The sequence below is a fragment of the Salvelinus namaycush genome, chromosome 3 (assembly GCF_016432855.1).
Source record: "Salvelinus namaycush isolate Seneca chromosome 3, SaNama_1.0, whole genome shotgun sequence".
In the NCBI taxonomy this organism is placed as follows: Eukaryota; Metazoa; Chordata; class Actinopteri; order Salmoniformes; family Salmonidae; genus Salvelinus; species Salvelinus namaycush.
Window position 1 is genome coordinate 71,322,615 of NC_052309.1, and position 60,948 is coordinate 71,383,562.

Below are 60,948 nucleotides of genomic sequence, written 5' to 3' on the forward strand. Positions count from 1 at the left end.
AACAGAGGTGGCCTCATGCTCACTAGGGGTTTAACCTTGTGGTACACAAGGAACCTATGAAATAGATATGCTGTCAGTTCAAAGGGACACATATTTAGTGTTGGCATCATGTGTATTTTGAAGAATATGCAGGGGACAAGTATTGATTTCTACACTATTGTGAAACCAATCCACTGCCAGTAGGCCTTGTGTGTTACACAGAATCAACCCCCTGCTGAGATAGCGAGTCATATTTGAGTCATACAGGCAGCCCACTGTCTGGACATGTTTACACCCTCATCTGCCTCTTGGTCGTAATTTACTGAGGCAAACTCATCTGCCTCAGGCATCTATGGGAAGAGAAATATTGTCATGTGCCCGTACGTAATGTCATAACTAGGCTTCAAATTACTCAGTGGGACGGACACGCACCCTGGGTATGCTGATTACAGGACCATAAATTAACTAAAGCTCATAGTTCAGGATTATTGCACTTTCATGAAACCAAATTATCTTGATTAAAAGGGCAATTTAGTTTAAGAATAAACGTAATCTGTGTGACTTAGTTGGTGCTTGTAGAGCATGGCGCTTGTATTGCCAGAGTTGTGGGTTTGATTCCTGGAGCCACCCATACGTAAAAAGTATGCACACAGGACTGTGTAGGCCGTCATTATAAACAAGAATTTGTTCTTAACTGACTTGCCTAGTTAAATAAAACATTTATAAAGACTCCTTTCATAAACCCCACTTCTCCTTATATGGTTCCTTTAGAAACCCCCACCTCTCCTTATATGGTTCCTTTAAAAAAAAAAAACTTCTCCTTATATGGTACCTTTTAAAACCCCCACTTCTCCTTATATGGTACCTTTTGAACCCTCCACTTCTTCTTATCCTTTCTAAATGCCCACTCTTTTCGAAACCCCCACTTTTCCTGACATGCACTGCATTGAGAGATGACATATCAGTAGTGGCGTGTATTCATGGATGCCAAGGGAAGCTTTGGCTTCCCTCAAAAAATGACCAATACTTATTTTTTCAGAAATTATATTTTTTATCTTTTGTCTCTCTGTGTTTCATAATTTTCCTTCAATTCGCGAGAGGCTGAATGTATCTCACAGGAGAAAGCATCTGAGCGAGCAAACAGCGCCCCTCTGTCTCTCTACGTGTAGGCCATCTATCTGATGCTGTCTGGTCCAAACGAGTATGACATTGTTGCCGCCATAGCATTGAAGGCATGGGAAGCCAGCGAGCATTTGGCCTCCTTTGATAAAAAAAAAGTATAAAAAATGTGCCAATCAGCGTTGAGCTAAACTGAGCAAGCTTAACTGTGAATGGTCCTGGCACACCAAAAAAAAAGTGTCAAGGGAAGCCAGCTTGGATTTTGGCGTCACTCCTATCAAATCCCATTGAGAGCATACGTCATTGACAGAAAAACTTGAATTGTTGTATCTCGTTGTGTTGTTGTCCTCTGGTGGCTAGCTAGCTAGCTAAAATTGTCCCCTTCCTAAATTAGCCATGGATTGAGATAGAGATTTGGACTTGTGGTTTTACTTAATTCTCCTTAATGGCATATGATTATAATGGCAATTCTGATCCAACCATTAATTCATACATTGTTGTGCCCCTGGGCTGAGAGGATGGAAGTTCAATATGTACTGTAGCTAGATGTAGAAGGCTAATATTAACTAGCTAACGTTGCCCATGAATGGAAGTTAGGGTAGCAAGCAAGCATTTTAACCAGGTAGCCTAGGACAACAAAAAATAAAGGTGTGTAGTGTATGACAGAGTGATAGTTTGGTCAACATGAAAGAGAGTAGGATGGCATTGGTGTTTCTCTTAGTAGGGTGAGTCAACATGTTTTTCTACTTGCACGAACGCGCATACACACACACGCACACAGAAATCAGAACCATGGACAGCCACATCATATTTAGCTTATATTGATTGGACTAAATAAGTTTTGGTATCTTTTAGTTGTCACTGTATTAGATTAAGTAGAGGTGATTTAATGATCAAATCAAACTTTATTTGTCACATGCGCCGAATACAACAAGTGTAGACATTACCATGAAATGCTTACTTACAAGCCCTTAACCAACAGTACAGATAATATTTACCAAGTAGACTAAAATAAAAAGTTATAATAAAAGTAACACAATAAGAATAACAATAACGAGGCTATATACAGGGGGCACCGGTACCGAGTCAGTGTGCAGGGGTACAGGCTAGTTGAGGTAATCTGTACATGTAGGTGGGGGCGAAGTGACTATGCATAGATAACAAACAAACAGCGAGTAACAGCAGTGTACAAAAGGGAGTGGGGGGTCAATGTAAATTATCCGGTGACGGTTTATGAATTGTTCAGCAGTCTTATGGCTTGGAGGTAGAAGCTGTTGAGGAGCCTTTTGGTCCTAGACTTGGCGCTCCGGTACCGCTTGCCATGCGGTAGCAGAGAAAACAGTCTATAACTTGGGTGACTGGAGTCTCTGACAATTTTATGGGCTTTCCTCTGACACCGCCTATTATATAGGTCCTGGACGGCAGGTTGGCCCCAGTGATGTACTGGGCCGTTCGCGCTACCTTCTGTAGCGCCTTACGGTCAGATGCCGAGCAGTTGCCATACCAGGCGGTGATGCAACCGGTCAGGATGCTCTCGATGATGTTGAAATGTTGAAGTTGAAATGGTGCTGGAATAGTGGAGGCAGCTCCTGTTTTCTTTGTGACTTGCGGTAACTCTCCGTGGTTCTAAATCTATAGTTGTTTAGTGGTCCAAAAATGTCGGAAACATTAACTTGCTTGACCATGCTGTAGGTCATGTAACTGTCTGTTACATGCAATATGCTTTGTGGACTCCACCAGACAGATGCTCTCCGGTTTTGTGATGAAACAAAGGTGTGGTTGAATTTATTCGTCCACTGTGTTATTGTCTCTGCCTTTAGGCCTATATATCACGGTCCCAATGCGCAAATATGGCTTCCCCAGTGATTTTACCCACACACTGCTGCTGCATATCAGTAGGGGGCAGCATAGAGACCATGAGGGATGTCTGCTCTGGGAGATGAAGTCGCAATTGGACCCAATTGCTTCAGTGTGCCTGTTTTCCATATCTTAAGGCTGCCACTCCAGTGAAGAGCCACTGATCTATAAATACCTGTCCTGTTATTGTTTAGCCCCAACCAACACTGCACTCTGCTCACCAATTAGCGTCACCACGGCAACCCACTCCAATGAGATGCAAACTTTCAAGCTGAAAATCAAGTCTCAATCTGGTTTACATGTTAATCTATAATTTCCTTTTTAGAGAATATTTTTTCTCATTGGTGAAGTGATGGTAGTCTCATTTCAAAGTGACTGGGAAAGGGGACTCAATGCTAAAAATATATTTTCTTTGTGTTCCAGTTTGGAAGGCAGCGCCATGACCTATTGAGTTGTACAGCAACACTGCCAGACAGTGTCCTCTCCTTGCTCCCTCTCGTACTGTCACAGGTAAACCCAGATAACACCTCAAGGTTGTCTCACCCAGTATAAATATTTTCCTCCTCTACCACTGTGCTGTAAATCATCAATGGGGGATTGAACATTTACTTTCAATTTACTTTAAAGTACTTATTATAATCCAATATGCGTTTATTTTAATTGATAATATACTTTCCTTAATGGCTTTTCAAGATCAAGTTAAACCCGAACATCAACATAGAGGTTGGGTTAGAAAATAATATACTAAATTACCGAAATAGCAATGGTGACACATGGCTGACGTTTCCTTTCCTTTAGGGATCAGTCATTTTGAATAAAAAGAAAATAAAGGCACTGCCAGGGTTAGGAACAGAACATTCTTGAAAATGACATGTAATTGGCTTCCAACAACATCAGTGAGGAATTCGAAGTGACTCACTCCAGCTAATGCACTGCAGCGCCATCTACTGGTGCTCTGTGGGTTGTTCTATGAAGAAAATAATAGAAGAGAAATATCGAATAAAGAACTGTGGCTCACTTCAATTCTTACACTCAAATATTTGGCAGACTAAATACACAGTGGTGTGTATTTAATGATCAGGAGTGTTTGTTGCCATCTTTCTCACCATGTATTGACTGATTTTATGTCCAGGCATTGGGTTCAGTATCTCATTATCATCATTTGCAATAAATATAAATGTGACAGCGGCAATCCAGCTGAGGTACTTTACAGTGATCAGTGTGTCACTTTTGCCCATCCCTGTGTGCGTGCGTGGTCATGTGTGTGTGTGTGTGATCTGATTGTGCGTGCATGTGTGTGTATGTGTATGTAAGTGTGTGTATGTAAGTGTGTGTGCATGCATCCATGTGTGTGTTGAAGATGATGTGACCCACACAGCCAGAGGAATGCCTTTCCGTAGACTCTTCTTGGCAGCTGCCTGCGTGCCGCATAGCCTTCATGGCCTTCAAAGAGAAGTCAGAGGCCTACAGGGATTTCCCTCTGGCTTTCCCACCATGTGCACTGCGCTGCAGAGAGCCTAGCAGGGGATGAGGAGCAGAGCAGCAAGAATGGGAAGGTAGTGGGTGTAGAGGAGATTCCTCTGTGAAAACCAAGGAAAACCAAGAGCCAAAGTTACTGAATTGTATCAGCATGCTCCCCGTGGTTGCACAATCTTTATTGATCATTATAATAAATAAAAGTGTCTGGATTTAGAGTCCACTGTAATGTCGAGGCACTGTAATCACAAATGGCTAGGCTAGAAAGTCTATTTCCTCTGAGATAGTATTCCTACCGTGTCAGACCCTTGGCTTGGCCACTCAGATAACATCTAAAACCAGGTGGAAGGCGATACACCTCGTTCCTGAACTGACAGACAGGGTCAAACTGTGCCAACTACGCAGACCTCTCTCAATAATGAATAACACTAGGCTAAGGGCTTGTAATCTCAATGTTTTATAACCTGTAATCAATCAGCCCAAACCCTGAACCCTGACACTATGCTCATGTGTTCTAGCTAAGCTGTCAGGCCTTGATCCAACTAGGCATTTATCTTGGTTGTATCAACATGCCAGGTGGTTTATGTAGCCAAAACCAAGTCCATTTATTTTATTTGCCCAGAATTGGGCTTAGAGCTGTGGCAAGACCTACTAACTCTCTTCACATGTGGGTACCTGTATCCAGATCACATTGAACGTGTGGGTGTCTTAGCCATGCTCTGCACACACGCTCGCTCTCTCTCTCTCTCTCTCTCTCTCTCTCTCTCTCTCTCTCTCTCTCTCTCTCTCTCTCTCTCTCTCTCTCTCTCTCTCTCTCTCTCTCTCTCTCTCTCACTCACTTAAAGCAAGTCTTTGTTTCATAGCAAACACCAGTGTGATGCAGAAGCATGAGTAGCAGATTCTATCTGCCACAGTGCATCTGAACTTGGTTAGAGCACACGTCATGTACCTTCGGGGGAATACAGAGGATTGCTTCAGTGTTTGGTCTCTCTAATGAGAAACCATAGCCTGCTAGTGATGCCTTAAATCAGCTTGAGTGTCTTTTAAGGGTTTGTCAACCATATTATTGCTGGCTACTTATACTGTGGTTCTTCTTATGCGTTGTAAGCTAAAGTGACCAAGTTAATTGCTGAATCTGGTTTGATCTTGATTTGGTTCTTTGCACTGTAACCTGAGAACGCTTCACTAGATGTAACTCTGTAGTTACACACTTTTTTTGGACTCAACACTCGGGATTTGACACTAAAAAGGCTTTGATGTCTAAAGGCATTCTCTTTGGGGGAAAATAAGTGGAAATGTTCATTGTGAAAGATAATTTAGGACATAGGGTCAACAGTCCAATGAGATCGAAATAGTCATAGTGGAAATGTATGTTTTCTCATCATGACAACATATGTCATCAACCAGGAGAAAGACCTAGTATGCAGTACAGGAAAAACGTAATGGGGCTTATGGCCTCGGCACATACTGTAAGTTTAATGAGCCATTATTGGTATGCAGGAAAGCTATCTCAGTGATGGAGTGTTGTGTTGTGTTGAAGTAGCTTCCTAACTGAAAGGTTAGACCCATCAGTATGGCATCCACTGGAAATGTCATGTTTGTTCTGGCGATTGTCTGGAAAGGATGTGGCAGGTCAGTTGTAGAGCTACATTCTTTCCTTTTCTCATGTTCATTTTATTTCATGATGAGTGATGAGTACATTTTGGTAGAAATGACTAATGACAGATTTTTCATCGAAAGGAATCCAGTAAACAACTCTCGTAAGGTTTGCAAGTTTATCCAAACAAAAAAACCCGGCTATTCCAATTGATATGATCTACATCTGGTTGTTCAAGGAGCCAGAACGCCCCATAGTTATGGCATGGCATGGTTCCTGGTCTGTCTTTGGCCAATAACAGGCTATCTAAGGAACAGGACTGGCTCGAGCGCTAAACCATATTTAACAGACCTGCAGAGTACCACAGACCATGTACCAAGAGGATTCATCTAGACTGTACACTTCCATCCTAGCCAAAGGTGCACCTGACTTTTTTGGACTGGTGCATACTTGGCTAACTGAATACAGCCAGGCAGGCCGATGCATTGCAGAGCGATAAACTCTTTGCATGGAGGATATAATAAACTGTATAGTGTTAATAATGGAACTCAGCCTGGGTTTGGAGACGCTTTATCTTTATTTACATGCATCGCCGATAAGACTGGTTTATTTGGCCAGCCGGAGCATCTCAAGTGAAGAGAGAGGCAGTCCTTCATCTCCTGCACAGCCCTGGCTGTAAACAACACTAATGCGTGTACTTCAGCTGACTTAGAGTGTAAACTAAGAAGCATTGGGATCTGAGTATGGATCGAAGATCAACAGCACACTGAAAGCTGACATTAGTCTTGGCAAAGAGTCCAGGGATCAAATTACAAACCCCCTCCTAGCTGCTAACAAACCCTCTCCTAGCTGCAAACAAACCCTCTCCTAGCTGCAAACAAACCCTCTCCTAGCTGCAAACAAACCCTCCCCTAGCTGCAAACAAACCCTCTCCTAGCTGCTAACAAACCCTCTCCTAGCTGCAAACAAACCCTCTCCTAGCTGCTAACAAACCCTCTCCTAGCTGCAAACAAACCCTCTCCTAGCTGCTAACAAACCCTCTCCTAGCTGCAAACAAACCCTCTCCTAGCTGCTAACAAACCCTCTCCTAGCTGCAAATAAACCCTCTCCTAGCTGCAAATAAACCCTCTCCTAGCTGCAAACAAACCCTCTCCTAGCTGCAAATAACCCCTCTCCTAGCTGCAAACAAACCCTCTCCTAGCTGCAAACAAACCCTCTCCTAGCTGCAAATAAACCCTCTCCTAGCTGCAAATAAACCCTCTCCTAGCTGCAAACAAACCCACTCCTAGCTGCAAACAAACCCTCTCCTAGCTGCAAATAAACCCTCTCCTAGCTGCAAACAAACCCTCTCCTAGCTGCAAATAAACCCTCTCCTAGCTGCAAACAAACCCTCTCCTAGCTGCAAATAACCCCTCTCCTAGCTGCAAATAAACCCTCTCCTAGCTGCAAACAAACCCTCTCCTAGCTGCAAATAACCCCTCTCCTAGCTGCAAATAACCCCTCTCCTAGCTGCAAATAAACCCTCTCCTAGCTGCAAACAAACCTTCTCCTAGCTGCAAATAAACCCACTCCTAGCTGCAAATAAACCTTCTCCTAGCTGCAAATAAACCTTCTCCTAGCTGCAAACAAATCCTCTCCTAGCTGCAAATAAACCTTCTCCTAGCTGCAAATAAACCCACTCCTAGCTGCAAATAACCCCTCTCCTAGCTGCAAATAACCCCTCTCCTAGCTGCAAATAAACCCTCTCCTAGCTGCAAATAAACCTTCTCCTAGCTGCAAATAAACCCACTCCTAGCTGCAAATAAACCTTCTCCTAGCTGCAAATAAACCTTCTCCTAGCTGCAAATAAACCCGTTCCTAGCTGCAAATAAACCCGTTCCTAGCTGCAAACAAACCCTCTCCTAGCTGCAAACAAACCCTCTCCTAGCTGCAAATAAACCCTCTCCTAGCTGCAAATAAACCCGTTCCTAGCTGCAAATAAACCCTCTCCTAGCTGCAAACAAACCCTCTCCTAGCTGCAAATAAACCCTCTCCTAGCTGCAAACAAACCTTCTCCTAGCTGCAAATAAACCCGCTCCTAGCTGCAAATAAACCTTCTCCTAGCTGCAAATAAACCCGTTCCTAGCTGCAAATAAACCCGTTCCTAGCTGCAAACAAACCCTCTCCTAGCTGCAAACAAACCCTCTCCTAGCTGCAAATAAACCCTCTCCTAGCTGCAAATAAACCCGTTCCTAGCTGCAAATAAACCCTCTCCTAGCTGCAAACAAACCCTCTCCTAGCTGCAAATAAACCCTCTCCTAGCTGCAAATAAACCCGTTCCTAGCTGCAAATAAACCCTCTCCTAGCTGCAAACAAACCCTCTCCTAGCTGCAAACAAACCCTCTCCTAGCTGCAAACAAACCCTCTCCTAGCTGCAAATAAACCCTCTCCTAGCTGCAAATAAACCCTCTCCTAGCTGCAAACAAACCCTCTCCTAGCTGCAAATAACCCCTCTCCTAGCTGTAAATAAACCCTCTCCTAGCTGCAAATAAACCCTCTCCTAGCTGCAAACAAACCCTCTCCTAGCTGTAAATAACCCCTCTCCTAGCTGTAAATAAACCCTCTCCTAGCTGTAAATAACCCCTCTCCTAGCTGTAAATAACCCCTCTCCTAGCTGTAAATAAACCCTCTCCTAGCTGCAAATAACCCCTCTCCTAGCTGTAAATAAACCCTCTCCTAGCTGCAAATAACCCCTCTCCTAGCTGTAAATAAACCCTCTCCTAGCTGTAAATAAACCCTCTCCTAGCTGCAAATAACCCCTCTCCTAGCTGTAAATAAACCCTCTCCTAGCTGCAAATAAACCCTCTCCTAGCTGCAAATAACCCCTCTCCTAGCTGCAAACAAACCCTCTCCTAGCTGCAAACAAACCTTCTCCTAGCTGCAAATAAACCCTCTCCTAGCTGCAAATAAACCCTCTCCTAGCTGCAAATAACCCCTCTCCTAGCTGCAAACAAACCCTCTCCTAGCTGCAAATAAACCCTCTCCTAGCTGTAAATAACCCCTCTCCTAGCTGTAAATAAACCCTCTCCTAGCTGTAAATAACCCCTCTCCTAGCTGTAAATAACCCCTCTCCTAGCTGTAAATAAACCCTCTCCTAGCTGCAAATAACCCCTCTCCTAGCTGCAAATAAACCCTCTCCTAGCTGCAAATAAACCCTCTCCTAGCTGTAAATAAACCCTCTCCTAGCTGCAAACAAACCCTCTCCTAGCTGCAAACAAACCCTCTCCTAGCTGCAAACAAACCCTCTCCTAGCTGCAAATAAACCCTCTCCTAGCTGCAAATAAACCCTCTCCTAGCTGCAAACAAACCCTCTCCTAGCTGCAAACAAACCCTCTCCTAGCTGCAAACAAACCCTCTCCTAGCTGCAAATAAACCCTCTCCTAGCTGCAAATAAACCCTCTCCTAGCTGCAAACAAACCCTCTCCTAGCTGCAAACAAACCCTCTCCTAGCTGCAAACAAACCCTCTCCTAGCTGCAAACAAACCCTCTCCTAGCTGCAAACAAACCCTCTCCTAGCTGCAAATAAACCCTCTCCTAGCTGCAAACAAACCCTCTCCTAGCTGCAAACAAACCCTCTCCTAGCTGCAAATAAACCCTCTCCTAGCTGCAAACAAACCCTCTCCTAGCTGCAAATAAACCCTCTCCTAGCTGCAAACAAACCCTCTCCTAGCTGCAAATAAACCCTCTCCTAGCTGCAAATAAACCTTCTCCTAGCTGCAAATAAACCCTCTCCTAGCTGCAAATAAACCCTCTCCTAGCTGCAAATAAACCCTCTCCTAGCTGCAAATAAACCTTCTCCTAGCTGCAAACAAACCCTCTCCTAGCTGCAAACAAACCCTCTCCTAGCTGCAAATAAACCCTCTCCTAGCTGCAAACAAACCCTCTCCTAGCTGCAAATAAACCCTCTCCTAGCTGCAAATAAACCCTCTCCTAGCTGCAAATAAACCCTCTCCTAGCTGCAAATAAACCCTCTCCTAGCTGCAAATAAACCCTCTCCTAGCTGCAAATAAACCCTCTCCTAGCTGCAAATAAACCCTCTCCTAGCTGCAAACAAACCCTCTCCTAGCTGCAAACAAACCCTCTCCTAGTTGTACCGTATATCAACTTAGTTAAGTAGCAGCTTTCTCATTTGTTTTCCCCATCTTGATAATGTGCCTCGTGTGGTAGAGAGCACAGACCTCATTGTGTAAAACTATCTTTGTCCGTCTTCTATTTTGACGTTTTCTGGCACTGCTACTCATACCAAAGGACTATGGAGATTTATATGTGTGTTATATATAAACAACAATATTTCCATTTTGGACTGTGTCTTTATCCAGAGTCATCCTGCAACACAGCTGGTTCTCTTTTTACCCAGCATAACACCCTGGAGACAGACAGGAGAAATGGGACTGGTGCCACTCCATCCTCTGGGAGGCTGGAGCACATTGTAGAGAGAGAGAGTAGATTCTGGGTTGGGACGGAGGGGATGGAAGGGTGATATGTTTTGCTCCATGGCACATCATTGAAAGCATTTTGTTATCTCTGTGATTTAACCCATTGTGTTGCATAAATCAATCAGCAAACTGTAGGCTTTGCGTACGCTGCGATAGAATTGACTATTATATAAGGAAAGTGTATCTGATATGTTTTATGGCATCACGATCTGACATAGGACATTCAAGTGGGTGACAGGGGAAGTGGCACATCTGTCTGGTACAAGGTGCTAGAAATAACTGGTTTTGACATCCCATACAGTATATCACTTAAATGATTAGAATGATTTGGAATTTTTTATATACTTCCCCCTTCATCAAAATAAAAAGAACACACTTACAAGCCTCGATATGTATCTCCAAACATCAGTTCACACGTCAAGCTGACATAAATATTCACATTCTCTCTAAGCTTGCACTCTCTACCCTTAAAACCACATGTTCTGACATTCAAAAAATATATTCTGTACTAGTGGTGTGAATTCAAGCGAAGAACCATAATGACCTAGGCTAGTGCTGAGATGTGCTAAACAGTTGCTTTGCCTACTCATGAGGAGCTGTGCTGAGTGCACGCTGACATGGGAGGACTGTGCCCAGAATGTTGTCATTGTCCATAGCCACCTCTCATACCTTTCCCAGTCTGCCAGCTCCCAGTGGGAGTCTACCAAGACTATCTTCAGCACTGAAACCGGAATGCATGAAGAAGAGCAAAGAAAGATCCGCCTTAGTTTTAACACAGCTGGAGTTTGTTTTAGAGATGGAAGGTGCCTTGCAGCTCAGATGTCTTGGGTTTCTACTTTTGGATGACAGGTTTCAGAAGCCAGGCACTGTAGCAGCTATAGGGTAAGGTCATTTTATATTACTCTCTGGCACTTGAAGGGTAACGTTGTGTACACCTGAATCCCCTCTGTAGGCTGTTCTCCTGAAACAGACCGACGATGGCTCCATTTCTAAGCAGCCTGGATCTGCACCACAGTCTGCCTCACGTTGCACATTCAGCATCTGTCACTGGCAGACAGAACAGTTCCACATTCAGTTGCAAAACGTTCTCCAACGTTACAGATAGAAATTCCGTGCATAGAGCTGACGTTATTCCTTATTCAACACATACGAGAGGGATGTTTGTTCTACATAGCATATTTCTATCTGAACGTCCTGCTGAACACGCCCCAGCTGTGGAGCCTTGTGCCCAGTCTACACTATCTACAATGCTGTCTACACACTCCTTATCCCACTCTTACTCTGGGATAAGAGCCACATAAAGACATGTATAGAACATATACAGTTGAAGTCGGAAGTTTACATACACTTAGGTCGGAGTCATTAAAACTCATTTTTCAACCACTCCACAAATGTCTTGTTAACAAACTATAGTTTTGGCAAGTCGGTTAGGACATCTACTTTGTGCATGACACAAGTCATTTTTCCAACAATTGTTTACAGACAGATTATTTCACTTATAATTCACTGTATCACAATTCCAGTGGGTCAGAAGTTTACATACACTAAGTTGACTGTGCCTTTAAACAGCTTGGAAAATTCCAGACATAATGTGAGTCTATTGGAGGTGTACCTGTGGATGTATTTCAAGGCCTACCTTCAAACTCAGTGCCTCTTTGCTTGACATCATGGGAAAATCAAAAGAAATCAGCCATGACCTCAGAAAAAAAAATTGTAGACCTCTATAAATTTGGTTCATCCTTGGGAGCAATTTCCAAACGCCTGAAGATACCACGTTCATCTGTACAAACAATAGTATGCAAGTATAAACACCATGGGACCACGCAGCCGTCATACCACTCAGGAAGGAGACGCGTTCTGTCTCCTAGAGATGAATGTACTTTGGTGCGAAAAGTGCGAATCAATCCCAGAACAACAGCAAAGGACTTTGTGAAGATGCTGGAGGAAACAAGTACAAAAGTATCTATATCCACAGTAAAACGAGTCCTAAATCGAGATAACCTGAAAGGCCGCTCAGGAAGGAAGAAGCCACTGCTCCAAAACTGCCATAAAAAAGCCAGACTAGGGTTTGCAACTGCACATGGGGACAAAGATTATACTTTTTGGAGAAATGTCCTCTAGTCTGATGGAACAAAAATAGAACTGTTTTGCCATAATGACCATCGTTATGTTTGGAGGAAAAAGGGGGATGCTTGCAAGCGGAAGAACACCATCCCAACCGTGAAGCATGGGCGTGGCAGCATCATGTTGTGGGGGTGCTTTGCTGCAGGAGGGATTGGTGCACTTCACAAAATACACTGCTCAAAAAAATAAAGGGAACACTTAAACAAACCAATGTAACTCCAAGTCAATCACACTTCTGTGAAATCAAACTGTCCACTTAGGAAGCAACACTGATTGACAATAAATTTCACATGCTGTTGTGCAAATGGAATAGACAAAAGGTGGAAATTATAGGCAATTAGCAAGACACCCCCAATAAAGGAGTGGTTCTGCAGGTGGTGACCACAGACCACTTCTCAGTTCCTATGCTTCCTGGCTGATGTTTTGGTCACTTTTGAATGCTGGCGGTGCTTTCACTCTAGTGGTAGCATGAGACGGAGTCTACAACCCACACAAGTGGCTCAGGTAGTGCAGCTCATCCAGGATGGCACATCAATGCGAGCTGTGGCAAGAAGGTTTGCTGTGTCTGTCAGCGTAGTGTCCAGAGCATGGAGGCGCTACCAGGAGACAGGCCAGTACATCAGGAGACGTGGAGGAGGCCGTAGGAGGGCAACAACCCAGCAGCAGGACCGCTACCTCCGCCTTTGTGCAAGAAGGAGCAGGAGGAGCACTGCCAGAGCCCTGCAAAATGACCTCCAGCAGGCCACAAATGTGCATGTGTCTGCTCAAACGGTCAGAAACAGACTCCATGAGGGTGGTATGAGGGCCCGACGTCCACAGGTGGGGGTTGTGCTTACAGCCCAACACCGTGCAGGACGTTTGGCATTTGCCAGAGAACACCAAGATTGGCAAATTCGCCACTGGCGCCCTGTGCTCTTCACAGATGAAAGCAGGTTCACACTGAGCACATGTGACAGACGTGACAGTCTGGAGACGCCGTGGAGAACGTTCTGCTGCCTGCAACATCCTCCAGCATGACCGGTTTGGCGGTGGGTCAGTCATGGTGTGGGTGGCATTTCTTTGGGGGGCCGCACAGCCCTCCATGGGCTCGCCAGAGGTAGCCTGACTGCCATTAGGTACCGAGTTGAGATCCTCAGACCCCTTGTGAGACCATATGCTGGTGCGGTTGGCCCTGGGTTCCTCCTAATGCAAGACAATGCTAGACCTCATGTGGCTGGAGTGTGTCAGCAGTTCCTGCAAGAGGAAGGCATTGATGCTATGGACTGGCCCGCCCGTTCCCCAGACCTGAATCCAATTGAGCACATCTGGGACATCATGTCTCGCTCCATCCACCAACGCCACGTTGCACCACAGACTGTCCAGAAGTTGGCGGATGCTTTAGTCCAGGTCTGGGAGGAGATCCCTCAGGAGACCATCCGCCACCTCATCAGGAGCATGCCCAGGCGTTGTAGGGAGGTCATACAGGCACGCGGAGGCCACACACACTACTGAGCCTCATTTTGACTTGTTTTAAGGACATTACATCAAAGTTGGATCAGCCTGTAGTGTGGTTTTCCACTTTAATTTTGAGTGTGACTCCAAATCCAGACCTCCATGGGTTGATAAATTTGATTTCCATTGATAATTTTTGTGTGATTTTGTTGTCAGCACATTCAACTATGTAAAGAAAAAAGTATTTAATAAGAATAGTTCATTCATTCAGATCTAGGATGTGTTATTTTAGTGTTCCCTTAATTTTTTTGAGCAGTGTATTTGGCTAAGGTGTTTGTAAATTTTCCAAGCTGTTTAAAGGCACAGTCAACTTAGTGTATGTAAACTTCTGACCCACTGGAATTGTGATACAAATAATCTGTCTGTAAACAATTGTTGGAAAAATGACTTGTGTCATGCACAAAGTAGATATCCTAACCGACTTGCCAAAACTATAGTTTGTTAACAAGAAATTTGTGGTGTGGTTGTAAAACGAGTTTTAATGACTCCGACCTAAGTGTATGTAAACTTCCGACTTCAACTGTACTTCCAGAATATGGGTTGATGAAGTGATGGTAATAAGACCAACAGGAAACTTTGGAATTCAATTCTATACAAACTTGGGAAATGTATTACTAATTAGAAACGTACAATATTCTAAGACCTTTTACATCTGGTACATTCATCTGTTAAAATAAGTAATTAGGCTTTTAGCGTGATTCTTGTTGATCAGCATCAGATTAATGTTAACGTGGCACATGAATCTTTAACTTCATTGTCAAGCTCCCTTCTGCTTCAGTTCCATAGTGATCTCCATGCAATCAACTGTTATAAGTAAAACTGTTATAAGTCAATGAAATTATTCAATTGGCAGCCAAGTTTGTCATGTGATTAATAACTCCTTCTGTAAAATGGCACAATGTTCCCATCTCCCCAGCAACAACTGACAACAGCAGCTCTATCTGCCCTGCTGGTTTCCAGGAGACCCGGCCTAGCTCCTCCTCCTGAGTCCTGAGGCTGCAGCATGGAGCCCCAGGGGAGTCTGGGAGTGGAGGGGGACTTCAACCTGCAGCTGGCGCTGCTGGTACCCAGTCTCCGGAGCGAGGCAGTGACCCACGAGCTGGAAGATCTGACTATGCAGCCCAGTCCCAGCCTGCCGCCTCTCAAAGAGCGTAAGAACGGTGAGTAGTAGACCATTCAGTCACCTAGGTCAATCACCTAGGGCAGGGCAGCCAAACCCTCTTCCTGGAGATCTACTGTCCTGTAGGTTTTCAGTCCAACCCTAATTTAGCATATCTGATTCAGCTAGTTAAGGTCTTGTTGAGCAGCTAATTAGTAGAATCAGGTGTGTTAAATTAGGGTTGGACTGAAAATGCACAGGACCGTAGATCTCCAGGAAGAGGGTTGGGCAGCCCTGACCTAGGGCATGCATCTGAAATGGCACCCTATGGCCTATCCTATATAATGTCATATACAGATGTAGGATCTTACTTCGATCACCCTGTTTGTAGCAGGAATTTCCACTTTGCATGTTAATTTCCAATTTTGTAATTGCATACCTAGTATCAGGAGGATGAGTGGTGAAAACACAGAGGGTGAATCAATTGTATTTGATTCATTGCATCCTCTCTCCTTGCCTCCTTCTCAAAATGCATTGAAGCAGATCCGAGGCTCTGAAAAATCAAGGAAATACGATTGAAATTAACCCAGAGACTCTGGTTTCTATGTCATCCATCAGAGAGCAAGCCTGCCCTGACAGTGAGAAAACAAACTCCTCTCCAGTCCAGAGAGATTTGTTTGTGGAGAGAAGTGGGGAATTATACTGGAATTGCATCTGGAAGCCAACACATAATCACAGCTTGAACGGTTCCTGACATCAAGTACCAAAGTCAGTCCTCTCCTTGGGCCACTAAGTGTTTTGTTTGTTGGTTGCTCTCAGAAAAGCGGGAATTATTAATGAGTATGATAAATTAGATGCAGATTCTGATGAACAGACTTCAACAAAAGTCAATGAACAGGTTGAGCCTCTAGTTTAACTTTTCACTAATGATGAATTCCTTACGAATATTTCCCAGTGCATTTTCCTTGAAATTGTGGACCTTCAGTATCTTGAGATCTCCTCTGTTATCTCACTCTTCTAACCCACTGGTTCTCACAACCACAGCCAGAACCCAGTCTGGAAATATTCCCCTGGCATGTGAACCATAGTGAGGGGTAGCACTGAGGCAGTGTCTGGTGGGCAGACTGGCACTCACCCACCCTGAGTGGTATCCTGACATTTTCCCAGTCCCTAGAGAGGGCACAGTCAGGAATGGAGAGTATGGGGTGGAGACCACTGTTCACCCCAACCTTACTGCCCAAGAGACAGACACTGGGAAAACTCAAATGTTTTGCACTCTACGCCTTGTTGATGATGTGATGATGTAGTGGAGATTTTTGATTTGTTCAGTTTCAAAATACATGCGTCTGGCCAAGTTTAATCTCTCGTGTACTGACCCTTACTACCCTCCCCTCACAAGCCCCACCCTCAGAAAACTTGGACTCGACTCAGACTATGATGTCTTTTATCACCAGGATAATAGAGGAAATTCGCTGTTTGTTTTCTCTTCTGGTTAATGTCTGATTAATAATTTCCAATGCAGCTCACGTGATATGCGGGACCCAACATTTTTGTATTGATAGTGATGCACATTGGATGTCATACTATCCATTATTGAAGTGTTTACTCCATACAGTATGCACTTGTGGAGGCCCTTGACATTGCAACATTAACACACCCCTTTAGTGGGGAGCTCTCATAGGCCAGTGTCTCTGCTTGGTACTCCATCTTGTGCCACTCTCTGTATTGATTGCCACTTTCTTCTTGTTCTGGGCTGCAGACACATTGATCCCATTGCAGGCCAGGTCTGAGCTCCATGAATCCCTCCCCACCAGGGCTCTTTCTCCCTCCCTGGGCCCCAGCAGGAGCTGACACAGCCAGGCACGTGACAGGGAGCATCTGGGCCGTCTAGAGCACAGACTGCATCCTGTCTTTCTTCCTAAGAGGAAGACCCCTGTAGTGGATTCACCTGCACAACAGTGGCTAGAATCAAGATCAGGACCGGCTCTATAAAGGAGCTTTAAGCAGCATTCCTAATCCATTTGAACACATGGTACCGGCCAGTCATTTCCTTTCGGGTCTGTATCTTTGTTAGTGTCATAATATGACTACAGCTGTTTATCTAGACATTCAGCTTGCAGTTGTGTCATTTTATAGTATTGTAAGGTTAACACGTTCATGACTGTTTCCAAGTCGTCCTTGAACATTGACATGGGTGAACATCTGTTATCACTCTTCGGTGTTCTCTCTTCCCTGTTGTCCCTTTAGAAGTCTCCTCTGGGTGGGTGATATTTCTCTTTGCTGTTATTTGTTCTCGGACACAGAGACCAGATTGATATATGTTCTCCGAGACAACATTGTGAAGGAGACAGGGTTGAATGCAACCACCTCCCATTTCTAATGTTTACATTTAATCTATTTTGTTTGAAATCCGAAAGAAAATATTGATACTTATGTCAATATTAGTCAGCAACAGCTACGGTCGGGTCTACACAAATGAAAACAATAGATAAGATTGTATTAATGTCATGTTTGTGCTTTGAGTGTAGTGTTGTAGTCTAAATAGTGAAATGAAAATGATGGCAATAACAAGAATGTGCTAAATGACAGAAATACACACTTTACAACTGGGAAAAGTGACAAAGATAAACATCAATGTCCCAGGGGCCTCAGCATGTTTGTTTTTGTCATTCTTATCCAGTGACACAACATGGTATGAAAATCGACTCCCGGCTCGTTTTCTCATGGAGCTTTTCATCCTCGCACTCAAAAGTCACAAATACTCAATGTTTTTGGGCCAAGAAAGACACAAGAAGTTAAAATGACATTTCAATACAATCATGTAGTTAGCATACTTCATGATTTGGTTGAAAGTATGACTTACTTTTATAGACTTTTAGGACAGCAGTTGGTTTAGTTAAAAGGTTTATATTGTTCTCTGTGTTGTTTTGGTAATTAAAGTTGCTTGACTCATTGTTTTTAGTTCTAATGAGGCTAGTGTTGAAAGAGCAGAGCACTGAGAGCAGAGCAGAGTGACCCAGCAGGGGTTAACAGTGGCTCGTCTGTCTGTGTTCCCTCCTCCTCCTGACTCTTACTGGCTGAGCCCAGCCAGAGCATGAGTGAGCGCACACTCGCTCCCGCTGAGACCAACACAAAGACAGGCAGAGAGAGATTGGAGAGACTGGAGAGAGAGGGAGGGACTGTACGTACCAGACTGTGAGAAACAGTTCTCTTACCATACGCTCCTAGCTGGGTGTTTCCCCTCATTACCAAACCCTCATGCTGGTCCTCGTTCCTCACTGCCCTGATCACTCCATGGGACTCCAGACCCGGCCGCTAAGCGACCCGGCTCTCTCCTCCTCTATGGCGTGCCTCGACGTGGAGACCCCCGCCGTCTGCAGGGGTAAATTTAAATCAGGTGCCCCTGTCTCTCTGTCTTTCCTTTTCTCCCTCCTCATTCTTTCACTCTCTCTTTCGCTTACCTTTTCACTCTTTCTTGCTCTCACTGCTAGGTAGCATCACTACGTTGTTGGCGTGAAGCCCAGTGTCAACATAAATCAGAATCCATTTTGGTTTCCTCTACGGTTGTCTCCAAAAATGTTGTGTGTTTAGGACTTTTTAACTACAGTATATTCTCACTAGAAGGCAAATAGTTGTTAAAGTTCTCAGTAAAATAATGGAGTTACAGTGAAATGTGTATGGCTTTAGGTCTGCTTTTCAGTCAACGTGATTACCTTGAATGAAATATACAGCTACTTATAGGCCTTGACCAACTTGACCAGCGGCAGTGATGTCAGAGTAATCTGTACTGATTAATTGATGATAACACCTTGACGCTGGGCTAGGACAGAGACAGAGAGCCCCACCAGGAAATGATAGGGCATTACAGAACGAATAGCTATTAAATGATGTCCAGTATCCGTTTGGATTAAGAGCATCACAATAGTGTAAAGAGTTGTTGTTTTCTATTAGAAACAAGCAAAGTCAAAATGAGGCCAGAATGAGGGAGGGGACTAGGGAGGTGGGTTTATATAGTGTATCATATTATTAGGATCCTTAAACCCAGGACTTTTAGTTAGTACCTTTTCCTGGACGATAGCATTCTGCTGTACAGTATGTTGGCTGGGAGGAATAGCCCCCAGTGAAATGCTAAACCTGGAAATACTGTTGCTCCACATTCTGTTTGTGATCTGCATACTGTTACAGGGCAGCTCCTGATAGTATTAGGTGTTTCAAAGAACAACTTGGTGTGTAAAGAAAATGTGATATGACTCTATTACCTGGCTTCAATGTAGGTCATATTTAAAAGGTATTGTGTCCCCTCGGGTCATGGGTGTAGAATCATGCTTGGATGAGTTGGATGGATCTGCCAATGTTTTATTCCTTATCTATCTTCGAACATACATCAAACAACAAACTGACTCAGAGTGAATGAGCATTTGCAAGGGCATGGAGCACAGCTGAGCTGCAAGGAGAATACTGTATATTTCCAGCTGTAATGTCAACATAGCTTATGTCAGTGTCAGACTGTTTCTATAACAGTGTAGCCATAACAAAACAGATTCTCTTTTATATTTACGCAGAGTGTTTCTAGGAAAAAGTCAGGCCAAGAGATCTAACGGTAGACTTTGTCCAGAGATGAGTTTTGTTGAGACGAACATAGGCAGGGGATTAGAGATAGAATCAGGAGACAGGGATTTTAGTAAAGGCTATGTACACTCTGAGCTTTGTGAAGTACCTCTGTTTATGTTGTGCAGGGGAGTACAGCCGACTTGCCTCACACAGAGGTCAGCCAGGGTTCACTGAGAACAACACTATTGACATCGGCCAAACAAAATGTAAGGAGCACCTCAGGCATGGGCTGTACTGCCACGTTGATGTCAAGAATAACAACTTGAAATGGCAGTATTGTTCTCTTAAATCGTCAATTATCCTTTAGCATTCTTTTCCAGTCCAGTCAAAGTGGATAATATGAATATTAAAACCAACCAATGGTAATTCTCTCCAATCTTCCTGAATGATCTATCTGTGTCGGTGCCCCCCTGGTGTGCAGGTTGACGTGTATTGTCATGAGTCTTGTCCTGGAGGCAGCACTGAGCGATTTCCCCTTAGATAGGCGAGCTGCAAAGTCACAATTTTGTAAAAATGAATGAAAACAAACATGAGCTTTTTGGTCTTAATTTAAAGTTTGGGTTAGGCATTAGGGTTAGCAGTGTGGTTAAAGATAGGGTCAAAATCTGATTTTATGTCTTTGTGGCTGTTCCAGCTAGTGACCGCTGCAGAACTTCCTCCAGAACAAGATTCATGACAAAAAACGCTAACCTGACCCTGGTGTGAACGTGTAATGGGAACCATGGATAGGGAGCAGGAACACAGTGTTCTGAGCCCTGGAGGCACAGAGGGGCTTGAAAAAGTTATGGGGGGCTCTGAGAATGGACTCAGTTGCTCCCCTGCCTTGGCTCCCTGGGACTCTCTGTGCTCCTCTGTCCACCAGTGGGAGCGGTCCCCCCCCACTCTGTACAATGCTTTGGGTTCCAGTCCCGGCCCCCACCCCCACCCCCATGCCACCTCCAGACTCCATGGTTCCCAGGCCTTCTTCTCACAGCTGCCCAGTTTATTTTAGCTGGAGTGAGTCACGTTGGCCTGGTCAGACGCAGTGACTGTCCCAGGGGACTAGAACAGAGCAGGCCTGGGTGTGTGTGTAGTATGTAGTGTGTATGTGTGTGTGTGTGTGTTTGACTGTGCATTGACCATCTGGCCATAGCCAATGAGCAGTCTACTCCAGCAGCAGTCCGACCTCACTATGAACACAGTGCCTTGGTGACGATAAGGGCCCCAACGTTCTTCACAGCGCCGCGTCGTTCGTCACCATCAACCGTCACCTTCCTCTTCAAATATTTTTGCTGAGGATCACTGTTATTCCACTGAAATAACACGTCCACGCTCGCCTGTTTATAACATGTTTAAACTGGGCCCACATTGCAGTTTATTATGATAGAAAAATAACATTGGGTGCCGTCCAAGGATTTGGAGCCTCCTGCATAAGAGGCCTTCTTGTCTTTTTATGTTCCAAGGACTTGGATCAGTGCTTACCGCTCCAAAACAAGACTACACATCTCACTTTTTATGGGGCGGCACTTACAAAAGAGACCGAGTTCACTCAGTCCTGGGATGACATCATCTCCAACTCGGAGGTGACTCGGACAAATGAACATTGCACTGTAATTAGTCTTCAGGGTTTGTTATTTCTACAGTGGTACTTGAGAAAGACTCATCCCTTGCCTGTGTCTATCTATGTTTGTATTTCAAGTTGAACATCTATGTAAAGTTACCTCTGCATTTGCATCCCAGTCCGTCCTCAGTATGTCCTTGTCTTCACTTTATTTGAAGAGAGCTTGTATATTAATATTTAAAGCCCATGTAATCGTTCAAATGTAAACTCACAGTGCCAAGAAGAGTGTTATTGCTAGTTGTCTGGTAGGTTAACCATGCAGAAAGTCTGTAGGCTGTCTCTATAAGATGTCTTAGGTGGAGGAACAGGACTTCCTGTTTTGTTCTGGCTGGGCTGTGATGTGGTGTGTCAACAGAAATTGGTGACTCGTCAATTTTTTTCAGGTCCATTACACACTTTTCTTCTTCATAACAAATCTTGTCCACTACACAATGTTCTTTATAAGGAATTCCAATTTGTCGTGGCTAAAGTTAGCTAGGTGGCTAACGTTAGCTAGGCTAGGGGTTAAGGTTCAGAGTTAGGGTTAGGGGTTAGGTTAGGGTTAGCTAACATGCTAGCTAAGTAGTTAAAAAGTAGTCAGTACAGTTGAAGTCGGAAGTTTACATACACTTAGGTTGGAGTCAAAAACTCGTTTTTCAACCACTCCACAAATGTCTTGTTAACGAACTATAGTTTTGGGAAGTCGGTTAGGCCATCTACTTTGTGCATGACACAAGTAATTTTTCCAACAATTGTTTACAGACAGATTATTTCACTTATACTTCACTGTATCATAATTCCAGTGGGTCAACACTACACTAAGTTGACTGACTTTAAACAGCTTGGAAAATTCCAGAAAATTATGTCATGGCTTTAGAAGTTTCTGATAGGCTAATTTACATTTTTTGAGTCAATTGGAGGTGTACCTGTGGATGTATTTCAAGGCCTACCTTCAAACTCAGTGCCTCTTTTCTTGACATCATGGAAAAATCAAAGGAAATCAGCCAAGACCTCCACAAGTCTGGTTCATCCTTGGGAGCAATTTCCAAACACCTGAAGGTACCACGTTCATCTGTACAAACAATAGTACGCAAGTATAAACACCATGGGACCACGCAGGAGACGCGTTCTGTCTCCTAGAAATGAACGTACTTTGGTGCGAAAAGTGCAAATCAATCCCAGAACAACAGCAAACGACCTTGTGAAGATACTGGAGGAAAAGGGTACAAAAGTATCTATATCCACAGTAAAACGAGTCCTATATTGACATAACCTGAAAGGCCGCTCAGCAAGGAAGAAGCCACTGCTCCAAAACCGCCATAAAAAAGCCAGACTACGGTTTGCAACTGCACATGGGGACAAAGGTGGTACTTTTTGGAAAAATGTCCTCTGGTCTGATGAAACAAAAATAGAACTGTTTGGCCATAATGACCATTGTTATGTTTGGAGGAAAAAGGGGGAGGCTTGCAAGCGGAAGAACACCATCCCAACCGTGAAGCACGGGGGTGGTAGCATCATGTTGTGGGGGTGCTTTGCTGCATGAGGAACTGGTGCACTTCACAAAATAGATGGCATCATGAGGGAGGAAAATTATGTGGATATATTGAAGCAACATCTCAAGACATCTCAAGAAGTTAAAGCTTGGTCGCAAATGGGTCTTCCAAATGGACAATGACCCCAAGCATACTTCCAAAGTTGTGGCAAAATGGCTTAAGGACAACAAAGTTAAGATATTGGAGTGGCCATCACAAAGCCCTGATCTCAATCCTATAGAACATTTGTGGGCAGAACTGAAAAAGAGTGTGCAAGGGCAAGGAGGCTTACAAACCTGACTCAGTACCAGCAGCTCTGTCAGGAGGAATGGGCCAAAATTCACCCAACTTATTGTGGGAAGCTTTTGGAAGGCTACCCGAAACATTTGACCCAAGTTCAACAATTTAAAGGCAATGCTACCAAATACTAATTGAGTGTATGTAAACTTCTGACCCACTGGGAATGTGATGAAAGAAATAAAAGCTGAAATAAATTATTCTCTCTACTATTATTCTGACATTTCACATTCTTAAAATAAAGTGGTGATCCTAACTGACCTAAAACAGGGGATTTTTACTTGGATTAAATGCCAGGAATTGTGAAAAACTGAGTTTAAATGTATTTGGCTAAGGTGTATGTAAACTTCCGACTTCAACTGTAGTTACAAGTTGCTAATTCGCTAAAATGTTAAAGTTGTCCAGAGTCGAATATGCACCGTTTGGGTTGCTAGACCTTCACGTTATACTACCCTCCCCGACCAACCTCCCTCCTATCGTTTCTGTCTTAAGTAACCTACTGCCTTAATCTGTGGGTTGGGTGTGTAGTAGAACTGGGTGGACAAAATCCATATTGCGATAAATTGCCAGAATTTTATAACATGACTGTGCACCAGTGACTGGTATCGATCATTTTCAGTTCATCGTCCCAGCTCTAGGATGTAAATGGAGGTTCCCAGATATGTTTATGTTGTCTTTCTAACTCCTATGGTCATTGGCGTGGCGGCACAAACAGATCTGGGACCAGGCTAGTTGGGCATAGGTTGAACTCTAACCTATCTCTGCTTCTCTCCCACAGTCCTCCAGCGCCGCCTGCAGCAGAGACGCACACGTGAGCAGCTAGTGGAGCAGGGCATCATGCCACGTGAGTATAACCACTGAGCATTGGGCACCGCCACTCTCAAACCACCAAGGATTTAATATACTGTAACTCACCTCTACCAGAGTTAAGGTTATTGGTCTGGCATGTAGGAAAATTATAACTGCACCCACACCACAGTCATTAAAGTGGGTCTTGGTTCCAGAAAGCTCTCAGAAAATAAATGTCATACAATTATTACCTAAATGAATACCATAGATTGAACTACGTGCTGTCTGATTTGCTACTATTATGACAACCATACAGGAGTGGAATTCTGCCACCACTGATGTCTCGACCACCCTCCACCACAACCTCGTCATGATGTTTGTAGAATAAATAAATACTCGGAATGGTCCAAGGTCTTAACCCACAGTGAGGCATACATCGGTGGCCAGTGGCATACCAGAAACCAAAAGGCATACTGAAAACTTCCACACCCAGCTCTCAAAGTCAGCAAAGTGGAGCAGAATCCTTCCTTTTGCTGCCCTTACTGGATTAGTCTCTCTGGGAGCCAGTGGGTTGCAGACTAGAGCAGACAGACTGATAAGAAATCAGACAGCAGACAGACACAGAGAGAGGGAGAACAGTGGTGTAGCTAAGTTATTTGTGGCTAGAGCCGCAGGAGCCCCAGACCAGAGCCCTCTCAGTGCTGGGAGTGTGCTCTGTCTTGTCTTGTCCAGCCCTAAGAGGCCTCCTCCATGTGGACTCTAAGCTCCTCTTATTAGGCTCCACAGTCAGAGCTGTATGAGTCAGCGACTGGGCCTGTGCTGGAGGTCAGTAACCCCCACTTCGGCACTAGCACAGGCAGCACAGGAACCTCCCAGCCAGCGACACTGGGTAAATCGCTCTGGTTCTCCCACACAGAGGACTTACAATAGGTATGCGTGCCAGGGCTTGGGTGACGCTCAGGAATGCTTAGCTCTGCTCCTCTGAGTTTGACACACTCACTCTGACTAAGAAGAACCACTGGTCAGTGTGTGTTCAGACCTCAGTGTGTGTGTGTGTGTGTGTGTGTGTGTAGAGAGCAAACAGTGCTTGTGTTAGTTAGAGGTGACTAATGGGTGTAGCCGTGCCATGCCAACAGCAGGATAAGTGTGTCTGATGAAATCAAAGTCTCGGCCTGACTGTCTCACTAGTTGGATGAGTGGAACATTCAGAGACATCCTGTCTTACTCCCGTCAGCTATTGTGTAGTAGCAAAGTCATCCTCTCTTCCGAAGAAATAACAGACATTATTGTCTCTCCTTGTTGTCGTCAGCTTGTCATCAAGTACAACTACATAATGTCTCAAATATGACATTTCAGGAGGACGAGTTTACCTTTTACCCATGAGAAGATATAGGTAGATACAGTGAGCTCCAGAAGTATTGGGACAGTGACACATTTTGATTGTTTTGGCTCTGTACTCCAGCACTTTGGATTTGAAATGATACAATGACTATGACGTTCTAGTGGAGACTGTCAGCTTTCATTTGAGTTTTTTTATCCATATCTGGTGAACCGTTTAGAAATGACAGTACTTTTTGTACATAGTCCCCCATTTTAGGGGACCAAAAGTATTGGAACAAATTCACTTATATGTGTATTAAAGTTGTCAAAAGTTTAGTATTGGATCCCATATTCCTAGCACGCAATGACTACATCAAGCTTGTGACTACAAACTTTTTGGATGCATTTGCTGTTTGTTTTGGTTGTGTTTTTGATTATTTTGTGCCCAATAGAAATTAATGGTAAATAATGTATTGTGCCATTTTGCAGTCACTTTTATTGTAAATAAGAATATAATATGTTTCTAAACACTTCTACATTCATGTGGATGCTACCATGATTACGGATAATCCTGAATAAATCATAAATAATGATGAGTGAAAAAGTTAGAGGCATATCATAAACCCCCCCCCCCCCCCCCAGTAAAAAAAGAACCTCCCCTGTTATTGTAATGGTGAGAAGTTAGCATATCTTGGGGGTATGATATTTGTGCGTCTGTAACTGTCTCACTCATCATTATTCACGATTCATTCAGGACTATCCGTAATCATGGTAGCATCCACATTAATGTAGAAGTGTTTAGAAACATATTTTATTCTTATTTACCAATCATTTAAATTGGGCACAAAATAATCTGAAACACAACCAAAACAAACAGCAAATGCATCCAACAAGTTTGTAGAGTCACAAGCTTGATGTAGTCATTGTGTGCTAGGAATATGGGACCAAATAATAACATTTTGACTACTTCAATACACATAAGTGGATTTGTCCCAATACTTTTGGTCCCCTAAAATGGGGGGACTGTGTACAAAAACTGCTGAAATTTCTAAACGGTTCACCCGATGTGGATGAAAATACCCTCAAATTAAAGCTGACAGTCTGCACTTTAACCTCATAGTCATTGTATAATTTCATACGGAGCCAAAACAACAAAACATTGTCACTGTCCCAATACTTTGGGGTGGCAGGTAGCCTAGAGTTTAGAGCGTTGGGCCAGTAACCGAAAGGTTGGTGGATCCAATCCCCGAGCTGACAAGGTAAAAATCTGTCGTTAACACACTGTTCCTAGGCCGTCATTGTAAATAAGAATTTGTTCTTAACTGACTTGCCTAGTTAAATAAAATAAAAATACTTTTGGAGCTCACTGTATATGATGTTGATCTTCCCTCCCATAGCACTGAAATGCCCTGCTGCCTTCCACGAACAGATCCGCAGCCTGCAGAGGTCCAGGGTGAGACCTCACTAACACTAGTGTTCATTGTACTTCATTGAGATAAAAACACACTATCACATACATATGCCATTCCATATCATCTCGATTAAATGTAGTTTTATGTTGTTTTCTTACAGACTGAGAACTTCTTGAAGCACAAAATCCGCAGTAGACCTGAACGTTCAGAGCTGGTCCGCATGCACATCCTGCAAGGTAACCTCACTGCCATGTACTGTATGCTTTATGATAGGCTGTAGAGAAGACAGATGATACGGAGCATACTCAGCTAGCAACAGAAAGTACATGCACGTTTAGCTGGCCAAGTTAGCTCTCAGAAGAGAGATGATGACGGAAGAGGAGGATCCTGTGAAATTGTACCCCTCCCTATTGGATACAATCCATAGGATATTAAATATTCTTGAGATGTTACAATCAGTTGTCTGATTGATTGTCTTTGACGTATGAGGACATACCACCTTAAACAGTCTCTACTGTGAGACGCACAGTAGTAGAACAGTACTGTTGTGAGTTCTAGGTAGACTAGCCGTTACTGATGAGTTGCTGTCTGTCCCACAGAGACCCATGTGGAGCCCTCATTGCAGGCTACTCAGATGATGCTGAAGAGAGCCAGGCTGGCTGATGACCTCAATGAGAAGCTGGCCCAGCGACCCGGCCCCATGGAGCTGGTGGTCAAGAACATTCTGCCTGTAGAACCCAGCCTCGTCAAGGACGGCATCACCGGTAGAGAACACTCTTGACTTTATACATTATCTTCAGGCTAAGGGCGAAGTAACTCATTCAACTCCCACTCCCTGCATATTTGTATAGTGTAGAATTCTGAAAGTGCCTATTACGACTAACACAGCACTGAGACATTTCCAGTGACTACCATGAGAAACAACTTAGTACAAACCTCTCTCCATTGGTTTACTTGTAATTAATAAGCTGTGCTTTTGCATGTGTTACGTTGCAGATCCCCCAGACAGTGAGGTGGAGAATGACTTCCCCAAGACGAAAACACCGGATGTGTACAACTTTGACGAGGACAGCAGTGACGCCCTGTCCCCAGAGCAGCCGGCCAGCCAGGAGTCCCAGAGCTCCTCTGCCCCCTCACCCTCCCCCAGAACCCCCAGAGTGACAGAAGCCCCTGTTGCCCTCTCCACCTCCCCACCGACCAGCTCCATCACCATGAAGGTAGGTCCAATCGCAGTACCTCACCTATAAATACCTTAAATTGTGTTGTTATGGTATGACTAACAGCGTAAATATTTTATATTTCTACATTTTGGGCCTAAATAATAGTCTCCCATTGCACCTGCCTGTTGTATATCAAATTCTGCTTGCTAGAAAAAATTCTTTGCCTCCTGTTTTCTGTTAGACGACATCCATCTTTTGTTAGTCTTTTTCCAGTTGCTCTGCCCTTGTGGCTTAGTGTGGGAGGGGGATTTACAGGCCTCTGTTCCCTTCCTTACTGAACGGGCCATGTGGTTTCTGTCTCTATCTCAGCACTGCCCACCTACCTCCCAGTCCACAACAGACTTCTTCAACTTCTCTCATGTCTCCACCAATGAGCATCAGAACAATCGCCTGGTGACCACGCCTCAGCCAATCACCATTGTTGCCCCTCCAAAGCCGGGGCCCATGTTAGTAAAGGTGAGCCACAAATTTGAAAGAAAGTGATGTCATATGGACAGTACTTGAACCTTGTGGCAAAGGTATGGTATTTCATGGCAATGTGCAAAGCTGTACATTCAATGCAAATATTAAACATACATTTGTTTTATAGTGTTTAGCTGAGCACGTTACAAGCTATAACCAAACTTTTCTGTCTCTTGGTACAGAAAGCTATTTATTTCATCAATGACGATGTTTTGGTTCCTTTTTGATCCCAGTTAGCTGAGCAAGCTTTTCCTACAAACACTAAATATACCCCGTAAACATGAAAGTCACCTCTGATATTTAACTCTCTCTCTCTGATCTGTTGTGGTTTTCATGCTGCTTCCTTTGGAACTGTAATCAGAGATAAGAAGTCAGGGGAGGACAAACACTTGGGCTGTGTTCGGTCACAGTGAAAGAACCCGTCAGTGCAGGCAGAGACGAGTCCAAACTGATGGTTCGGCCAATTCAAATGTGGTTCAAAGCACAACAAGGCCTGGAGGAATTTTTCACAAATCCATGGACTTAAACTGCCAGCCGCTCTCAGTCTTCAATTAAGGTTAAGTGACAGGCTTTCTCTTAGCCTTCAGGGCATAAAGGATGGAAGCAAGAGAAGGGAGTAAAGCAATAACTTGGGCATTTGTCACAGTCCATTACACTCAAAGCAAATTCATATTTTCTGAACTCTGCCCCTCCCGTGTTGAAGAACAGGGGGGAACACATTCGAGGCTGTGTGTTTGCATAAACCAACTTGAATTGGTGTTTATGGCTTGCATGCATATTTTTATGGCTTGCATCTACCTCTCAAATGCCAAGCCATTTAAAGTGTATCCTGTAATTTAGTTACTGAACAATAAGGGTCACCCCACATCCCTTTCCACATTCCATTTCCCCATCCGGTCTTTCTCACTGTGCGTTATCACAATGTCCCACATATTAATTTGATACTACAGTATGAAGTGGACACAATTTCATGTACAAGCCTCACAATACTGGCAAGATGTTTAGACGTTATCCATAACAGTCAGAACACTAAACATGTCCACAATCCACTCAGTGAGATGAACCTTTGAAGTTTTCAGTGAAAACGTTTCACTGCTGCTCCCGAATAGTATCCAGTAGTTTGTAACCGTTCTTCTTTTCCCCTGTGCAGCAAAGCCAACCAAAGACACCCAATGACAAGAGCCGCAGTAAGAAGAATAAGGATCCCAAACCGCGGGTGAAGAAGCTAAAGTACCACCAGTACATCCCCCCGGACCAGAAACAGGAGGCCAACGAGGCCCCCATGGACTCAGCCTACGCCAGGCTACTGCATCAGCAGCAGCAGTTCCTCCAGCTGCAGATACTGAGCCAGCAGCAGCAGCACTATAACTACCAGACCATCCTACCTTCCCCACTCAAGTATGGCCCACTGTAAAAAGGACATTGGAATGTAATGTGTTACCGCAGCTTGCATACCGTAGGCCAAGTAATGTGGCTAGCCCTCACATTCTAGTTGCAGTTTAATTGACTGGCAGCTTTGTGTTGAGGGCGGTTAGTACATCATCGCTACACCTGGAAGGCAAACATAGTTTCCTTTGAACAATGTGATTCAAGCAAACAATCCTCCCTAACAGAATAAGTCCACACCTGGATAATAGCGATGTAATCTGCCACATCTGTTTCCTGCACAGCTTCTGTTTGGCTTAGATATAGTATTCCTGTGTGCATTGTCCCGGGCGGAGACCGTTGAATGATGGGACATACAGGAAACTCTTTCTCCCATTCGAACACTAAACCCTCCTCCCGTTGTCTGTGTTCCTACAGGTCGACGGAGGGTCAGAACAGCTGCTCCAGTGTGTCTCTGAGTGGCAGCAGTCTGTCCAGTCCCATCATGGTCTCTCTACCCAGCGCTGCCCCAGCACGGTCTAACCAGACTCTGACAAACCGCAAGCCTGGTGTCCTACCTGCCAACCTGGACGAAATGAAGGTGAAGCTCACTCCTGCTCCGTACAAACATAGATTATTTTACTCAAACATAGATTTTCACTATATGATAGATATAAACTCAGCAAAAAAATAAACGTCCTCTCACTGTCAACTACGTTTATTTTCAGCAAACTTAACATGTGTACATATTTGTACCAACATAACAAGATTCAACAACTGAGACATAAACTGAACAAGTTCCACAGACATGTGACGAACAGAAATGGAATAATGTGTCCCTGAACAACAGGGGGGGTCAAAATCAAAAGTAACAGTCAGTATCTGGTGTGGCCACCAGCTGCATTAAGTACTGCAGTGCATCTCCTCCTCATGGACTGCACCAGATTTGCCAGTTCTTGCTGTGAGATGTTACCCCACTCTTCCACCAAGGCACCTGCAAGTTCCCAGACATTTTTGGGGGGAATGGCCCTAGACCTCACCCTCTGATCCAACAGGTCCCAGAGGTGCTCAATGGGATTGAGATCCGGGCTCTTCGCTGGCCATGGCAGAACACTGACATTCCTGTCTTGCAGGAAATCACGCACAGAACGAGCAGTATGGCTGGTGGCTTTGTCATGCTGGAAGGTCATGTCAGGATGAGCCTGCAGGAAGAGTACCACATGAGGGAGGAGGATGTCTTCCCTGTAACGCACAGCGTTGAGATTGCCTGCAATGACAACAAGCTCAGTCCGATGATGCTGTGACACACCGCCCCTGACCATGACGGACCCTCCATCTCCATATCGATCCCGCTCCAGAGTACAGGTCTCGGTGTAATGCTCATTTCTTCGACGATAATCACGAATCCGACCATCACCCCTGGTGAGACAAAACCGCGACTCGTCAGTGAAGAGCACTTTTTGCCAGTCCTGTCTGGTCCAGTGACAGTGGGTTTGTGACCATAGGCGACGTTGTTGCCGATGATGTCTGGTGAGGACCTGCCTTACAACAGGCCTACAAGCGCTCAGTACAGCCTCTCTCAACCTATTGCGGACAGTCTGAGCACTGATGGAGGTATTGTGCATTCCTGGTGTAACTCGGGCAGTTGTTGTTGCCATCCTGTACCTGTCCCGCAGGTGTGATGTTCGGATGTACCGATCCTGTGCAGGTGTTGTTACACGTGGTCTACCAATGCGAGGACGATCAGCTGTCTCCCTGTAGCGCTGTCTTAGGTGTCTCACAGTACGGACATTGCAATTTATTGCCCTGGCCACATCTGCAGTCCTCATGCCTCCTTGCAGCATGCCTAAGGAATGTTCATGCAGATGAGCAGGGACCCTGGGCATCTTTCTTTTTGTGTTTTTCAGAGTCAGTAGAAAGGCCTCTTTAGTGTCCTAAGTTTTCATAACTGTGACCTTAATTGCCTACCGTCTGTAAGCTGTTAGTGTCTTAACGACTGTTACACAGGTGCATGTTCATTCATTGTTTATGATTCATTGAACAAGCATGGGAAACAGTGTTTAAACCCTTTACAATGAAGATCTGTGAAGTTATTTGGATTTTTACAAATTATCTTTGAAAGACAGGGTCCTGAAAAAGGGAGGTTTCTTTTTTTGCTGAGTTTATTAAAGGGCAGATCGCAGCCCCTAGGCAGTGATATGTTGTATGGAGATTTATTGAGAGGGCTTGTTTTTTGTTATGATGACTCATGACTGTTCATTATACCTGGCCCGTAGGTAGCTGAGCTGAAGATGGAGCTGAAACTGCGAGGTCTTCCGGTGTCTGGCACCAAGACTGACCTGATAGAGAGACTAAAGCCTTATCAGGAGATCCCCAGCAGCCAGGCTGCCACTGCCATGGTGCTGACAGGCTACACAGGGGCCCCACAACCTGAGAGCATGAGCTCCACACCTCCTGTGTCCCCCGCGCAATCGGAGGTCTCCAGCCTGGGCATGGAGGAGGCTGGGATGCCAGGAGCTCTTTCCCCAGCTCGGCCCACTCCTTCTGGGTCGTCTCCCCACCAAGGCCGCCTGGAGGACAGCCCAATGGAGACCAGAACCTCAGCGAAGGACCAGCGACTGCACGAGAAGGAGCGTCAGATCGAGGAGCTGATGAGGAAGCTGGAGCAGGAGCAGAGGCTGGTGGAGGAGCTGAAGATGCAGCTAGAGGTGGAGAAGAGGGGTCTGCCCAGCCCTCCAGCCCCCATGGCCCTGGCCCAGGTCAAAGAAGAGGGCAGGGCCGCCTCAAACTGCTCTGCCTCTGCGCATAGCCCACTAGCAGTGGTGAAACAGGAGGAGCCCAGCTCAGGCCAGGTGCAGACATCCCCCCTGCCTCATTTCTTCATCAGCCACCAGCAGGTGCATCAGGTCCTCAGACAGCCCCAGCCTCAGACCTCGCTATCTGGCCAGCCTGGAACACAGATCCTGCTGCCTGTCTCCATGCCCACCAGCACTGCCACCATCCAGCTACCGAACAACAGCATTAAGCTGCAGGTCAGAGAGCCGGTCCTACAGACCACAGTTAGCACTACAGCTCCAGGCCTCATCCAGAAAACAGAGGCCTCAGCACCCCACCACCACCAACACACCAACCAGACCCAACCCATGGCACAGGTGAGAATATATGGTTTAATTTACTCCAATCCCATATTTAGAGTGGGATATTCCCCAAGGTACTGTCAGCAGACACCATTTTACCCACCTGTATTGTAGTGTCTCTGTGTATTGTGTTATAGTACTCTCCATGGGCTGTGTGCTGCACCAAACCATAACTAAATAAATTGCTGTCTGGTCTGTGGATGAATTGTTCCACTGAATAAATTGCACATCCTGTTTTTGTGCCCTTTTTCTGGGATAACACCATTTCCAGAGACACTTTATAAATCGCTGGTTACATTCTATTGTGATGGGCCGGCCTAATCACATTTCTTAGGGCATTAGCCGTGTTTTGAAAGCAGAGAGTCTCCCTCTCCAACTTCTTTAATATTCTCTTCTCTGGGTGATTTATCTAGTGTGTTGCCAAGGTAATAGCAGGCCTGGCCAGGGTGATGAATTCCTCTCCTAGTCACATCAAAAGGAGGGCCGGAGCCTGTCTAAGCTCCGGTTACTGGAGCAGGTGCTGACTGACGGCCAGGCAGACAGCACACTAGACTACGCTGTCTGCTCTCGTCTCTATAGGACCAGACCTGGGTTCAAATAGCATTTGTTTTCCTTCAAATACTTAAGCTGTGCTTGACTGGGCCTGCCTGACAAAAATTTTACCAATTGAATAGTCCCAAAAGTGCACACTCCATCCATCTGTCACTCAAATGCAAGCTCAAGCAAACACTACTTAAGTGAAAGATGTCAAATACTATTTGAACCCAGGTCTGCAGAGCTGCACTGGGCCGAATCAACAGCCAGCTAGAATTAGCAACAGCAACTGCAGCACAACACTCATTGAAGAGTGCTCCCACACCCAGAAACACACTGCTTTGTGTTGCACTGCACTGATACCCCATGCCTTTTATTATGTCCCTAGAGATTGTGTACTACCACATAATAAAACATAAACACTTTTTATTCCTCCCAGAGAGAGTGTGTACCCTGTCCAACCACTGTGTGCCTTCTAAGGGAGGGTGTGTACTACTACAGCTGACCAGTATTTATCTGCCCCAGAAGGAGTGTGTACCACGGGGTTAACCACTGTTCATCATTCCTCTACAGATGACAGTCCCACTGTGCACCACCACCACCTCAGGCTCTGGGTTCCAGTTCAGAGCAGGCCCAGGTCAGACAGAGATCCCCCAGTGTTTCCTAAACACTTCCCCAGGGAGCAGGTCCCCTGCCAGGGCCTCGTCCAACCAAGCAGTCCCCAATGGTCCAACAAACAAGGTATTGTTTAAAAACTGCATTATATCCACGTATTCATTTAGTTGTGTTGAATATGTGAACCGCATAGGTTGTTTAGAGCTTATAGGGATTAGATCTCATTGTTTTTTCTGTCCATCAGTCCCCTTCTCCCTGCCAGCCCAACTTCTCAAACCACGTCCCCAAGAGTAAGGACCCGCCACGCTACGAAGAGGCCGTTAAACAGACGCGCAGAATGCAGACTGCTGCACAGGTAATAGAGCTTTTATAACACCCTACTAAAACACACTGGACTGACCTTCTAGGTCTGTTAGGCGCTGAGGCAGGTATTGACTGGTCTTTATTGTCTATGCAGGTACCCACTGCAACCAGCCAGCACATGGACGACCTGTTTGACGTGTTGATCGAGAGTGGAGGTGAGAAAAATAGTTGACTGTGGTTGGGGTCTCCTCCTCTCCATTAAGACAGCTGAGTCCCTCCCTGGCCATGAATCCATCATCTCCCATGTTATTTTCTTCTACAGAGATCTCCCCATTCATCAGACAGGACCCTTCCTTTCCAGACAAGCTGCTTCCTGTGACCGCCAGCGTAACCACCCTGCCCTTCAACACAGTGCTATCCCGCCCCCCGCCCCAGATCCAGGTGGCCCGCCCACCCGCCCCCACCCTTAACCCACCGGCCCCACCCAGCCTGACAGCCCTGGCCATAGACAACCAGCTGGAGGCCTTCCTGGAAGGCACGCTGAAGGGGGAGACTGAGCCCCAGACACTGAGGTTGATGGAAGAGCTGCACAGTCAGCTGCTGGAGCACTCCCCCCACTCCCCCATGGACACGGACACCACCGGGTTCAACAATATCAGTGCACCCCCCTCCAGCTACCACCTGGACCACACCAACCTGGACAACATGGAGTGGCTGGACCTGACCATGCCCGGGCCGACGGGGGGACTCAACCCACTGGGCCTTCCCCCGTCTGGGGTCTTCTCCTCTGACTTCCTGGACTCCCATGACCTGCAGCTACACTGGGACTAAGGGGCGTCAATGTGACCCCCCCCAAACAGGCCTGTTCAGACAGAGGGCTGTCAGGGAGAGACACACACATACTGATAAGTGAGACGGAGAGGTCAGTCCTTCTCCAGTGGAGGTGGGGGAGGAGAGTGCAGTGCTGCTGGCCTTGAGTCCCTGTGGGAAGTTCTGTGCAGGGCTACAGCAGCACTAGTGGTGGATCTCACTGCTCTGAGCAGCTCAGAGTGCTAGAGGCATGGACCCTCCTTCGTCATTGGATATACAGTATAGCTGTTTCCCTTTGAGGTATCGTCCCTCATAACAGCCACTCATTCTAAGGAAGGCTAAGCTCCCGCTGGGCTGTGGTATAGATCAACGGTATGAAGAGGTTGATCTCCCCCTGTGGTCTCTTTCAGAAGAGAACCTTGTCTGAGGAAGGGTGGTCTCTCCTGAAATGGCGTTACAGTAGATAAGGAGCGGGATCAGGAAATGTGATCCCGGCTCAGGATGAAAACTCGCTAGTGGAAACAGATGTTGACCCAGGTGTTAGAGAATTTCACGCCTGGTTCTGACTGCGCCAGTGGCATGGTTACTGACTGACTTTCGTGATAAATTTGACAGACAGCGCAGAGAGATTGTATATATTATAAGCCTATGTCTACAGTAGCAGTAGTCTGTCTGCTCTGCTGCATACATCACTAAGGCAGCTGTATTACAGTCCTGTGTATGTATATGACATATTGGAATGTGGTATTAGCTTAGCATTATGGCTTTGTAATAACTGCCTTTGCTTTACTCAGTGCCCCCATGCGATTCCCATCACGGGAGAGAATTGGACACAGATGCTAAAAGACTGCACATATTACATTATGCCTTATAAGACCATTTGCCAAATATCTTGCTATTTTCAACGCGTTGCTTTCACTTAATTCAACTAAAGACTTTCCAAAGAGTACACAGAGTGATGACTGATAGTGTTGTAACTAAAATAAAGCAGGAGACTACTTAAAGTGAGTGTTAACAGTAGGCAGCCTTATATCATGTAAGATAAAACAGTGAGTGCACGAAACCCACATTTAGTATCACTGGTTGACCATACGAGAGCTGTCAGCCTGAGAACTCTTGAATTAATCCAAATTAGAAGTTGAGAGGCGTCACATTTTTAACAGCTGTTGTTCTTACTCTATTCTTGTGTGGGGGAGAGTAGGGCCAATGTGAGTTTGTTTACCAAACTACAACGTGCTTTGCCTGAGTGTGCATGGGGTCACAATAGGTGGCACAGCACCCCACAGCGCTGCTGTAGCTAGCTAGCCCAGGCCTATGTCCTTTATATTATCGACAAAAGAGCCTTTCAAAATGTTCTCTCTCTCAACCCTATTGTCAAGTCTGGAGTGGATTTATCCCAATGTACAGATCAGCTGAATCTTGCTTGTTTATGTGTGACGTGCAGTGCACATGAGCTAGAGCTGGTGTGTAGAGCTGGTGTCTGTGTGTGCACTGCACATCTGTGTTGCATATCGCTTTTGCTTGTTTTGACTCTAGGAACTGGCAGAAATATAGCCAGTAAATTCCCCTCAGCATTTCAATGGCTCTCTTCAATATACCGTCTGACCTTAGTTGGCTGACATATCGAGAACAGACAAATTGACATCATTCAGTTTGACAAGCCAGGGAGTCACAGTGAATCAGCAGAGGTGGTTCAAGGCTGTCTTGTGCTTTTGTGATCAGCTTAGCAATATTTGTGGCTATAGTCCTGCAGGTTCAAATGTAAGCATAATTATTTTGTTGTAGTAGGCCTAATGTGTCTCTATTCATGAAGCCTTAGTCCAGCAGATTATGTAGGGTCGGGATTTCGGCCACTCACATCACATCAAGAGGCAACCTTTCAAAACCCATTTCAAAACCCATTTCAAAGCAGTGTGTGATCCATATGTACCATTACTACCAACAGATGGGTATTAAAATGATCTCCACACTGTTGTAATAGCCTTGGTTTTCACTCCTCTCTCCCAGTTGAAGTCTTCTTTTCTGTCAAAATCCTACATGATTATTGCAATCGTACACATGTAGTTAAAAATTACATTACAGTGACATATACTGGCCAAAGATAAAATGTGAAAGCATTTGAAGTGTTGAACCGACGGTTGAAATGGGTAGAGGTGTTTACAGACGGTTTGGCAGTCCTCTCTATCAAGCAGTCTGAGCTACGCAACGGATAACTGCCTTTAGAAACACAGAAACCTTTCAGCAATTTAGTAGAGCCCCCCCCAACATTGAAGAAGCTTTAAAACACTATTCAGCATGATAAAGTTTGAAGCACCAACGACAGCATAAGCATTCCTTAGAAATACATTGCAGACAGTGCTAAAGAAATATGCCATTTCAACGGGTTTGATCAATTATAGCCTACCTGTCTGTCCCCTACCAAAGAAAAGTACCTTACTGTGATTGTTTTCACTTAAAATGATCAAAAAGAAACAGCTCCTTAGCAAAGAGACATTTCTCAGAAATAATTTTGCTAGGACTGTCTGGGAGTGGTCTGAGTGGTGAGGGGAAAACGGAAAACTAGCTGATATTGGCAGAGAGGTTTGGAACTCTTTCTTATTGGTCTATTAACTAATTTACCGCCTGGCAAACCAAAACTCCATCCCACGTAAACGGGCTGAATTTTCAGGCGGTCTTTATAAAACGGCTCTAAAGACTAAAATGGCATTATCATAATTTTCACAATTTCACAGTATTATTCCAACCTCATAGTGCTGAAACATACACTGAGTGTACAAAACACCTGCTCTTTCCAGGTGAAAACTATGATCCTTTATTGATGTGACCTGTTAAATCCACTTCAAATCAGTGTAGATGAAGGGGAGGAGACAGGTTAAAGAAGGAATTTTTATCCTTGAGAAAATTGAGACATGGATTGTGTGTGTGCCATTCAGAGGGTGAATGGGCAAGACAAAATATTTAAGTGCCTTTGAACAAGGTATGGTAGTAGGTGCCAGGCACACCGGTTTGAGTGTGTCAATGACTGCAAAGCTGCTGGGTTTTTCATGCTCAACAGTTTCCCGTGTGTATCAAGAATGGTCCACCACCCAAAGGACATCCAGCCAACTTGACACAACTGTGAGAAGCATTGGAGTCAACATGGGCCAGCATCCCTGTGGAATGCTTCAACACCTTGTAGTCCATGCGCTGACGAATTGAGGCTGTTCTGGGGGAAACGGGGGGGTGCAACGCAATGTTAGGAAGCTGTTCCTAATGTTTTGTACAATCAGTGTATATAAATGTTTTTGAATGCACTGGTCCTTTAAGAGCCTCAATGTCACACATTTCTGTTAGAAAAACAGACAAAAGCACTTAAATTGCAAAGCAGTTTACACTGTGAGTGGATAAAAATGGGTAGCTAATCAAAAAAACATTGCCTGCTCCTGATAGGTCTTTGTGCACAACTTTGTTTTTGTCTGAGCATCAGTGCCCCATTGATCATGTGTCCAAACTAAAGAAAGGGAGAATGAGCTGGAATCAGAAGTCATTTTATTTGTACTATACTAGTATAGCCCCTTCCCTTGCAATGGTGTATTGATACATAGTTAGTATGCCATACATTTTGCACATTGTGTATATATTTTGTCATGCATTTTATTTTATTTTTTACAAATGTAGCACATTAGCTCTTTTCGTACATTTTATACAAATGTAGCACATCTAAGCTCTTTTGTATTAAGACTGTTTGGTGTATACAGTATGCGTATTACTGTATACCCATAATGTATATATATAGCCTTTTTGTGTCAATAAAAATGGTCATGTACATTGTGTGTGAAAATTATTCAGCTGTGTTTAGTAAATAAAACAACCATATCATGTGACTTTTTGTTTATCAAGGAGTTCCAAACCCTAACACAGCCACCACTAGGCTTGGATAAGTCACATGCAGCTTTAGAGTTCACAGACCTTGAAACACAATTTTCCTCTGATGTTTTACAATTCACACAGGCTTATAAACATTTTATTTATTTATTAGTTTCTCTAATAAATTGCATTGATGAAGACATTTTATTCCAAGAACAATGCCATACACACTAGCTTCAAATGTACAGGATGCAGCCACAGTTCTCACAGTATGACTACATCTTCATCACAGGAATGATGGGAGTGACACTGACCTCAGTACAGTTGTTGGGAATTTATGATCACTTCTCACTCAGCAGAACATGTTTCACTATGGCTTGGGTCCATTCAACATTCATTGTCCATGTCCTCCTCATCCACTGCTGTCTTGTACCTGCATGATGGGACAGGGTGTCTACTGGATCCCAAATGGGTCACCTCAGATTCATGGTAGATGTCTCATCATCACAAGGGGAGATCTCCATGCCCAGTCTGAGACCTGTTTATTAGTCTCTATGTACATGTGGGCCCTTACTTCAGAGCTTTTTGATGGTGAGTATTGAACTTCGACACTTAGGACATCTATGCGTGACATCTTTGAAGTTATCAATGCAGAAAGGGATAAGGCAGCAACCAGCCACACAGCTGAATGTGAATAGACCAGAAAATATAGTGTTAAACTTTGCATTCCATCAGGTGATGTGATTATCAGATATGACACTAGCCCAAAGGCACTGGCTTTTGTTACAAACTGGAATTTGCATAGTACTGCAGGAAACAAACATCTGGAATGCAGTCTCCAAAAAGCACCTGTTGGCACCCCTACTTAAGAGACCTAAGAAGTGTTCCTATTCTTTGTTAACCGAAATATCCTAATCCCTCCAACTCTAGATGAAGCATAGAGTTGAAAACACCTCATTGTCGACCTCCTGTCCATTCAAAGATGGCAGACAATTGGTAGTAACACAGCAGTAAGACAGTGCAGGTCAACTCACCCAAGTATAGACATTGTGACACAGACCAGACAGGCCACATTGCCTACTGAAGTGACAATCTCTGTGGTGATGAACTGTCGACAATGTGGGCACTGGGTCTGAGATGAGCAGGGAGGAAGTTTCTGGATGTCCAGGATCACCTCCGGAGCTATGGAGGGAGTGTAGTTGTGACCATATGACATCACTCATCTATAGGACTAGCCTCTGATCTAAGCAGGCCAGGAAAAGAATTGTAGCAAAATGGGGGTACCGCTTGAAATAACCCACAAATGAACAAGTTCACACCTCATTTGACTCTCAGTCCAGGTGTCTCACCTGGTATAGAGGGTGGAGCTTCAACAAAGACAACAGAGGGGTCAGGGAGAACAGACACGCCCCCCTGACTGATGATGCACTCTGCAAAGGACATTAAAGGGAGACAATCATGATCAGAATGTGAGTATTAAGAGAGTGCTGTGTGAGGACAGTATCACCATAACGGAGGTAAAGTAGACACCTTTTCTTTGGTCCTTGGAATGGAGAATGTTATCTTGGTTTTCCTGCAGCGCTCTCTTCTTCTCAGACAGCTCCTGCAGTTCCTGATCAATGCATTGAATCTCAGTCTGCTGCTTGGATCCCTCTACTGGACAAAGAGAGATAATACATGTCTCAGAGGGGGTCAGTGATGGAACACATCAGCCCTGCTGGGTCATAGCCAGAGGACACATCACACAGTACATCCATGCCTGCCATGTGCATTTACTCAATAATAGCGGTTCTAGACAGTGAATTTCCTCTTTACCTGTGCTATTGTTGTTGGAGCGGTTCCTGAACTCCTGCAGGATGGTCAGCATGTTCCTGCGGTCGATCAGTTGCTGCCTCCTGAATGACAGTTGGTTCATCTCCACGGAGATCCTATCCAGCTCCCTGTGCTCAGAAGAGCCAGACATCCTGGGAGCTGAAAAGAACCACCAGCATCAGACATCACAAAGGTGGAACATTTCAAACACCACCAATCAATGCTACCAATCAAGTAGTCCGGTTTGAAACGCATGCCAGTCGCCCAGAGACTTGAACTATATAGTGTTAGGCCAACAATTCGATTTGTTCAGATGATTGGGTCATGAAGTTAGATACATTCAGATCAATTCGATCTATTCCTGTTATGCAACACTTGGATGATAAGCCAAAAGAAGACACAGCACTAACTTTATGTATCAATGTAAGCATCAACCTTGCACATCTACAAATACTTCATACCAAGACAAACTAATGTAAGGAGATCACGTTCTGTTTGCACAAGTCAGATAGATTGATGTGACCCAACATTACTAAAAACCAAGAATGTAAAGATAAGAAATATATTTCACATTTTCTCTTATCCATCTTAGCTGCTGCAAATTAAATGATTACTGTAATGAGACAATATATATTTTTACCTGGTTTCTCCCAGATTGTGCAGTGGGAAATGTGATGCTCCTCTATGTACTCCAGGAAATAGTGAAATATTTTGTTTCAGTTTTCAACAAGGACTACAGGAGATATTTACATATTGTGGTTGTACTCTCACTGTTAGACCAGACGGCACACCCAGGTCTGGTTAAATGATTTAACGCCAGATAAAATTCTAAAACATTTTCACTGAAATTAAGTGATATTTCAGGGGCGTTTCGGTTGCACTGTAGCCTTTATTCATATTTGAAGTGGCACAATTTGACAAGAGAATATGTCTAAACAATAAAAAATTGAGACCGTACGAAACATTCCACACAATCATATCTACAACATGTAAAAACGTTTGAGATGTCAATTGAAAAACCTTTTAGACATCAACTGAATCATGTCAGTGTATGAATATAGTTGCTGTACATCTCCAAGTTGAATCATAGAGGTCTGAAGCAATGGGAACTGTGCAGGCAACTCACAGAGTAGGCAGGACTCCACACGGTAGTGAGATCTGAAGTTAGAAGCACATAGAGCAGCGTTATTCATTGTTCAACTCAATGTATTATCAATAATATTACACACACGAGTTATTCATTGTTCAACTCAATGTATTATCAATAATATTACACACACGAGTTATTCATTGTTCAACTCAATGTATTATCAATAATATTACACACACGAGTTATTCATTGTTCAACTCAATGTATTATCAATAATATTACACACACGAGTTATTCATTGTTCAACTCAATGTATTATCAATAATATTACACACACGCATTATTCATTGTTCAACTCAATGTATTATCAATAATATTACAAACATAAAATATATATTTCAAAGGGTTGCCAGTGTTATACTCCCATGGGGAGTGCAAGAAATACAAATCTTGAGTCCTTTCAAAATTAGCATTATCTTATTATAATGGAAAATGCCACAGGCACATAAGACAGTGGTATTTTCCAATAGCTTTTCTCTCGTTCACACAGCCATAAAATTGTATTAGTTACAGTAATCATTATAATGGTATCACTTGGCCTGTGAACATCTTTCGGGTGAGATCATAGTTCAGAAGACTACTGTACCTCCGTTTCACTTCTTCCTCAGTCTCTTCATGAATGTCACCTCATCTCTGTTTCTGATCCCATAACTGACAATAAAACAATACAAGAAATGTTGTTTTCAGTTAACAAAAGCATTATGTAATATACTCCATAATCACAATGGTGTTTGATTGAAACTTACTCCTTTAGTTTCATTTTGTCATCATCAAGCTTCTCTCCTTGAAATACGAGATGAAAGGTTCTCCATACGTACCTCCTGCACAAGAAAATAAAAAATGTGTGTGTGTGTGTGTGTGTGTATAACTATAGTTGTGGGGACAAGAATTTCCCACAAGAATAGTAAAAAAAAAAAATTGGGACCAACTGGGGACATTTTCTTAGTCCCCAGAAGGCCAAATGCTATTTCTAGGGGGTTAAGGGTTAAGGTTAGAATTAGTGTTAGGAGCTAGGGTTTGTTTTAGGGTAAGGGTTAGGAGCTAGGGTTAGGTTTAGGGTTCATGTTTTTGGGTTAATTTTAGGATTAGGGTAAGGGTTACGGTTAGGTTTAGGGAAAATAGGATTTTGAATGGGACTGAATTGTGTCCCCCCACAAGGTTAGTGTGTGTGTGTGTGTGTGTTTGTTACCAGCTGACGTGCTTTACCCCACCCTCCCGTTGCTGTTTCAGCTCCATGAACCTCTGGATGGCTTTCTTCAAATCCAGCACCATAGCATTCTGCACCACCACTATGGCTGATCAACACACATTGGAATTTCACTTACACACACACAGTATCATTCATCTGACCTGCTCAAATAGAACAAAAATAAGGTATTCTACTTAGAAACATCAGTCAGAAACTCACGCATTACTTCGCCATCCGCTTTGCATACACGGACAGTCATGGCTTGGCCATACTCCAGGGCAACCTGGGAATTCACCTCCTCCAGAGTCACCTGCAGGAAAGCGACAGACAGTAGTGAGACATTGGTTAGGCTGGAGGACTTTACATCATCAAATAGATACATTTCACCAGTATGGATTAGGTCACCAACCTGAATGGGGAGGTCACAGAGTAGAGGGTCCTGTACAAGGCGAGCCAGTCCTTCTTCAAAGATGTCCAGGAATTCAGAGTGTGGCAATGCTTCTTCATCCTCCTCATCTTCCTCTTCAACCTCCTCTGGTTGTTCATCCTCCACTTGGTTCATCTTTCCCTCTGCCTGTCCTAACTCCTCTTCCTTTACAGACAGTCCCTCATCCAGATGAAGGGACTTGGTCTCCTCCCCCATCATTTACACTGTGAATAGGAGTTTGTAGCTAAAGTTGCTGACCAGTTTATGTTAGCTAGCTAGCTATTTCATGTAGGATTAGCTAGCTAGATAAAGTAACTGATTTCCACACCTTATACTCTATTGATCAACGTGTACAGTAAAATATATATTTCGTGATTACTAAAACATACATAAACTGTAGCTTAAAAATAAAGTATATTTGGTAAAGTCTGAAGCTCTGCAATCCATGCTAAAACATTTAGCGACCGGCATGTACGTCACCTACAACATACCGGAGTCAAACTAGCCCGAGTGGAGGTTCTGACTTGTACCGATTTGGGATACTGCTATTTCTATCATCATTGCTCCATTTCTAGGGCTATATTTATAATATAATACAATATAGTTAACTTTAAATATAAATTATAATTATTTTAACAAAGAACCATAAAGAAAGAGCAAATGTTGTTTCTTACCGAACCTTTTTAGATGTAACAACGTTTCACACGAGTGTGGAGGTCAACAACGTTGTCAGGGATTTCTTAATTTAGCTAAACGATTGAAATAGATGTATAAACCTAGCTACATTGTGAGATCGGTGCTGACCAATTTAGTCAAAAGAATATGCTTCTGTTTTGTCCAACATGTGGGAATGTGTTGATTGTAGAGGAAGGACAGAAGTGCTATCGATTCGCCTGCAACACATGTCCGTACGTGCATAACATTACTAGGAAGGTAAAACGAACTTTTACTTAATTCCTAGACTTATTGCCAAGTAACTGATGTGTCTGTCATGTGTTCTCTCATACAATGTGTCATTTTAAAACCTATTGATACATTAACATGTCCATCTTTCCCATAGGTAAACAACAGGAAGTATCCCAAACTGAAAGAGGTTGATGATGTGCTTGGTGGAGCTGCAGCCTGGGAAAATGTGGATTCCACGCCAGGTAAATTACCAAATCACCTGCATAATTTAGCTAACATTTCAATCATTCTGTGGTCACTGGTTATCCACGCCTAAAATGATAGAACACTGGCTGGATTGTAGCCCAAAGGCTGGCAGATGGCATAGCTGGATTAGATTTGCCCAGCCTCCTCTGTCCTGTGTCCACCACCGGACCTATAGAGGGCAGGTGGTCCTAATGGGCAATATTCACTGTTACTTATAGCTAGGTATGTATTTACTCTAACCCTCATTTTGTGTTCTTTAGAAAAATGTCCCAAGTGTGAGCACCCCCGAGCATTCTTCATGCAGATTCAGACAAGATCTGCAGATGAACCGATGACAACGTTCTACAAATGCTGCAATTATGAGTGTGGACATCGCTGGAGAGACTAAACTAGTGTTCAATTGGATCTCTACTTGAGAACACTAGTTGAGTCAGCTAACCTGGTTTTATGGTGTATGTGCTGTAGCCAAATCTTCTGTTGTCATGCCAGACAGCTTTGGCATAACCGTGAATAAACAGATAGGAGTTTGCTAATAGCACAAACAGACTGGACCATGTGGCTTCTAGTTGACCACACCATTGGTGCCAAGCGTGTTGGGGGAAAAGTAGCAAGAGTTGATGTAATATACACTTCTACCAAATGTGCTTCATACACAAGAGTATGTCCTTACTTTATTTAGCATTGTGATTAGTTAACTTCTCTGGGTTTTGTTTCCTATTACATTCAGAAGTCACTTCCAATTTATAGCTGAAGATACATAATTTGTGTTTGAGTAGTTGCCAAATGGCCAGAATCCATTGTTGGAGTCATTATTTTATTTCTCCTAGATGTTTTACATAATCCAAAAACAGTCATTTTTATAGTAAAAGACTATGACCAGCTGACAAATTACTAATAACATAAAATCACAAATACTGGTTTGTTTTGTTAAAATAACTGCACTGTATGCAACAGTAATGAGCCAACTCATCATTTAGATTTTGCATGTACATTATACAATTCTTTATTTTTTTGAGGGGGCAACAGACCAAACTATCTACCAACAACAAAGACCATCATTGTGCTTAAAGTTAAATACAATGTTCTTACACAGCTTCAAGCCACTTCTCACTGCATGTAAACGATTCAAGAGCGTACAAAGTTAAGAGACCAGCCTGTGAAACATATCCATAAGAATGCATGTACATGCAGACATACTCCACCTGCCATCAGTGTTTACTGTATATAATCATGCTGGTTATTGGTAGTATTAAGAGGAGACGAGAGATCCTACAGATGAGACTCAAATGAAGCAGACAAAAGATCTTGCATACCATACATTGGTGTACTTGGACTGGATCGAACACGTTAATATGAAGCAGGTGATGACATCACTCGAATCTGCATTCGAGATTACATTATTTCAGCCAAGACTTGGTGACGAACTTGCTTTTGTACACCTGTATCTCTATGGCATCTCAGACTAACATGCATCATAGCAATAGTGATCAAACCTAGACAAGGAACACTAAAAAGAATGAGCAGATTGTGGCTTTGAGACCTTAACTTTGCTTGAACAGATGATGTAGCAGGTTTATGCACAGAAATGCTGAATATGAAAGAATGTATGAGATTGAATATAAAGGACATTCTGTTTATCATTAAATACACTATGTAACCCATCAAAAAAGGTAGTAAAACAATGGCGAGGGAAAAACCCTCGATGCACTCTACTTTAATTATTCCCTCTGAACATCAACTGACAGACATGACCAGTGAAAGGATAATCTGTTTGGGATTGGGCAGCACAGGTTGACACACATTGGCCTCGTGACACAGACTGGACATATGGCCTGGGAGAGGACTGCACAAAATTACAGTGATATCATGCAGAGCGCTTCATCATTCTAATGTGCCTCTCCAGCAGAGCGGATTGGACTCTGCCAGCCAGGTCGGCTTCGCTCCGTTCCTTTCCTATACGGAAAAATACAAGGAAACTTATTTTTCTCTGTGGACTGATAGATCAACTAGAAAATCTCAGCCTCTGACATGTGCATGGTTATGGTGCTCGGTGACTGCATGGATGTTGAAGCTCAATGTAGTCCTGCATCAATGACAGGTGATGTGTTTGTGGAGAGTACAGGATTATGAGTAAAGATCAGGTTCACTCAGACACTTCATTTGACACCAAGCCACATGTAAATTATCCTTAATATGACATATAGTCCAAGTTGTTGACAAAAGTCTTCCAAAATAAGCTAGTCTCCTTACCAGTTGGGTCTTAATGATAATGAAGCTTGGCAAGCAAGGCTATAAAGTAGCTAACTGAATGACAGTCTAAACCACTTAAATAAATAAAAACTATACAGTAAAGTCATGGCAATTATGGTTTTATGAATGTATGAAATTTCACATGGGAACTTGTGCATTCGCAATACCATTATATAAGCACACATTTTCTTCATTATCAAAATTGAATACATTCATATGGACATGACTGGCATTATTGTGTAACAACTCAAGCAAAAATCACTGGACATCAAGTGTATCTAAAGCACATGGAAGATTAAAAAAGACAGTAACACATACTTATCTCACTTAAGTGAGGAAAACAAAATAAATTAAACTCAGTCTTACCGACTCGAGTTTGTCCTGACAAATCTGATACATGGTTATTTCCTTGTAACATTTGAAATGGATATACATTTAGGTTGTAGGACAAACAGGGTGATAGAACATAAACATAAAGTAGGTCTCAGACATGGACGTAACCTTCATTGCGCTCAATATTAACATGTTAAAATACATTAAATAATTACAGAAACAACAAAATACTGACCCTGCAATTGCTGATGATTGCTGACGATTTTGATTAAAGTGACAAATGTTTACAACTTTCCCAAAGTGTGACCTTCTCTACCCCTCAAGTTCGCACCATAAATGTCAAATTCCGAGCCTTCTCGTAACCAAAGACATTTTTATAAAGTATGTAAGATGTACCGTGTCTGCAACTCATCTTTTCTCAATTGTTATAGGTTTCTGTTTTTAGATCAAGTTCAGTCCTGTGTGACGTGTCTATCTAACACTTATCTAAATGCCTGTACATAGCTAGGTAAGTGAGTCTGGACAATATACACTGCTCAAAAAAATAAAGGGAACACTTAAACAACACAATGTAACTCCAAGTCAATCACACTTCTGTGAAATCAAACTGTCCACTTAGGAAGCAACACTGATTGACAATAAATTTCACATGCTGTTGTGCAAATGGAATAGACAAAAGGTGGAAATTATAGGCAATTAGCAAGACACCCCCAAAAAAGGAGTGATTCTGCAGGTGGTGACCACAGACCACTTCTCAGTTCCTATGCTTCCTGGCTGATGTTTTGGTCACTTTTGAATGCTGGCGGTGCTCTCACTCTAGTGGTAGCATGAGACGGAGTCTACAACCCACACAAGTGGCTCAGGTAGAGCAGTTCATCCAGGATGGCACATCAATGCGAGCTGTGGCAAAAAGGTTTGCTGTGTCTGTCAGCGTAGTGTCCAGAGCATGGAGGCGCTACCAGGAGACAGGCCAGTACATCAGGAGACGTGGAGGAGGCCGTAGGAGGGCAACAACCCAGCAGCAGGACCGCTACCTCCGCCTTTGTGCAAGGAGGTGCACTGCCAGCGCCCTGCAAAATGACCTCCAGCAGGCCACAAATGTGCATGTGTCTGCTCAAACGGTCAGAAACAGACTCCATGAGGGTGGTATGAGGGCCCGACGTCCACAGGTGGGGGTTGTGCTTACAGCCCAACACCGTGCAGGACGTTTGGCATTTGCCAGAGAACACCAAGATTGGCAAAGACTCTGTCACGTCTGTCACATGTGCTCATATGCTCAGTGTGAACCTGCTTTCATCTGTGAAGAGCACAGGGCGCCAGTGACGAATTTGCCAATCTTGGTGTTCTCTGGCAAATGCCAAACGTCCTGCACGGTGTTGGGCTGTAAGCACAACCCCCACCTGTGGACGTCGGGCCCTCATACCACCCTCATGGAGTCTGTTTCTGACCGTTTGAGCAGACACATGCACATTTGTGGCCTGCTGGAGGTCATTTTGTAGGGCTCTGGCAGTGCACCTCCTTGCACAAAGGCGGAGGTAGCGGTCCTGCTGCTGGGTTGTTGCCCTCCTACGGCCTCCTCCACGTCTCCTGATGTACTGGCCTGTCTCCTGGTAGCGCCTCCATGCTCTGGACACTACGCTGACAGACACAGCAAACCTTTTTGCCACAGCTCGCATTGATGTGCCATCCTGGATGAACTGCTCTACCTGAGCCACTTGTGTGGGTTGTAGACTCCGTCTCATGCTACCACTAGAGTGAGAGCACCGCCAGCATTCAAAAGTGACCAAAACATCAGCCAGGAAGCATAGGAACTGAGAAGTGGTCTGTGGTCACCACCTGCAGAATCACTCCTTTTTTGGGGGTGTCTTACTAATTGCCTATAATTTCCACCTTTTGTCTATTCCATTTGCACAACAGCATGTGAAATTTATTGTCAATCAGTGTTGCTTCCTAAGTGGACAGTTTGATTTCACAGAAGTGTGATTGACTTGGAGTTACATTGTGTTGTTTAAGTGTTCCCTTTATTTTTTTGAGCAGTGTATATATCAGAGGCGGCTGGTGAAAGGAGCTATAGGAGGACAGGCTCATTGTAATGCCTGGAATGGAATCGGTGGAATAGTACCAAACAAATCGAATACATGGACACAACGTGTTGGACTCCGTTCCATGGAGTCCATTCCAGCCATTACAATGAGCCTGTCCTTTTACAGCTCCTCCCACCAGCCTCCTATGATATACAGTAAGTATAGTGTGTGTGAACAAGTGCTTTAGAAAGTGAGGGTACAGTTAGGAGGGCTAAATGAAGCACAACACACTGAGCAAATGTTGGAGAAAGAACATAGGCTGCGACTACAACCATGAGGGGCTGTGAGTTAATGTGTGCATAATATATATATATACACGTGTCTGTCTGTTGGTGGTTAGCAGATACGCTTGTATGTGTAGATGTAGCCCTTGCAGTAGGGGCAGGTGTGTATCACATCCTTGAGATCATCAATCAGACAGGGAATCAAGCAGCAGCCCAGATCACACCTGTGGTAGAGGAGAGAGAAAAATTACGAAACAAACCACCAGAGAATACAGACCAAAATCAATAGTCTTATTATAGCTAACAACCCGCTGCTCTACTTCATTTCATTCTGTGGTGTTTGGCCTGAAATCAAATATTTCCTGCCATAGTATATTATTCTGTGTTTATACCATGGTATTGTTGAATACTCGTTTCCGATTGGCTTGAAGGTCATTCTAGAGCATGCATTATTTCCTTATGACGCATGGTAGAATTCAATGGCTACTTCATTCTTACATGTTCTATGTTTGAGCTGCTTTTGAAAGCAGAAGTTTAATTGAAAACATTATTGGCATTGTTGCATTCGATTTTCATAACAGCAAGCAGGACTGATGGTTTGGTTAGCTATACTAGCAAGTCTGTTTGGTTACCGAGGCAACTACTCTCGCTACAGTGTCTTCAGAAAGTATTCACACCCCTTGAGCTTCTCCAAATTTTGTTGTGTTACAGCCTGAATTTAAATTGGATTCAATTGAGATTTTGTCGTCACTGGCCTACACACAATACCCCATAATGTCAAAGTGGAATGATGTTTTTTGAAAGTTTTTACAAATGAACAGATTGTACCCCTTTTTTTTCTTTACAATTTTCACCTAAAATAACATACACAAATCTAATTGCCTGTAGCTCAGGACCTGAAGCAAGGATATGCATATCCTTGATACCATTTGCAAGGAAACACTTTGTTGCCGTGATAAAAGCGTTTTGTTGTCGTGCACTCTCTGCAAACAATAGCATGGTATTTTAACTGTAGTAGCTACTGTAAATTGGGCAGTGCAGTTAGCTTAAATTCTTGTTAAACTTTCTGCCCATATAAGACATGTCTATGTCCTGGAAAGTTGGCTGTTACTTACGTCATTCTAGTCACATTAGCAACATTAATTTTTTTATTTTTTTAAAAAGTTGAGTCAATAAATACTCAACCCCTTTGTCATGGGAAGACTAAATATGTTCAAGAGTAAAATGTTGCTTAACAAGTCATAAAAAGTTGTATGGACTCACTGTGTGCAACTGTTTAACATGATTTTTGAATGACTACCTCATCTTTTGTACACCCCCACATACAGTGGTGACCCGTCATTCAATGCAGGTGGAGCAGAGCTGCTTTGACCCCCAAAATTATTTTGCTTAAAAAAAAAAAACACTAAAAACAATTTTTGGGGGGGTGCCCGTTTTTCATGTTATTTTGGCATTAATATCAGATATGTGTCACATATCAGTTTGCAAAAATATAAAAATATATAATTGAGTTAATAAAGCCACATACAAATATGATCTTTTTGCTTTCTTGAGTAAGGCAGCTCCAAAATGCAGGTGTTTCAGCCTAGCTCAGTGCTTTCAGTGGTGGTTGGGCAAGCCAGCGCAAAATACGATGCGTAGGGGTTGGTAATGTTCTCTAGTTGCGCCGTGATTGGCTCAGTGTTCTGTTAGAAGTGCCCATCCAAGAAGGCTCAAGGTCATTGGCCACAGATAAAATGACATCAAATCACATTATATCTACAGTAGCTTTGATTGGACTGATCATGTCAGCATCATACTTTTCAAAATCTTCGCTAGTAATCATCATCATGAATCAAGTCAACGATTTACTGCCAAATCCTTTTCAATACTTGTCATATGAAGAGAAATAATAGATAAAACATATCGGTGCTCATCGGCCATAAATATTACACAACAAGTTGGAAATCGCAAATTAAACAATGAGTGGTTTGGAAAGAATCAGTGGCTAACTGCAAGTATTGCCAAGCAATCACTAGCCTGCTATTCAATGGAATGGCCGTGTGGTCCCAAGTCTGTGTTTAAGGGTCTCTTTCCAAGCTTAACATTCAACATTGACCATGCTGTCAATCCAGCGTGATTTCTGCCGCGTTCAAAACAACTTAACAAAACAACTTAAGAATGTAATACTAAGTGTATGTTGTGTAGTACGCTTGGGTAGTAGCCCATGTGCCTCACCCTAATAAATCGGTCTATTTCACCTACTGCCCTGACTTTGTGGTGCACATGTAGACTATAACCTGTTTTAGAGAAATGTAATCATTGAATATTGTAAGACCTTTCATTGTCTGCTTATGTGCCCTTTATTTATCCTACGGTTCTGACTTGGTGTATAGAGAGAACACTGTAAGAACGGCCCATGTTCTGAATTCTGCCGCTGTACATTTCAAAAGTGCTGAACAAATAGTTATATGGACTACGTCTGTCCTAGCTCGCTCATTAATGTCTTAATCAAAATTACGGATTGCCTCTTATCAGCTTGCCGTCCCCTTATGCCACAGTTTGTACATCTCAATTGTCAGTAGAAACCACATTTGTTTAAGCAAGTCAGCCATAACAGCTTTTTTTTTAAAGGCAGTAAATGGGGCTGATTGAACTGTTTTGCTGCCAGACAAGGCTCCGCTGATAGCCAGGTGTAGCATTGGTAAGGTGTTGGGACTGCAGTTGGGACAGCTTTATGTAGGCCCTAACGGTTTGTGGGCACCGTTTGTCACCATTATAGTGCAATTAATTTATTGTTTAGTGTTGTGTTGTGGCTTTGCTGGCATGCACCCCCCCCCCACAATTATTTTTTTCCCCCACCAAGATTTACATGCTAAAATAGCCACTGCCCACACATACAGATAATTGTATGGTCCCTCAGTCGAGCAGTGAATTTCAAACACAGGTTCAACCACAAAGACCAGGGAGGTTCTCCAATGCCTCTCAAAGAAGGGCACCTATTGTTAGATGGGTAAAAAAAAAAACTGACATTAAATATTCCTTTGAGCATGGTGAAGTTATTAATTACACTTTGGATACACCCAGTCACTATAAAGATACAGGCGCCCTTCCTAACTCAGTTGCCGGAGAGGAAGGAAACCGCTCAGGGATTCCACCATGAAGCGAATGGTGACATTAAAACAGTTACAGAATTTAATGGCTGTGAGGATGGATCAACAACATTGTAGTTACTCCACAATACTGACCTAATTGACACAGTGAAAAAGAAGGAGCCTGTACAGAATAAAAATATTGCAAAACATGCATACTGTTTGCAACAAGGCACAAAAGTAATACTGCAAAAATGTTGCAAAACAATAAACTTTTTTTGTGTTAAGTGTTATGTTTGGGGCAAATCCAATACAACACATTACTGAGTACCACGCTCCATATTTTCAAGCATAGTGGTGGCTGCATCATGTTATGGGTATTCTTGTAATCATGAAGGACTGGGGAGTTTTTCAGGATAAAAAATAAACAGAATGAAGCTAAGCATAGGCAAAATCCTAGAGGAAAACCTGGTTCAGTCTGCTTTCCACCAGACAGTGGGATGTGAAAATGGTTGTCTCGCAATGATCAACAACCAATTTGACAGAGTTTGAAGAATTTAGAAAATAATAAAATGGGCAAATGTTGCACAATCCAGGTGTGGTAAGCTCTTAGAGACTTACCCAGAAAATACTCACAGCTGTAATCGCTGCTTCTACAAAGTACTGACTCAGTGGTGTGATTACTCATGTAAATTAAATATTTCTGTATTTAATTTTAAATACATTTGCTAACATTGCTAAAAACGTTTTCACTTTCTCATTATGGGGTATTATGTGTAGATGGGTGAGAATAAAACATAACACATTAAATACATTTTGAATTCAGGCTGTAACAACAAAATATTGAATAAGTCAAGGGGTATGAATACTTTCTGAAGGCACTGTATCTAGTAAACTTGTTAGCTACTTCAGTGGATGTTGACACATTTCTACCTGCAAATGAACACATTTCTAGCAGCAAATGTGTTCAATTATAGCCATGGTGTGAAAGAGAATCAACTCAGGGCTTTATGAGCTTTTCTCAGGAAAATAATGTAACTAAACATGTCGTGGAACACACCTTCCACACCGTTTATTATTTTCCATAGAACGCATAGCCACTCGTTGGTTATTCCTTACATAACCTCTATACAATGTAGTACACCAATTCTTCCTCTTACCCAACAAAGAAGCAGAAGAGGCAGAAGACAGCGTTCATGAGGCCCACGCTGTGGTTGATGCGGGTGATGATGGGCTGCTGGCAGTGGTGACACACAGTCTGTACGGGTGCTGTCTGGAATATCTCCCCCTGTAGCACGGTCACTGTGGTAGCTGTCCCAGGGGGTGCCAGCACCGTGTGAGCCGTCTGACCTGCCACAGGCCCAAATTGAATGGGCCCCGGGCCAAACTGCCCCGGGCCAAACTGCCCCGGGCCAAAGTGACCTGGCGGAGGGTAGAAGCCACCTGTAGGGTAAAAACACAAGGATGTATGTACTGTTTATGTTCTGTATACAGGTGCTATGCCAAATGACATGTGTATGCATTTAGAGTCGCCCATCTTATTTCATTCCCCCTGTAGACCAGTGTATGCCTACCATGTGGTATGGGCATGGCCCCATCTCCTGGGACGTGTGGCGGCAAGAAGCCTGGCTGTAGCGTGGCCTCGTAGGGTGGAGGGCCATAGTCTGGAGGCAGGGAGGGCCCCTGAGGAGGACCCGTCGTTACAGGGGCCGCCGAGCCTGGGAGAGAAAACACAGACAAACAAGAAGGATTTATTAGTGAGCTTTCACAGCAATGATTGATTGAAGAAACATGACTTATGTTGGGCTTAAATCAAGTAAGGCATTTGCCCATTATTGAGAACATGCATCATCATCTGTTACTAGGTCCAGAATAGCCGCACTTGTGCTTTTTCATAGATTTACAATTCTCAAGGATTTGTTACGTAGTTGTAACAAATACACTTTGTTGATGACATTCCTTTGGCTGATCAAAACAGTATTTTGTTGTAAGGAAACCTGGGGTGGAAGGGGAGCCAGACAAATAAAGATTTGTTCACAGACAGGGCCTACTTTCAAGGTTTCCCTGGTGATGTTTCTCTAGGCCTTCCTCTAACCAGCCACACAAGAGCTGTTATGGGAGGCAATTATGCAAATTCACACCAGTTTCCCTACAGCTAGTCAGCTACAGTGCAAATACTAAATCAGCAGCCCAGTCAAAGAAACCAGATGGTATTTTGAAGTTCACAGGTATTCAAAAGGCACTAGCACATCTGAGCAAACTTATTGCAGGTGCATGGCAATAGTTGAACTTCATGAATGAAAAAGAAAACCGCACACTGCTCTTGATAGTATCACTGATCTTTAATAAGCTTACATATCGGCCTCACGGCCTTCGTCAGAGCTCTGATGAAGTTCACAGGTATGCCTGTGCGTGGTTCCTACCCTGGACTTCTGTCCTTTTGTAAAATAGTCTCTTTTTGTAGTCTTGCCCCAAACTAAATGTTTTTTCCTCCACATCATACACATCATACAATAACAGACCATTATAGAATAATTGTACCCGGAACAGCTGGCTGTCCATTCTTCTCCTCGATAAGAGGGGCGCTGGGACCTCCGGGGTAGGGAGGAGGTGGGTCGCTGGACATGCTGGGTGGACCTTTGGATGGGGGGGCCTGGGGTAGAAGCTCCACTCACCACTGGCCTTGGACTCACTCAGCCACTCTGTGAGAAGAACACGCACACAGGCCTATCAGTTCACTGACAGTCAGTTCAATACCGACACACTGCAACATGATACAGCAGCTGTCTCGCACTTCAGCTACTGATGCATTCAAGTAAATGTATTTATTTATTTGTCATTTTGTCTCAGTATTGACTCGTCTAGGTAGACCCTAGATCTTTTCAATCAAGTGAATTGGTATGATAAATATGATGGATGCAGACAATATTCAACAGTATAGCTGGATAACGCTGTGTTTAGGCTAGGCTACTGGCTCTGAGGCCTCTAGAATATTACATTTACAAGGATTTAAGACAAAAACAATGGCAATTGCTTTCAATCCACTCTTTACCTAAATGTGTGTTAGGATAACAAACATTAGTAATGTTTATCATCTAACACACTCACGACAGCAAACATTAGGGAGTTCAGCAATGAGTTGGCAGTCTGACATTAAACAGAAATGACCTCTTAAAGCCACTAATATTTACAGAAAAACAAAACCTATGGCAGCAGGATGAAGAGAAGGGACATAAGTCATGATTACCTGCTGATGACAGTGGGGAGTTTCCACCTACAGAGCCTGCTCTTCTGTCAGGTCCAACAGCCTTCAAGAAAAAGGGAAAAGAAAAGATGGCAAAAGTTTCTTGCATGTGGTCCTATTTGGAAATTGCAATTGCTACTTTCTCAGGCGAATGAAAAGCACTAACAGTGTGCAGCCATTAACAAGTGCTAGGTTAATTATAGACAACTTGCTTCCCTCAAACATTGGTGATTGAACATTAAATCACAGTCGACTGCATTATGGCATTAATTCATTCACCTGACAACACAAGCGCTTACCTAAGCTAATCTCAGTAGCCTTTAAATACAACAAGCACATTGCCTCAAAAATGGAGCAGCAAAGCTGTCTGGTGTAACCAACTTAGCCTGTCTCAATGAAAAATGTAACTCTATAGTCCTCCTTACTACAATTCACTTCAGCATAAAGGAGATTGACTGGCCAAACGACACAAGAGGAGCTGACATTATTGGAACAGTTAAGAACTAGATATCAAATCAAATTGTATTTGTCACATGCACCCAATACAACAGGTGTAGACCTTACCGTGAAATGCTTACTTACAAGCCCTTCACCAACAATGCAGTTAAGAAAATACAACAAAAAAAAGAATAACAAATAATTAAAGAACATCAGTAAATAACAACAACGGGGCTATATACAGGGGGTAGCGGTACAGAGTCAATGTGCGGGGGCAATGCAAATCGTCTGGGTAGCCATTTGATTAGCTGTTCAAGAGTCTTATGGCTTGGGGGTAGAAGCTGTTTAGAAGCCTCTTGGACCTAGGCTTGGCGCTCCGGTACCGCTTGCCGTGTGGTAGAAGAGAGAACAATCTATGACTAGGGTGGCTGGAGTCTTTCACATTTTTTATATACTTTCGTCTGACACCACCTGGTATAGAGGTCCTGGATGGCCCCGGTGATGTACAGGGCCGTACGCACTACCCTCTGTAGTGCCTTGCGGTTGGAGGCCAAGCAGTTTCCATACCAGACAGTGATGCAACCCATCAGGATGCTCTCGATGGTGCATCTGTAAAACCTTTTGATGATCTGAGGACCCATGACAAATGTTTTCATTCTCCTGAGGGGGAATAGATTTTTGTCATGCCCTCTTCATGACTGTCTTGGTGTGCTTGGACCATGTTAGTGTGTTGCTGATGTGGACGCCAAGGAACTTGAAGCTCTCAATCTGCTCCACTACAGCCCTGTCGATGAGAATGGGGCGTGCTCGGTCCTTCTTTTCCTGTAGTCCTTTTTCTTGATCATGTTGAGGAAGAGGTTGTTGTCCTTGCGCCACACAGCCAGGTCTCTGGTCTCCTCCCTATAGGATCTCTCATTGTTGTCGGTGATCAGGCCTACCACTGTTGTGTCATCAGCAAACTTAAATGATGGTGTTGGAGTCGTGCCTGGCCGTGCAGTCATGAGTGAACAGGGAGTACAGGAGGGGACTGAGCACGCACCCCTGAGGGGCCCCCGTGTTGAGGATCAGCGTGGCGGATGTGTTGTTACCTACCCTTACCACCTGGGGGCGGCCCATCAGGAAGTCCAGGATCCAGTTGCAGAGGGAAGTGTTTAGTCCCAGGGTCCTTAGCTTAGTGATGAGCTTTGAGGGCACTTTGGTGTTGAACGCTGAGCTGTAGTCAATGAATAGCATTCTCACATAGGTGTTCCTTTTGTTCAGATGTGAAAGGCACAGTGTGGTGTGCAATAGAGATTGCATCATCTCTGGATCTGTTGGTGTGGTATGAAAATTGGAGTGGGTCTAGGGTTTTGGGATAATGGTGTTGATGTGAGCCATGACCAGCCTTTCAAAGCATTTCATGGCTACAGACGTGAGTGCTACAAGTCGGTAGTCTTTTAGGCAGGTTACCTTAGTGTTCTTGGACACAGTGACTATGGTGGTCTGCTTGAAACATGTTGGTATTACAGACTCATATGTCATCACAGCAATGCAGCGCAATTAACTTGGCTACAGATTAGCCTAACACTTTCCCTAACAGACTCTACAACAACATAAACCTCACCTGACTACTGCACGTGTCTGAAAACAAACACAGCCTAGCCTAGGGAGCAGGACACTGCTATGCCACCAGCTGTCCAGACCTGCCATCCATACTTCGGCCTACTAGGCTTCACTTTCCCAGGTCAGCTGACCATGCCTGTGAGAGATCACCATGCATGTCACGGCGTCTCTAATTTGAACATAAGATGATTAGGAGGCTGGCCCGCCTACTCCAAAACAAACAGTCAGAATGCCAGACAGGCTTATTTTTATTGCGCTGTCAAATGACTGGGTAATCTAAGGCAGTGATAAGGCAGAGGAGAGCTATCCAACCAGTTAGTGAGTGTGATGTGAACACTGATTAAGCTGGGGAAATGACAGGAATGTCCAGGGTATGATAGAAATAAAACTGTACAAATGTATGACATCTGAATGTAGGCCACAATTCTATAAGAGCTAGGCTAAGTTAATACCCGTATTTTGCCCAAGGCAACCTAGATGAGGCCATGAATTTGCACTTACTTTACAGTTTAATCAAACAGAACAAGCATTTAGCCCTTGTACATTAGAACAGCATAAGAAATTCAGAATCAGAGTACAGAACACTTAGGTTTAAGGGACATCCAGAGAAGCTTCAGTCATGCACTTCATTATGTCTGGATGAGTTTGATTTAATCACAAACAGTTGAAACAGGCCTTAATTTGTTATAACATTACACTGAATTCCAACAAAGTAATTGAGGATCAATGATGGTGATGTTACAAAAAAGTGTAATTGTCAATGTATGTATATGAATGAGCCATCATCATTTTCAATAATTTACCTCTAGTGAGGCAACTTTCTAGAAAGCTTCATCCATCCTTTTCCTGAATCCTCTTGCTACAGTAACGTTATTTACATAGATGATCTGCTCAACCCACTAGACAAACACTCTTTACGTAATGTGGATAGCTATCTAGACATCGACACAGTTTATATCAAACATAAATTGTTATCTTAGCTAGCTAGCTAGCTAGCTAGCTCGTCGTTACTGCATGTTGGACTTGTTGACGAGAGAGAAGCCTCGATTTGACTGGATGTTTACATCAGCTAGCTAGCGTTATACAACTATCTGCCTAGTTAGTTACGTTATAGTTGTTACTGTAGCTAGTTCAACTAGCTAGTTAGGTATCTAGCTAGCTATAATTTTAATCAGTGAAAATGGAACAAATTTCAAAAGAAGTCAAGTAACATGTAACGTTAGCTAGCTCACATTGAGTAACATCAGTTTAAAACTAAACGGAGAATAACGTTAGCTAGCTACGTTACGTTAGCTAGCTGATAGTCTCTCAAATATTGTTTCTTAGTTATCTCCACACGGAATTTACCTGATGCGTTGTCTCTTCCACACAATTTTAATTAGGTGATGAGAATAGCTATATCCCAAGCCTGTTCGTAGGGAAGTCAAATGATGGCAACCGTTAGCTAGTCTGTTTATCATGAATCTACTCAACATCCGCCTCTTGTGGTGCTTTCAAGACAACTGGGAACTCGGCGGAAAAAAAGAGGTCAAATCACGACGTCGGTGAGCTTCAGGTCGGAGCGTTAAAAACTCGGAAAGAAATCAGTTAAATTCAAATGGGCTTTATTGGCATGGAAAACATGTTTTTACATTGCCAAAGCAAGTGAAATAGTATTTACAATGTTGTTTGTGCTCCACTGGTTGCCCTTTTCACATGGCAACGGCCACAAATCTTGCTGCTTTGATTGCACACTGCTGTATTTTGCCTAACAGATATGGGAGTTTATCAATGCTTGATTTGTTTTAGAATTCCTTGTGGTTCTGTGGGAAATATGTATCTAATGTGGTCATACATTTGGCAGGAGGTTAGGAAGTGCAGCTCAGTTTTCACCCCCAAAAATTGTGGGCACAGCCAGTCTTCTCTTAAGATCAAAGTCTGCTATGTCAGCCTCTCTCAGTAGCAAGGCTATGCTCCCTGAGTCTGTACATAGTCAAGGTTTTTCTTAATTTTGGGTCAGTCACAGTGGTAGAGTATTCTGCCACTGTGTACTCTCTGTTTAGGGCCAGATAGCGTTCCAATTTGCTCAGTTTTTTTGGTTGATTCTTTCCAGTGTGTCAAATAGTTCTCTTTTTGCTTTCTCATAATTTGTTTGGGTCAAATTGTGTTGCTGTCCTGGGGGTCTGTTTGTGAACAGAACCAGCTGGCTGAGGGGACTCTTCTGTAGGTGTCACACCCTGATCTGTTTTACCTGTCTTTGTGATTGTCTCCACCCCCCTCCAGGTGTCACCCATCTTCCCCATTACCCCATGTGTATTTTTACCCGTGTTCTCTGTTTCTAGTTTGTTTTTGTTTCGTCAAGCCTACCAGTGGTTTTCCCCTCTGCTCCTGTCTCTCGATTGTTCCTGTTTCCTAGTTTTCCCGGTGTTGACCATTCTGCCTGCTGTCCTGTACCTTTGCCCCACCTTTCTGGATTACTGACCTCTCCCTGCCCTTGACTTGCCTTTTTCCTGCCTCTGTTTGATTATAAACTGTTGATACTTCGACATTGTCTGCATCTAGGTCTTACCTGAAACGTGATAGTAGGTTTATCTCTCTCTGTCGACGAGGGCTTTGTGGTGGAATGTGTGGGTATCACTTCCTTGTAGGTGGTTGTAGAATTTAACAACTATTTTCTGGATTTTGATAAATAGCAGGTACAGTCCTAATTCTGCTCTACGTGTGGTGTTTGTGGTTTTGTGTTGTACACCAGCTATATTTTTGCAGATTCTCATTTGGGGAATTCTTGGTTGGTGAGTGGAACCCAGACCTCACAACCATAGAGTGCAATTGGTTCTATAACTGATTGAAGTGTTTTTGTTGTTGCCAGATCCTAATTGGGATGTTGAGTTTTAAGTTCCCTTTGATGGGGTAGAAGGCTCTCCTTGCCTTATCTCTTAGATCG

The 60,948-nt window shown here is 43.6% G+C and overlaps 5 protein-coding genes across 5 annotated transcripts; 2 read left to right on the forward strand and 3 right to left on the reverse strand.

Moving 5' to 3' along the window:
- The first annotated feature begins 18,352 nt into the window (after nt 1-18,352).
- Nucleotides 18,353-37,986, forward strand: LOC120036733 (myocardin-related transcription factor B-like). Its single transcript, XM_038983108.1, has 14 exons — nt 18,353-18,599; nt 24,015-24,080; nt 26,743-26,798; nt 26,918-26,993; nt 27,357-27,521; nt 27,754-27,974; nt 28,287-28,433; nt 29,590-29,837; nt 30,243-30,405; nt 32,081-32,956; nt 34,049-34,216; nt 34,335-34,445; nt 34,548-34,608; nt 34,716-37,986. Exons 1-14 carry the CDS (start codon nt 18,476-18,478, stop codon nt 35,222-35,224), a joined length of 2,991 nt encoding a protein of 996 aa, XP_038839036.1. The 5' UTR covers nt 18,353-18,475; the 3' UTR covers nt 35,225-37,986.
- Nucleotides 37,987-39,190: 1,204 nt separating this feature from the next.
- LOC120044553 lies at nt 39,191-41,701 on the reverse strand. Its single transcript, XM_038989211.1, has 5 exons — nt 40,865-41,701; nt 40,580-40,705; nt 40,399-40,479; nt 40,084-40,231; nt 39,191-39,733 (listed from the first exon to the last, which is right to left on the reverse strand). The coding sequence occupies exons 1-5, from the start codon at nt 41,010-41,012 to the stop codon at nt 39,625-39,627; spliced, it is 612 nt and encodes a 203-aa protein (XP_038845139.1). The 5' UTR covers nt 41,013-41,701; the 3' UTR covers nt 39,191-39,624.
- Nucleotides 41,702-41,753: 52 nt separating this feature from the next.
- LOC120044554 (U11/U12 small nuclear ribonucleoprotein 25 kDa protein-like) lies at nt 41,754-44,097 on the reverse strand. Its single transcript, XM_038989212.1, has 6 exons — nt 43,610-44,097; nt 43,420-43,510; nt 43,201-43,306; nt 42,758-42,832; nt 42,598-42,662; nt 41,754-42,019 (listed from the first exon to the last, which is right to left on the reverse strand). The coding sequence occupies exons 1-5, from the start codon at nt 43,844-43,846 to the stop codon at nt 42,605-42,607; spliced, it is 567 nt and encodes a 188-aa protein (XP_038845140.1). The 5' UTR covers nt 43,847-44,097; the 3' UTR covers nt 41,754-42,019; nt 42,598-42,604.
- A 223-nt stretch (nt 44,098-44,320) lies between these two features.
- LOC120036753 (DNA-directed RNA polymerase III subunit RPC10) lies at nt 44,321-47,652 on the forward strand. The gene is made up of 3 exons (XM_038983126.1): nt 44,321-44,560; nt 44,688-44,775; nt 45,040-47,652. Exons 1-3 carry the CDS (start codon nt 44,450-44,452, stop codon nt 45,165-45,167), a joined length of 327 nt encoding a protein of 108 aa, XP_038839054.1. The 5' UTR covers nt 44,321-44,449; the 3' UTR covers nt 45,168-47,652.
- A 1,751-nt stretch (nt 47,653-49,403) lies between these two features.
- Nucleotides 49,404-59,519, reverse strand: LOC120036742 (cell death-inducing p53-target protein 1-like). The gene is made up of 6 exons (XM_038983120.1): nt 59,373-59,519; nt 55,989-56,049; nt 55,283-55,443; nt 54,316-54,459; nt 53,902-54,184; nt 49,404-49,894 (listed from the first exon to the last, which is right to left on the reverse strand). The coding sequence occupies exons 3-6, from the start codon at nt 55,365-55,367 to the stop codon at nt 49,783-49,785; spliced, it is 624 nt and encodes a 207-aa protein (XP_038839048.1). The 5' UTR covers nt 55,368-55,443; nt 55,989-56,049; nt 59,373-59,519; the 3' UTR covers nt 49,404-49,782.
- Nucleotides 59,520-60,948: the final 1,429 nt, after the last annotated feature.

Coding starts and splice junctions, on each gene's coding strand:
- LOC120036733 (XM_038983108.1), top strand. CDS start 18,476: ATGCTGGTCCTCGTTCCTCACTGCCCTGATCACTCCATGGGACTCCAG. Junction 30,406..32,080: donor CCAACCTGGACGAAATGAAG/GTGAAGCTCACT, acceptor CCTGGCCCGTAG/GTAGCTGAGCTGAAGATGGA. Junction 32,957..34,048: donor AGACCCAACCCATGGCACAG/GTGAGAATATAT, acceptor ATTCCTCTACAG/ATGACAGTCCCACTGTGCAC.
- LOC120044553 (XM_038989211.1), bottom strand. CDS start 41,012: ATGTCTGGCTCTTCTGAGCACAGGGAGCTGGATAGGATCTCCGTGGAG. Junction 40,706..40,864: donor CTCCAACAACAATAGCACAG/GTAAAGAGGAAA, acceptor CTCTTTGTCCAG/TAGAGGGATCCAAGCAGCAG. Junction 39,734..40,083: donor GTCACAATGTCTATACTTGG/GTGAGTTGACCT, acceptor ATTCACATTCAG/CTGTGTGGCTGGTTGCTGCC.
- LOC120044554 (XM_038989212.1), bottom strand. CDS start 43,846: ATGATGGGGGAGGAGACCAAGTCCCTTCATCTGGATGAGGGACTGTCT. Junction 43,511..43,609: donor TCTGTGACCTCCCCATTCAG/GTTGGTGACCTA, acceptor GCTTTCCTGCAG/GTGACTCTGGAGGAGGTGAA. Junction 42,833..43,200: donor GGGGTAAAGCACGTCAGCTG/GTAACAAACACA, acceptor TTTCTTGTGCAG/GAGGTACGTATGGAGAACCT.
- LOC120036753 (XM_038983126.1), top strand. CDS start 44,450: ATGCTTCTGTTTTGTCCAACATGTGGGAATGTGTTGATTGTAGAGGAA. Junction 44,561..44,687: donor TGCATAACATTACTAGGAAG/GTAAAACGAACT, acceptor TCTTTCCCATAG/GTAAACAACAGGAAGTATCC. Junction 44,776..45,039: donor AAATGTGGATTCCACGCCAG/GTAAATTACCAA, acceptor TGTGTTCTTTAG/AAAAATGTCCCAAGTGTGAG.
- LOC120036742 (XM_038983120.1), bottom strand. CDS start 55,367: ATGTCCAGCGACCCACCTCCTCCCTACCCCGGAGGTCCCAGCGCCCCT. Junction 54,185..54,315: donor GGCCATGCCCATACCACATG/GTAGGCATACAC, acceptor TTTACCCTACAG/GTGGCTTCTACCCTCCGCCA. Junction 49,895..53,901: donor CTCTTCTGCTTCTTTGTTGG/GTAAGAGGAAGA, acceptor CCTCTACCACAG/GTGTGATCTGGGCTGCTGCT.